Genomic DNA, 72,089 nt, shown 5'->3' with positions numbered 1-72,089 from the left:
TAAATATGTGATAAATAATAATATTTCGAAAATATAATTAAAGAAATTAAATATAATTTTAAATCAAAATTTAGAGGCGCGTAATCACTTCTTGAAAATAGTTGAAACTTTTCCAAGATGCAATCGGGATATCAAATGGTAGATTGAACAATCTGTATGTTCAATCATTTGTCCAAAATAAAATATAATTTAAAAAATTATATTTAAACACATATATATAGATATTGAATGTACCACTCTTAAGCAACCGAAGAGTCTCGTGAGATCCAATTGAAAATTCCAGCCTTGTCGTGCTAGACTCAAACCCATGACCACTTGTGCAAAATGAAAACCTAATCTTCATTAATACTAACTAACTTATTGATTGTGCTATAAAATAAGGAACAATATATATAAAGTATATTTTAAAATCTTTTATAAAAATAAGCATATATTTTCCAACACGTTCCAACACGTGTAAGATATGTGTGTGTATATATATATATTTGGATAAGTTGTTATATATGTATATTACACAAATTGTAGATTTGATAAATTTATCTTCTCTTTGCTAGGGAAAAATAAAATAAAAATAAATTGAAGTTAATTCAGAGCAAATTGTCAAAGATGAGAATAGCGGTGATCGGAGCTGGCGTTAGCGGAATGGTCTCAGCTTACGTTCTTGCTAAAGCTGGGAGGGAAGTGGTGGTATACGAGAAGGAGGATTACTTGGGTGGCCATTCCAAGACTAATGTTACAGTGGATGGTATCGATTTTGACCTCAGCTTCATGCTTTTCAATGGAGTAAGTGCTTTTTATAGTTTATCTTATTTTTTATAGTTATCGCGACAAAAATTACACGCATCTATTTTGCTTTTTTTTATGTGAGAAAGTACCGTTAAACTGGAATTTTATTTGTTAATCAATATATTTAATTTTGTTATTATTATTAGTTGATTATCTATTACAAAAAGTGTCCTTAGAGTTTAAATTTTTTTTTTTGAAAGTATGAGAATTTTTTTTAAAGAGCACTTATACTTTGGACACATTACCATGTAAATATTATCATATAGGGGTGGGCCTAACCCTAGCAATTTGAGTCGCCGCTCAAAACTTTTACCGGTGAGACTCTAATTGTCCTTTAAGTAATATTCTCTTGGCTGATTTGCGAGTTTTTATTTAATAAAATAGAAGGGGTTTAATGCAAAACGATACAAGTCAATGATTTTTTTCTTTTTCTTTTTCTCAATTCGCCCAAATATATCAAATCTAGAAATCTATATATATTTATATATACTCTCTCTGTCTCTCTAAATATCTATATACTGTATTACTTTCAGAAATAATGTGTTTATAATATATTACTCATCAAATACTGATGAATTAAGTGTGTTGAATATTAGAAATAATGTTTTGAAATGACTTCTTTTTTTTTTTTTAGCTTGTGTTGAAATGACTAATTGAGTGTGTTGAATTCAAGAAATAATATATTGAAATGACAAATTGAGTACGTTAAATTATATAAATAATGTGTTGAAACAATGTTATTTATTTTTTATTTTTTTTGGGATTGGCTTCCTTTTGTGTTTGGACAATTTGGTAGGTTAGAAATAAGAATGTTTTTGAGAAGGAAGTTTGGAATCCTTTAATGTTGGCAAATCTAATTATGAATCGATTTTGGGAGTATTTGAATGTGTAACAAAAATGTTAGAATATTCTCCATCAACCATAAAGGTTTGAGTAATCTAATTGTTGGGTTCGTCCTTTGAATAGAGTTATCAAATGTAATGTTGATACTAGTTTTTTGATGATTTCTAAGTTGGGAGGTGGAGGTGTAGTGTTTCGGGATTCTTCTGGATTTGTTCTTCAAGCGATAATTTTTAAACCTTTTCTTTCTTTGTTGGTGTTAGCGGCCGAGACATTTTGCTTTAGACGTGCTATCTATTTTGCTTTAGCCGTGCTTTAGAAATGTTGAGATTTCGTCTATGTTATGTGACATCCGGACAGCTCTGAAAAAAATTTCACGGACTTCAATCTCACTTGTTGTAATTGCAATCGGGTGGCCCATGCTCTTACAAAACTCTCAAGGAATGATATGGAATCAGACATCGTTCTTGCTTTGCTACCTCTGTCAATTTTTGCCTTTTGGAGCTTGATGCTAATGACAGTGCTTGTTAGTTTTTTTTTTTTTTTTTTTTACTGCTGTTGTTGCCAAGGAAAAAAAAATAAAAATAAAATAAATAAATAAAGAACTTAAAAAGCAATGAGACTACTGAAACTAATATCTTCTGAATATGAAATGGGAACACTTTGATTCACAGTGAAACTTTTTACCCAGAGAAGAGGATAGAATATCAATAATAATAACAATTTTGTAAAACATTTATCCGTTTCAGCTTAAAATATTTTTTTAAAAATATTTTTTGTGTTTTTATTAATTTTGCGATAAACTATTTTACATGCCCACTCAATGGGCTCGACCTTAACCTCGACCTAAACCTTTGTCTAATACTGAAAAATAAAAATAAAAGAAAATATTTTAGTGGGAAAAAAAAATCCTAAATTTTTTTTTTACGTCGGAACAAACAAACGGAGACATATTTTTACTGCAAGACATATTGGCAGCGGCGGATCATTTGATCGCATTCATTCTGTAACGGATCTTTTACGAGATCAATTCGGATTGGCTCTGGTTCTGGTTCGTTTAGAAAATGTGGCTCGAGGAACTATATCCGGAGTAGTTAGACATAAATTGATACCGACTCCTCAATCCGTAACTAATAGGACTTGTTTGGGTCAAATTTTGATCCGAATCAGCCTTGATAATTCGGATATGAATTGGAATATTTAATCTATAACAGTTAGTAACCTAAATTCAAAAATTAATTATCTAAACAAACCTGATATGAATTTTTCTAATCTCTCGGCAGGTGAATCCAAACGTGATGGAGTTGTTTGAGAATGTTGGAGTTGAAACAGAGGCTTCGGATATGTCCTTCACAGTGAGCTTAGACAAAGGCTGCGAGTGGGGAAATCGAAATGGGTTGCCCAGTTTGTTTGCACAAAAGAAGAATGCATTGAATCCATATTTCTTGCAAATGCTTCGAGAAATTTTCAAGTTCAAGGATGATGTTATCAAGTAAGTACAACTCATATACTGTATTTATTCTAGCTTGGTTAAAATGTGTAGAGGGTTAGTCGTACAATGAAAATGATGTCAAATTTTAAAACACAGACGCTTCTACCAAGATGTCGAGTTTGTGTGGAATATTGCATTGAATTTTAATATTTTATGGATATTCTTAAATACGTGTCCAATACGTTTTAGTCATTCAACCAATCGTACACCATTTGTTTTATTATCTCATATAAAACAAATACATGACAATGCTCTTAGAACAATATTATGATATATCAAATTGTTCTACTTCTTTCTAAAAAAAATAAAATTAACATAAAATTAGGGACGGAGCCAGCTTGGGCCGGGGTTAATATATATATATAGGTATAATATTTGTAAAATATTACTTTATGCCCCTCCTAAATTTTTTTTTTATTTTTTTTAAATACCCTTGGGGATGAAATTTTTTCACGCATTTAGGTATATAATTTGTAAAGTACTAATTTGTGCCTCCCTAAAACTAAATCTTGGCTCTATCCCTGCATAAAATACATGTCATAGTAAATAATGAACAAAAATATAAGTATATTGATAAGAAAAAAGAGTAATATCATATATATATTTTTGATATTCGAATAATTTGATTTTTTAACTTATGTAATTTGAGTATAAAAATTATAAATTAATTAAAGTTCTGCAATTACCTTATTCAATAGATATATAAATAAAAATTTATATTTATATTCAGTCGCTATTTTCGGAGTGTGTTCGCATAAGCAATGGCGTATCTAGGTTAAGGCTGGGTTGGGCTCCAGCCCACCCCAAAAATTAAAAAAAAAATTATTACTATGGGTAATTTTAACCCAATCCAAAAAAAAAAATTTATTATTAGTGTTAGTCAACTCAAACAAGCCCAAGTCAGTTAAACCACCGTACTAAAATAAAGGGCCAAGTCAAACAAGCCCTAATAAAAAAATAAAAAAAAAAAATTGTTTAAGAAATTGTATTAAATTTATGTTTAATTTTAGCTTACTCCATTGACAATTTCTGGATCTGTCCTTGCGCGTAAACTTGTGTGACACTGTAGACGATATTCTAATATGCTAATTAGTAACTAATAAGCCAGTGGTCTAGCGATATCAGTCTCTTACTTTTCAAAAGGAAGTTAAGGATTTAAGTTTGAGAAGAGACATATGTGTGTGAGTACTAGTTAGAAAAAAAAAATGTTAATCAATATGACGAAATTCACCTAAATGCAACATTAATTTTAACATGACAATGATTAGTGGGGTTAGATGTTAAATGAGAAGGAAAAAAGATGATGGTTTCAAACACGGACCAAAAACCCCAAACATCACACACCCTACCACCAGACCATCAATTGGAGACCAACCAACAACACTAAAACACTAGGCTGCAATGAAGAATTAGAAGAAACATTTGATAGAGCTCGATTCAAGATTAGCTGAGAACTATTGCATACCCAATCGTTTAAGCTTTTCCACAATTGTCAGCATATATATGACCCCAACTGACTAAATCATAAATTTGGTCCGATTGCTTTAGGCTACCTGTTAGCCGTCAAGGCATGGCCACCACTTCTATGAAAGTTGGTTGTTGGGAGGGCGTAGTTAGTCTTATGGTTGTTCCCTTAGATTATTTTGATCTAATTCTTGGAATTGAGTTCCTTACAAAAGCCAGAGTGGTAGTTGTGCCATATTTGGGAGGAGTTTTTATTTGGGACAAGAGTTGTCCATGTTTTATTCCATCAGTGGCTCTTTATGGGCACCAAAAGAAGGAAGATCGAAAATATGGTTGCATCGAAATAATCTCTGCATTGCAAGTGAAAACAGGTTTGAAGAGGGGAGACTCTACCTTTCTTGCAGCTATGATAGAGATCAAACCGGACCAGCTTGTTGAAGTTCCGGATTCTGTTGCTGAAATTCTAGAGGAATTTGCAGAAGTGATGCCACCAGAACTACCCAAGCAATTGCCCCCTCGACGTGCTGTTGATCACAAGATAGAGTTGGAGCCGGGTGCAAGGGCTCCTGCTCAGGCCCCATACCGGATGGCGCCTTCAGAACTGGCTGAACTGCGTAGACAGTTGGATGAGTTGCTGGAGTCTGGCTATATTCAACCATCCAAGGCACCGTATGGCACGCCAGTGTTGTTCCAGAAGAAGCAAGATGGCTCAATGCGGATGTGTGTGGATTATAGGGCTCTGAATAAGGTGACTGTGAAGAACAAGTACCCAGTGCCCAATGCCGCAGATTTATTTGACAGGTTGTCAAGGGCATCCTATTTTACTAAGCTGGATTTACGTGCAGGCTACTGGCAAGTGCGTATAGCAGAAGGAGATGAACCCAAAACTGCATGTGTAACTCGTTATGGGTCTTATGAATTTCTTGTAATGCCGTTTGGGCTAACTAATGCCCCGGCAACCTTCTGCAACTTAATGAATAATGTGTTTTATGACTACATCGATCGTTTTGTTGTTGTTTATTTGCATGACATTGTAGTCTATAGTGAGTCATTGAAAGATCACTTAAAACACTTGAGATTGGTTTTCTCAAAACTGAAGGAGTTTTAGTTATTTGTCAAAAAGGAGAAGTGTGAGTTTTGTAGCTAAGAAGTGATGTTTTTGGGGCATTGGATCAGTAAGGGCCATGTCAGAATGGATGAGAGAAAGGTGAAAGCCATCCTTGATTGGTCTGCACCTACTAAAGTGACAGAGTTAAGATCTTTTCTAGGGTTGGCAAACTACTACAGAAAGTTTATAAAGGGGTATTCCAAGAAGGTTAGTCCTTTAACGAACTTGCTGAAGAAGGACAAACAGTGGGTTTGGTCTGAGGAGTGCCAGAATGCTTTTGAGATGCTTAAGCAGGCAGTGTCTACAGAACCGGTCTTGAGACTACCTGACTTTGGTTTGCCATTTGAAGTGCATACTGATGCCTCTGATAGAGCAATTGGTGGGGTTCTAGTCCAAGAAGGACACCCATGTGCCTTTGAAAGCAGGAAGCTTAAGGATGCTGAACAGAGGTATACAACTCACGAGAAGGAGATAACTGCAGTGATACATTGTCTTGACGCATGGAAGCACTATCTGTTGGGTACTAAGTTTACAGTGGTGACTGATAATGTGGCCAATACCTACTTCAAGACACAGAAAAAGCTTACTCCAAAGCAAGCTCGTTGGCAAGAGTTTCTTGGGGAGTTCAATTTTGTGTGGGTTCACAGACCTGGAAAGCAGAATCAGGTTGCTGATGCCTTGAGTAGGAAAGAAGTGCAGGAGTATGTGGCGTCGTTGACAACGGTGTATACTGATTTCCTTGACAGAATCAAAGAGCAATCTCAGTCCGACAATGCCTATCAGAAACTAAAGCAACAGGTTACTGATGGTGAAGTCAGAAAGTACTGGATTGAAGATAATCTACTCTACGCCAGAGGAGGTAGATTATATGTTCCTATTGGAGGTTTGAGACGGGAACTAATGCGGGAAATGCATGATCCTCAGTGGGCTGGACATCCAGGGGTGGATAGAATGCTGGCATTGATATCCAGATCATATTACTGGCCCAAGATGGAGGATGACATAGAGTTATATGTCAAGACTTGCTTGGTCTGTCAGAAAGACAAGCATGAGAGGAAGAAAGAGGCAGGGCTACTGCAACCCTTGCCCATACCAGAGCTTCCATGGCAATCAGTTTCAATGGACTTCATTTCTGGTTTTCCTAAGGTGGAAGGTATGAGATCTATTTTTGTGGTTGTAGATAGATTCTCTAAATATGCAATTTTTATTGCTGCACCACATGCATGCCCAGCGGAAGTTGCTGCTGGTTTATTTCATAAGTTTGTGGTGAAATATTTTGGCTTGCCCGAAGATATTGTTAGTGATCGTGACACCAGATTTACGGGAAGGTTCTGGACAGTGCTATTTGGCTTGATGGGTTCTGAACTGAAGTTCTCCACAGCAAACCATCCTCAGACTGACGGACAGACTGAGAGGATGAACCAGTTATTGGAAGAATATCTGAGGCACTATGTCACTGCAAGTCAGAAAAATTGGCTGGAGTTGCTAGACACTGCACAATTCTCTTATAATTTGCATAGGTCTTCAGCAACAGGAATGAGTCCCTTTGAGTTGGCAACAGGGCAACAACCTCGCACACCACAGGAGGTGGCAGTGCAGAGGACTGGTGGAAGATGCCCTGCAGCATACCGATATGCTCGTTCCATGCAAGAGATGGTGGAGGAGGCACAGGACAGCCTTGCCAAGGCTGCGAGAAGGATGAAAAAGTATGCAGATAAAGGGAGAAGGCCATTAGAGTTCCAAGTGGGAGACAAGGTTCTGTTGAAGTTGACTCCACAGATTTGGAAGAAGATAAGCAGCAAGACTGTTCACAGAGGGCTGATTCAGAAGTATGATGGTCCATTTGAAGTTGTGAAGAAAGTGGGGAATGTTGCTTACAGATTACAGTTACCTGAGAGACTGAAGGTCCATCCTACTTTTCATGTGAGTTTCCTCAAGCCTTTTCATGAGGACACTGCAGATACATCAAGACAGCAGGCTAAGAGAGCCCCACCTGTTATTCGGTTGCAGTTTAACAAGGAGGTGGAGAAGATTTTGTCTCACCGGACCCAGGGTCAGAGTAAGAAAAATCGCAGAACTGATTACTTGGTGCAATGGAAAGGATGCAGTGAAGCAGAGGCGAGTTGGGAAAGGGATGTGACATTATGGCAGTTTGAGAAACAGGTAAGGGAGTACTTGGACAAGTCGACGAGGGCGTCGACTTCTTCTGGTGGGGGTGGTTTGTTAGCCCCTTGATGGTTGTCCAAGGGAAGACATGGGCATTTCAAGGCCATGCCATGTCCTGGGAATACTTTGGCTTTGGTTAGACAGCCATGAGAATGCTCAGTGGGTTGTCAGCGTGCACAAGATGCTCAGCGTGCACACAAGATGCTTAAAAGGATGCTCGGCGTGCACTGGGGGTGCCCAGTGGCACTTTCGTAAATATGGCGAAAAGTGAAACTTGGAGTTTTGACTCGGGATCTTTATGGGAGATACCTTGAGTCCATAGAAGCTGGTTGGCGCAGACGGCACTCAATTTGGATGTCGGGAAAGGTCTGAAATGCCATTATGACTCCTCAAGCATGGGTGATGTTTACTCCTGTCAGAGTGCTGGATTTCCTTAAGACTATATTAGGGGGGGTCTGTTGAGCGCATCGGTTGGGCTATGGCATGGCTTGCTTAGAGGGCTTAGCCAATGTGCATGGGCACGTGTTGCACCACTCCAAGATGGTTGCACAAGTGAGGAGCATCCAAGATATTGAAGGGCAAACAAGTGTACACCGACACGCGCGCTGGGGTGCAGCGGTGCGCGTGCAGGCGTGCAGGTGGGCGCGCGGGTAGGCGTCCAACCTAGTGTGCACCAGCGTCTAGCTCGGCGTGCACATGGGCGTCCAAGTGGGCGTATAGCCACGGGCGCATGAGGGTTCAAACATGGCGCGCGAAGAAGGGCACTAGTGTGTGCGCCGGCGTGCACTTTGGTGTGCATCCGAGCGTGCGCATGGGCGTGCATGGCTTGGCACGCCCTGCACTCAGAGACATATATATGTGGGTGCAGATTGGTGGACTTGGGCTAGGTTCACAAGGTTGACTCAGATGTGGCTAGAGCATGGATAACACAAAGTCATGGCTTGCGGTTACAAGAGGTGGTGGCTTAGTGGGCTTGGTTGGTTGGGGGAAGTTACTAGCACTTCCCACTCATCATGGGAAGTGGGGGAGTGCTGAGTAACCTCCCAAACATGTGGCACAATTCTGAGAGGACCAACACACAGGCGGTTAAGGGTGGTTTCCTCTACTATGCAGAATCTAACTTCTTGTGGTTATGTGGCATAAGCAGAACATGCCAACAAGTCTAGCAGTTGGGCTTGTCAACTGCATTATAGTGCTGGCTCATTTAGAGGGTGCCAGCACGACCCTAGGTGGATGGGGGTGTCATCCATCATCTTAGTGGGCAGTTATGGGCGGTTTTGAGAGTGGCCTATATAATGCTGATACCAACTGTAACGGGTGGGCGCTTGCCCATTTACCCAAAAGCTCGAACTGTTAGGTAAGGCTGCATACCCACCCATTTATACCCAATCTCTTTCCCATCCGATTCCGATGTGGGACAAAATGACCCTTGTTACATTCTCCCCCACCCAAATTCGCAACGCCCTCGTTGCGGTTGGGCCACCCTGCCTACCCGGGTGGACTCACCCGGACGCCTTCCGGGCCGGGCGTTTGGCGTGGCACCGGATCAAGGACTGGGTTTGGCTCTGATACCAACTGTAACGGGTGGGCGCTTGCCCATTTACCCAAAAGCTCGAACTGTTAGGTAAGGCTGCATACCCACCCATTTATACCCAATCTCTTTCCCATCCGATTTCGATGTGGGACAAAATGACCCTTGTTACAACATGAGCACTTTCAACTCCATGGACTGTTCTTCAGTAAGATCATTCAGCATTGTCACAGGGCTAAATTACACCACGAATTTTTGCCTCTGCGATGGCACTTGGGGCCACCAAGTCTCAGCCAACACAACAACACAATACACACAGTATAGAAATATAAAGAAGGCACACACAGTTTACAGGGACAAGCCCTAACCTTTGCTCATATTAAATTTATTACAAAGGAACATGAGTTCGTACAAGGAACAACCAAGGCTCACACCATCTTCTCTGTTCCCTTTACAAAGCCCACCTTAGCATTATATAGGCCACTCTCAAAACCGCCCATAACTGCCCACTAAGATGATGGATGACACCCCCATCCACCTAGGGTCGTGCTGGCACCCTCTAAATGAGCCAGCACTAAAATGCAGTTGACAAGCCCAACTGCTAGACTTGTTGGCATGTTCTGCTTATGCCACATAACCACAAGAAGTTAGATTCTGCATAGTGGAGGAAACCACCCTTAACCGCCTGTGTGTTGGTCCTTTCAGAATTGTGCCACATGTTTGGGAGGTTACTCAGCACTCCCCCACTTCCCATGATGAGTGGGAAGTGCTAGTAACTTCCCCCAACCAACCGAGCCCACTAAGCCACCACCTCTTGTAACCGCAAGCCATGACTTTGTGTTATCCATGCTCTAGCCACATCTGAGTCAACCTTGTGAACCTAGCCCAAGTTCACCAATCTGCACCCACATACATATGTCTCTGAGTGCACGGCGTGCCAAGCCATGCACGCCAGTGCGCACGCTCGGATGCACACCAAAGTGCACGCCGGCGCACACACTAGTGCCCTTCTTCGCGCGCCATGTTTGAACCCTCATGCGCCCGTGGCTATACGCCCACCTGGACGCCCATGTGCAAGCCGAGCTAGACGCTGGCGCACACTAGGTTGGACGCCTACCCGCGCGCCCACCTGCACGCCCTCACGCACGCCGCTGCACCCCAGCGCGCGTGTCGGTGCACACTTGTTTGCCCTTCAATATCTTGGATGCTCCCCACTTGTGCAACCATCTTGGAGTGGTGCAACACGTGCCCATGCACGTTGGCTAAGCCCTCTAAGCAAGCCATGCCATAGCCCAACCGATGCGCTCAACAGACCCCCCCTAATATAGTCTTAAGGAAATCCAGCACTCTGACAGGAGTAAACATCACCCATGCTTGAGGAGTCATAATGGCCTTTCAGACCTTTCCCGACATCCAAATTGAGTGCCGTCTGCGCCAACCAGCTTCTATGGACTCAAGGTATCTCCCATAAAGATCCCGAGTCAAAACTCCAAGTTTCACTTTTCGCCATATTTACGAAAGTGCCACTGGGCACCCCCAGTGCACGCCGAGCATCCTTTTAAGCATCTTGTGTGCACGCTGAGCATCTTGTGCACGCTGACAACCCACTGAGCACCCTCATGGCTGTCTAATCAAAGCCAAAGTATTCCTAAGACATGGCATGGCCTTGAAATGCCCATGTCTTCCCTTGGACAACCGTCAAGGGGCTAACAAACCACTACCCATCTTCCAAATTGTCTTAACATTTGTGGGTGGACAATTGTCTCTCCACCATTCCCACAAACTCTGCAAACACCGTCAGACAATTCTTTTATAATATAAAGATTCAATTTTTTTTAAGAAAAAATAAGTCATAAAATTAGATAGAAAAATCAAATTTAAGAATAAATCCCAATAATTTGAAGTTTAAATATACCAATTTGGACCATTTAATTTATCTGGTTACCATGTCAACAAGTCCAACTCCAAAATAATTTACTGGTTAATACTTAATACATCAATATATCACCCAATTGCAAAACCCAATTCAGTAATTCAGTAGAAGAAATGAAACTGAATTGCCCCACCTTCCCCAACAATGATCTGTGAGAGAGGATGAACTAAGATGTAAAGATTATACTCATCTGTAACGTTGAGGAAGGTTTTTTTGAGAAGATTTGTGAAACACGCAAGAATGAAATACAACTGCTATCTTCCATTAAAATTCTCTCCAACACAATAGTGCTCGGTCCCCTCCAATTAGTGATAAATGTTAGGAAAATATTATTGTAATATTCATCACATTTTTATAAGCGTGCATCACTAATTAGTGGGAACCGATTTACTTTTGCGCATGGGAGGATTTTGATCCCATCTTCCTAAAAGAATGGTCCATGGGAGAGTGGCCAAAATCTTTAGTGAAATCGAATTATGAGTTCAATACATCCTGTTTAGCAGAACTTAATATCACCGTGTAACCTTTCAAGTTAGGATAATAGGATTCCACTAAAGATTTTGGCCACTCTCCCACAGAAAATTCTTTTAGGAAGATGGGATCAAAATCCTCCCATACGCAAAAGTAAATCAGTTCCCACCAATTAGTGATGCACGCTTATAAAAATGTGATGAATATTACAATAGTATTTTCCTAGCATGCATCACTAATTATGAGCCACCACCCACTAATTTGAGAAGAAAAGAACTTGCCCGCCTCAACGAGGGTGTTTTTCCTCTCCTGCAGCAATTTTAGCAGCTGCCTCCCTCTCTTTCCTAGTCATACGAGGTTTTGGAGGGGGAAGTTCCATCGTTGACTGAGAAAAAGGAAGAAGGGCAAGCGATACAAGGCTAGCCTCGGTATTAGAACCGTCAAGGTTGATAAGCTCCTCGGGATTTTGAACAATCACGGGAGAATCCCTAGAGATTGTAATCCCTAGAGATTGTCTCAAGAAGAGAAGAGGAAAAAAGGACCTTAGCAGAAGGAACGTCGATCCAAACTCTCGCCTGCAAATTCTCAAGACGGCTATTTGCAAATTTTGAAGAGAAAAAGTCAGTTATGTGATCCAAGAAGTCATAAATATAATAAAAATGTTTTACGACACAGACAAAGCAAGAAGACTCGCCCAAATCATCGAATGCAAGAACGGATGGAGTATGAAAACTCGATCGATCAAATAGATCCAGAGCAGACGAAAAGCGACATGCCCCTCCAACTTTAACAATTTTATCTTTCCACTTCTTGTCAGAAGTGTTAAGATGAGAGAAAAGGGCTCTACCCAGTTTAGAATGAAAGTGGAACTTACCCTCTCCACCTTTCATTCTATCAAGAGTATAGTAGAATAAAAGATCAGCAAGATTAAAGATCAAACGTCGAACCCTATTCAAAACAAAAAGGCAAGAGAGGATGCGAAAAAAATTAGGGTCAACCTGAAGGGGAGCCAAATTCAACATCGATTGGACCCGAAGATAGAAAGGGTTAAGGGGAAATCAAAAGGCAGGAAAGTGTAAAGCCGAGAAGAGCATCTCGCCCTCTTCCAAACCCTCGCTGATACTAAAGTTTAAATCATGATCATACTCCTTAAAGGTAACATTAGAAGGAACACGGTTTTTCTTTCTCAATTGGGCAATTGGAAAAGACTTTCCTTTCCACAATATCCAGAGGGATGATTATAGGACCTCAGCATAACCACTCGAACTCACCGCCGCAGTCCCCGACTCAGATTCAGATATATGAGCACTGTGAGTTCGTTCGCTACTTTCTTATCTCATAATGACAGAAAGAGGGAATGGAAGAAAGACTAACCTTGATAGATGAAAGTAGATGACGCAACAGCGGTCAGATTCTTGCTTAAACTCATAAACGGGATCACAAATACGAACACCCGAATGATAAGAACACAATATATAGGCAAAGTGAAGTAAAAAATGAAGAGGCGAGCACGAGACCCCAAAAATTGGGAGCACAAATGGTAATGATAGGCAGTAACAGTTGCAAAAACTTTTCCACTTCCTGAAAGCAGTTACAATTCCATATATGAATTCAATTCAGAAAAGGAATTGGGGGCAAAGTGTGGAGAGAAAATTCCTCACCAATTATAATACGCCACGTATCAATGGGCGTACAGCCCATTATTAGCCAAAATCATCTTGAAGCCCAGCACAGGCTATAAACTAATAAAAAGGTCCACGAGAAAGTCAAGTCGGCCCAATTAACGAAGGATGCTCCACTTGATTAAAAATGGACCAGGGAATGGCCCATGGACGGCAAAATCCCAATTTCCATAATGCCCACTATAAAAGAGAGGGCCGCAAGTTTAAGGCCATAAGGTGGATTGTGATAACCTTGTGGACGGGTGCAAGAGACACTATCAGGCTACCACACTGACGAGTTACAGGTGCACAGTCCCACATAGCCTAGGTAGAGGAAATGTGAAGTGCTTATATGTAAGTGTGTCATCTCCAATTGGTATGAGGCCTTTTGGGGTAAAATCTAAGAGCAAAACCGGGTTGGCTCAGGCCCAAAGCGGACAATATCATACCATGTGGTGGAGTGGGTCGTTACAAATGGTATCAGAGCCTGACCCAGCCAGAAGTGTGCCGACGGGGACGTCGGGCCTCCAAGGGGGGTGGATTATGATAACCTTGTGGGCGAGTGTGCCGTGGGCGGGTGCAAGAGACACTGTTAGACTACCACATTGGCGAATTACGAGTGTACAGTCCCACATCGCATGGGTAGAGGAAAGGTGAAGTGCTTATATGTAAGTGTATCATTTCTAATTGGTATGAGCCTTTTGGGGTAAAATTTAAGAGCAAAACCGTATGGGTTCAGACCCAAAGTAAACAATATCATACCATGTGGTGGAGTGGGTCATTATAAAAATGCCCACGTTCATAAAAACTGCCAGTAACGGCTTCACCTAAATTCCTTTGAATAGGTAAATCAATCATTTGTCCTTGGGGATCCGACATTAATCCCCTCATACCTACTAATTGATGTACCTGAGATGTATTTCTTCTAGCTCCCGAAAAAGACATTATGATACCATGAGCGCTTTAGGGCGCCCTCAAGATATGTTTTCAGATACCGCTATACAATTGCAACCTGTCTTTGCTCAATGGATACAAAACACCCATACTTTAGCACTTGGTTCAACAGCTCTTGGTGATTCTCTGTACAAGCTTATAAGTAAAGCATGAATAAGAAGAAGAAGACATCGAATTCCAATCATATTGTTCTCTGTTGCCAAAATTGTCCATTGTCTCTTTCATATTGTTCATAATTTCTTTGATTTATTTTTTTAAGTGTTCGGGTTTGAAAAATTGCACCTACACTTTGACCCCGTCTGTGAGAAAGTTTACAAAAAAACCTTTTTACTATCACTTTCATGGGACATCGCTCCGGAATGGCGACAGGATCAGACGCTGCACGAGCATGCATACACACTTTGAAGTCCTCCGATAAGCCAACAAAGCTAGTACCGAACAAATCAATGCCCTGAGACAGGCTAACGAAGCCAACATAACGCAAATAAATGTTCTACACCAGGAAAATGAAGAACTTCAAGTTAACGCTTGGGAGAACGATCCGTCGATCGTCCCACATCCCGAGCGCCAGAACGAAGATCCACCCCTGGCGCCCCGGACTCAACAACCCTCTTCCTCAGCAGAGGGTTCCTCAGCAGCTGTTAAATACCCAAAGCGATGCTCTGGATCGAAACAATGCCTAAGAAACAACAAACCAATCCCGCATCCAATTATCCTTGAAAGGGTACACGGGTGATATTAACCCCCCCCCCCCCCCAGCGGCGGCGGTACAGTCAATCACACACGTCCAATTATCCCAACTTGAAAGGGTACACGGTGATATTAAGCCCTATTTTTATTATTTTGTGTAATTACATCTAGCATGACGTAGTGAATGTAAATTCTGTTAAAAGAATTATAAGAATCATATAAACCTAGAAAACAAAAGGAGTGCGCGAACGTCTGAATCAACTCCATCGACCTCAATAAATTCACACCCAAACCCGATCCTAACCGTTTTATCGTCCACGGCTCTCTCTCAAAATCAATGGCATCCATTTCCATTTATTCTTTGCCATTCCTCTGTCTGCCATTGATACAGTACTCTGAGGATTGGCACCAAAACAATTCAGAACACAAAAGAAGGATACCAACTTCGTATCAGATCCGTCCAATGCTTCAACTTCTCATTCTTCTCTCTCTAGACGTAGACTCTCTCTCTCTACCACACTTCAATTGTCTCCGTAAGTCAAATCATTGTTTAATCCTTTTACAATTGAATTCATTTGATGTTTACATAACAATGCAACACTTTTTCATAATGTGCGTTGAATTTTGGGGTTATTGAAGGTAGCAAGTTTGGTGTAGTCTAGAATCCGCTCTTTTGAGTATTGAAGAGCTGTGTTCAGTGTAATGTTTACAACGGCAGTAAACATTTTATTTTATTTTTAAAATATATATTTATGAAGAGTGATCAATTAATCAGAGGCCAACCCAATTTTTGAGTATTGGGTTTAAAGGTTTGAGTGCACATTGGAAAACTTGGTTCAAGTACAAAGCTTGGGTACCTTGAGGCCCTCCGAACTTGCCCAACCGACTTGAATAGCAGTCTTGGATTACTCAATCATGGGCATTAGCATTTTAATTCTGTACTCAGAATATATATATATATGTAATGAAAAGGATCCACTTACCATACGTTTGAAATTCTGAAATTTCACTATAGGAGGTTTACCTGCATATGGGAGGAGGTGCTGGTAGGGGCGGCTCAATTTACTTTGAGGCCATAGGCGAAAAATATAAAAGTGGCCTTTCACACTATTGTATAATATTCTAATTCTTTTAGATGGCTTCTAATGGCTTCTAATTCTTTTAGATTGCTTGGTTGTTCATTTGTTGAATTTTCACCTAAATTTTTTGTTATGTTTGAATTATTAGTTGTAACAAATTTAACAATACCTTTTTTTTTAGATTGAATTAGTTTATCTATTCTTCTCTTCTTTTAGTTTTTTATGTCCGGATTCTTACTTTCTAGTAGACATATTCAATAATATAAATAAAAATGGTCACAACTCACAAACAAAATATTAATGATAACAAAACTTTGGAAGACTACGAAATAATTTAAGGTAAAGAACAATAGAATATGATTTAGAAAAATCCGGTCCAATGTTCCCAAAAAATTCTTCAAATGAATCTTGAAGTGGAGTTAGATTGTGATGAGTGGAGAAGAGAAAAGAAGCATAATTATTGCTGGTGTAAATCATCAGGTAAATAATGATTCAAATATGGAAAGTTTTACTATCCACTTCGGATATGGCCCAGCGGTTTACTCACTGGACTTTGGAGTTTAGCAAGCCCAAGGTCTGGGGTTCAAGCCCCGCTGGGTGTTTTTTGTGGCTAGCTTCCGCTGCCCTTGCAGTGACTTACTCGGCCCAAGTGGGAAGGTGCCCTTCCGGGTTCTCGGAGATTAGTCGGGTTGTTGAGGGGCCTTAAGGGTTCATGCCATCCCGGATATCTCGGGTTAATAAATATATATATATATATATATATATGGAAAGTTTTACCATAATTACGGCTGGTGTAATGATAATGATAGAGGAGAATAAAAAACATGGAATGACGAAAAGAGAGAGAGAAAAAAAGAGTTGAGCTAAGTATAGACATCTTTCGGGCCCACTATTAAATCTCTCTATTGGAAAGAAATAAAAATTTTAAGAAGGTTATATAGTATATGAAAATAAATTTTTTTGGGGCTTTTCAATTGGTTGGGGCCTTAGGCAACCGCCTAACTCGCCTAAGGGTCTGTTGGTTTGGGTGCTGGCGGGAAGGGAGAGTATAAAGAAATGCAAGGTCTTCCAAGTAAGGGTAGTTTGGTCTTTTCACATTGTCACATTTTTCTTTAAAATATTATTAAATCAACTAAGGGAAAATATGAAAATTTATACAAAAAGTAAAGTCGGTTTGCCGTGACTGGAGTGGTCAGTGTAACAAAGGCTTATTTCGACCATCATGTGTAGGTAGGCCTAACTTGAGGAGGTGTGAGTGTAATTTACCCTTCTTTTAACCATTTCAAGTGTCCCTATTATTAAAAGTGCATGAGTCTTCTTGTGAGGTATAGAGTGGGTCAGATTACGCAGGCTTAATGCTAATCTCCTGTATGCAGGGACATTGTTTCCTGTTTCAAATCTGTGAGCTCCATGTCACAATTAAGCTTTTTACCTGTTGCGATAAGACCCGCTCTCAAACTAGCTAGTCCAGTGCATGAGACTTTTGCTATTCAAGGTCACGGCAGCGTTAGATTTACACAGCCTTATCTCTGAGTGCACAGAGAGGATGTTTTCTATTTTGCATCCATGACCTTCCATTATGACAAATATTGCGAACCAAGAACACAATCAAGAATCACAACAGAAAAATAAACAACTCCATACACAGAATACAAAGATTTACGTGGTTCGGCTTAAAGCTTACATCTACGATAAAGATCTAGCAAAAGATTTCATCATGCAAAAAACAATAGATTACAAGTTTCAGCCCCCAAACCCCCCTGCCTCTCTCTAACAGTCTCGAATCTGCGGCTATCAATGTCCTATCTTTAACACACCTCAAACCCTAAACACCCTTATATATTGGACTACAATAGTTCTGGGACCGGGTCCACGACCCACAAGAGAAAATGGGTCAAAAAACTCAGACCATTTTTCAGATCAAAACCGGGTCGCAATACCACCGAGGTCTGAACAAAATTCGAGCCACAACTTCACACCTCTTTGTCACCCAGGAACAACCTTATAGTTGCGTCAAGGTCCACCATCAAAATATGAGATTTAGGACCCCTTCTATTGACAGGGATCTCTCAGATGTACCCCAGTAGCAAGAAAAGAGACATTATTAGACATTATTACTAAATGGTACATAGTATCCTGTTTCCATATTCTTCGAGGAGCGCTTATGATGATATGCACTTAATTGGCCTATGCCTTTTGACCTTTCTCCTAGTTGACCCAAGGAATTGTTTGCACCCAAGAGAATTCGAACCTTAGACCCGATGCTTCCTGAGGCATCGAGGACAAGTTCTTACCCACTTGAGCCAACCATTGGGGTTTATGCATTTTGACCTTACCAGTGCATATTCTGTTCATTGACTTCTGAGGTACTCGGGGTATAGATGTTCAACTCCAAAAGACTTCTTTACACATTTAAGATGAACAGACTGAAAATTCCTTTAGGACTGTTATTCATGGTTTCTTATTAATGCAGGTATCTTGAAGAGCTTGACAACAACCCAGACATTGATCACAATGAAACATTGGGGCAATTCATCAAGTCAAGGGGTTACTCGGAGTTTTTCCAAAAGGCTTATCTCGTGAGGCCACCCACAATGTGTACTTTTAAGTCGAGTGAATCAATTACATGTTCTCTACTAGAGACTTTAGGCTTATTAACAATAAATTTGTACAGGTTCCAATGTGTGCTTCAATCTGGTCCTGCCCTTCAGAAGGAGTAATGAGCTTTTCTGCTTATTCTGTTCTTTTATTTTGTCATAATCATAATCTGCTTCAGGTACATTTCTTTGTTTAAACTCTTGGTTTATGGATATGCTACTTGTGTTTCTATATGTCAAATTAATTTGAAGTGTTCATTCAAGTATGTTTTAATTTGTCTCACAGCTCTTTGGCCGCTCTCAGTTGCTTACTGTCAAATGGAGTTCAAATAATTATGTAAATAAGGTGATTTTAGTGTTTTGTGTGCCTCAAAATTCTCTACTTGCAACTAGTGATATATTCATGCCATATGTTTCTTGTATAACTTATTGTATGGGACTAACAAACAGGTTAGACAAGAGTTGGAGAGCAGAGGTTGTCAAATAAGAACTGGCTGTGAGGTGCATTCTGTTTCCACAGTTGACGAGGGTCAGTACTCTCTCTCTCTTGGGTAAAGTTATTTTATGCCAAAATATGAGCTGTTTTAAAAACATAGAGGCGCATAACACCTTTATGTAGAGACACCTCCAAATAAGATCAACACATCCAAGACACCAACCAAAAAAAAAAAAAAAAGGAAGAGTGTATATATAGTATATACCAAAATGAAAAACACAAAGAAAAATCAAATTCTGTCCTCCCTTAACTAGATGTTCTATTTACTACGTAGATTTCTATTCAGGTTCTATCTGGGATCTTCCTTTTAACTTGCTCTGACATCAAAGAATATCTCTTTCATCTATTCTGTTGAAGGCCTGCTCGCTTTCCTTCAAAATTTTCTCTGATTTATTTTTCTCCACAAATGGTGTACCATTGCAAATGTTTAATGTTCTGATGATGCATAGGAAACCACATTTATTTAGCATGAGTAGCAATCCACAGGACCTCTTCATTACAGGACAATCTACTTGTACCACATTTTTCTGCAAGAAGTTGCATGCCCTATCCGCAAAGGGGATAAGTGACTCCTTTATGTCATTGTAGAAGTAGCATTTTGAAGCCCCCAATGGCTTACTTTATCCAGAGTAGTCAATGAACCTCTTATAGCAAGCCACTGAATGAAAATGTCTATGAATTGCTGCTGAGAACCACTTTGCTACCAACTGTAGAAATCTGACCCTTGATTTCTTCCTGTGCTACTGCTGATATAGCAGTGTAAGTCTAAATTTGTTGTAGAAGCACATATGGCCTTCTCTTCACTATGAATTGAGCTAATGATTTTCTTTGCCATTAGCAGGACCCTTGAATGGTCACTTCCTTTGGCCATTTCAAATTATATCTGTTACCTTGGCATTTCTAGGACTGGTTGCGTCAAAGTCAACCCTCTCTCCTTAGGTTTCCATCAGTAAGTATCTTAGATGCTAGTTATCATGCCGTAAGAATTTCCCTTCACCATAGCACACTTCATACAATTCTTGATTGTCATTCCCAGCCTGAAAACCTTTTCCCAAGCCCAAGAGCCGTCAAGGCGTATATTCGGTTCCCAAAATCATCTGTCCCCACCAGAAATTTATGAACCCACTTAGTACACAAAGATATCTTGTTGGTCAACAAGTTTCATATATGCCTAATCATTGATACCATTCCGCAATCCTCATTCCTTAACTGCCCAGTTCGCAGCTAGCTCTACCCGTAGATCTTTTTTATATTTGTTCCGTCCCATAAGAAGGTTCTAAACATACTGCTTAGTAAATTTGAATACCAAACAAGATTGCTCAAATAAGCTACATCTGCCCTACTTTGAATTTTGTTGGTAAATTTCTGCACCAGATCTGTACAATCCTCAGCCTTGGGTTACCATAACTATTTATTTGGCAACTCCCCAGCATCATTCCTTTAACATTTGCTCATTCAAACAAGAAATGAAGACACAACTCCTGGAGAGTTGGCTTGGCCCGCACCTTGACAAGACTGTTGCCATTGTTTCCCCTCCCTCCACCCGTAGAGTATAGGTTTCAGACCAGGCCAGTTTGGAGAATTCATTAAGAGCTCCTCTCTTTAAGGTTCTAATAGACTCCAAGTCTACTGAGCTTAGGCGAAACAGATCATCAACAAGCAGTGTGGGTGGTGTCTATGCTTCACATTTAGGGTGATAAATACTGTAGATTGTTACAAGGTTGGGCAAGACTTCCACAACCAGAAGGAACAAAAATGGAGAAATGGGTTCACCATGTCTCAATTCCTTGGCCCCAGCAAAATACCCTTCATCGAGGACGATTGAGAATTGAGAAGTCATAATGTGTGCCTTTATCCATTGCATCCAGTTAATAGGAAAATTTAGTATTTTCAGAACATCCAAGACCAAATTCAAGCTCTATAAGATTAACTTATTGTAGTGCTGTAGGAAGCAGACTGATAGGAACTAGTTTTGGCATAACTTCCTGTGGTGCAGTAGGAAGCAGCTTGTTATATGCTTGCACACTGTTGCAACAAGAACTAGGTCTATATTTGGCCATAGTATTAGGATTGTCTGTCCTAGAAATTAGGGCTATTAATTGATTTTCTGATTCTTATTTTAGAATTCCTCTGTGGTTGCGTATTGCTTCAAAGCGAAGACAAATTTTGGATAATGATATATAGATCATTTGTGTTTTTAGTTGGCTTCAATTCTGGTTAGGTCAATTAAAAAATATGTTTCTTTTTTGAACTATCAATTTGGTCTACAACAGTGAAGATGTTGAATCATGGAAACTCCCTTAAAAAGACAAACATTTTTTAAATATATTATAATATTTGAAAGTTAATTAGTGAGAGGATGCCGTTTCAACTCTGGGAGAGGCCACTTTAAGCAAAATAATGCCAAAAGTTAGATCTTTTCCAGTGTTCATCACTTATTTAAGTGGGACCAACACTGGTTAGTGACAATAAATTCACTGATTGGTGCAACATGGCTTCTAATATTAATGAACCTATAGTTTGTGATAACTATAATCAATTGTTATTGTTGTGTAGCTGTAATATATATGTGTGTGTGTGTGTGTGTGCGCGCGCGCAATGTCAAAGGCTTGGCAGTTTGAATCAAATTTGGGCATTATATTTATCAGAATTATTACATGATTCCAATTGTAAATTTGAAATGAGGTTGAACAGGTTGTTTCATAATATGTGAAGATGGTTCACAAGAAATGTACAATGGTTGCATAATGGCCATCCATGCTCCAGATGCTTTAGAAATGTTGGGGGAAAAAGCCACATATGATGAAACTAGAGCACTTGGTGCTTTCCAATATGTCTATAGGTACTGACACAGTATAACTTTCCTATATATTTGACAGTTTTGTAGTACATTTTTATAATATCAATACCCATTTATGAAAATTATAGCTAAAGCTTATGAAAACCAGGCTAAATTCAGGATTGTCTAAGGTAGGAAAGGACTTGTTTTATTGTTATTTTTTCTTAATTTTTTTTATTATTATTGAGTCAAAAAGCTATGATTCATTTTGAGTTTTGCAGGCCTCGTCTTCTACATGTGCTGCTGATGCTTTTTATCATCTCATATATTTCTAGTTAATACGAATTTAAACAACTTCTTGTAGAAAATTTTTACTTTTATAAATTTAGATCAAATTGCATATTTAATTTGAAGTGGTCTCCGTCAAATTTTTAAAAAATATATCTAATTTTCTTGACTTGATTTACAAGAAGTTTGTGATCCCTACCTTTCAGAATTAGGATCTCTGTAGTGATCATATTAACTGGGGTACATAAAAAAGTTAAAAAACTGTAAAATGTCAATTTCAAAAGTTTGGAACTACTACTAATAATTCTTCTAAGGTGTTCTGACTTGGTATATATTTAATCATTTTATTTTTGGTACTTGAAAAGATGGTGGTTGCAACTGATGTTTTCCTTTAGTTTAATTCTCAAAAATGGACAATCATTCTTTAACTCCTTATGGCAGTGATATTTTCCTTCACCGTGACAAAAGTTTAATGCCCAAAAACCCAGCAGCATGGAGTGCATGGAATTTTCTTGGTACTACGGATAACAAAGTACGTGTAACATATTGGCTCAATGTGCTCCAGGTTTGTAACCCTCTCTCCTCGTGTGAATTAGAGTTGTGTTGTGTATGTGCTGCATTAGTAATTACCATTAATTAAGGATGTGCTGAGACTTCCAGACCTTGTTTTGTTATTTTTCTCAGATATCCTGATCCAACTTAAGATGTATTATAGGGTCATTTGTCATCTCAGTCATACCCAAATCCCATATGAAGAGGCAAGTTTAGTCAGACCTATGAGTATAAGCTAATGAAGACAACATTGGAGAGACACAGGAATTCTCTTCCCCAAATAACAATATATTAAAGAGCCACATGGAATTCCATTTTCTTCAAAAGCTACACTTAGTCAAAAGATGTCTACTCTATTGTGAATCTGACTCTGAACTGGAAACAAGGTCTAACTACTAAAAATTGATCTGGACTTGTATGGAAGCTTCAAAATTCAACCCAAAAAATGCATATAAGTGGATAATCAATAAAATGTCAAAGCTTGAATTCTCACATGGTCAAACATTCTATGAGATTTCCATATAATTTACCATCTCTCAGAAAGTGAGCTCTTTTCTGCAATTAAAATGCTGGATTATTCCATAACCTCTCTGAACATGCAGAACATTGATGAAACAAACTTACCATATCTGGTAACTCTTAATCCATTTCATACACCTGAGCATACATTGCTGAAGTGGTCAATTGCCCATCCACTCCCTACAGTTGCTGCATCAAAAGCTTCATTTGAGCTTGATCGAATTCAAGGGAAGAGGGGAATATGGTTCTCTGGAGCTTACCATGGTGAGCTTTCTTCCTTGTAACGAAAAATACAAATGTACACTCTTTGTAAATCACATTTCATTGCATCAGTTCAGCTCCTTTTCTTCTTGAAGCGTAGAGCAGATTCACATAAGAACTCTTTCCTTAATTATGATTCTGTTTGGTTGAGTTCTCTAAAATAGTTTTAAAGAACCCTGAATCCAAAAAAACATTTTTTAAAGAATTAGAAAAGATTGTTCTCTCTTGACTCAGTAACAATTTTATATTCTCTGGAAACTGAACCAAGCAAGTCCTATGTTTACATGTCCATTTTGTAGCTCATATAAATAAATAAAAAATTATGTCATAGGAAGTATTCGTGTTTTAAATTAATCAACATGACTGGTTAATTTGTTAATGTCAGGATAGTGTCTATTATATGACTTGAATTATACTTTTGAAGTTTCATGCAAGAAGTATAGTGCTTTAATTCTTTAAGCTGTCATGACATTTTAAATAACTTAGAATTTACTGACTCACATGCTTTACGTATTGCATTTCTTTCACTTTCAGGATATGGATTCCATGAGGATAAGCTAAAGGTATCCTACATTTTTGTACTAACACAAGTAATTGTTCCTTTAAAACGTATAACAACAGTTTTTGAAGGCAATTGAAAAGTGTGCTTGCCAACTTCATATTGTTAATAAAAGCCAATAGCTATAGCCTTTGTTGATTTTTAGCCTCTTAATTGTTTGCTTGATAGATTTTACATATAAAAAGATGAATAATACTTGCCTCGTCACCGGTGAGGGAACCTCCTCCTTACTACTGATGTGGCACAATGTTAGAATGGCATGAGTCCATATTGAATTTAAAATGTGAAAAAAAAAAAAAAAAAAAAAAACCCCTTAAATTTCCCCCTATTTTATTTTAAATTCAAAATGGACTCATCATTCTATCATTGTGCCACATTGGTGGTAAGGAGAAGGTTCCTCCTCACTAGTGAGGAGAAAAGCATTGTCCAAAGATGAACTCGAAACTCATGCAGTTGGTATTATGAGGCTAACAACTGATTTATAATTCTTGCAGGCTGGCATGGCTGCTGCCCATGGTATTCTTAAAAAGAGTTTTCTTGTTGTGAACAACCCAAAGTGTATGGTACCTTCTTTGGTCGAAACATGGGCGCGCATTTTTGTTACTAAGTTTCTTCAATTTTATATCTCCACTGGCTCCCTAATGTGAGTTGATAGATTTATATTCTTTTCATCTATATTCATTTTCATACATTTACTTCTTGAAATGATATAAACATATATTTGAGCCAAAACAATCAATCGCCTATGGGTGTTTAGTTAGTCATGTTTGTTTCTCTGAAGAAGGCATCATGCTATTTTTCAATGCTTTAGTTGGGAAGTGTGTCGTGTTTCCATTTCTTAGGAGATCAAACCAGAAAAATTGAGATGATATAGGGCTTGCGCAACAAGAGGACCATAAAATGCACCAGGAAGGATTGGTTTGGTTCAAGCTAAAGTAGCTACTTGGACAGGAAAGTTGCTAAAAGAACATGATTTTCAACTGTACTTATATAGCTTTAAAATAGGGTTTTATGGTTTGATGGCTGTATTCTCATGGTAGATGGAAGGACAGGACAGGGTCACTGTTTGGCGTGATTTTGCTCAGAATGACAATAACAATTCACTGTTTTAAGCTTGAAATTACCTTACTTTATATTAAATATATATATAGTTTTTTTTTTTATTTTTTTATTTTATTGAAGGCTAGGATTCATTGGATAATCCAATGTTTACAAAATTGTGGTTTTTTAAGTTGCTAGTTGCATTATTTATGCATCGTGAGTAGTACTTTTGCTGTAAATTTTGAATTGTAATTCACTGAACTCTGTCTTCTGTTTGATTTAATCTGCACTTTTTTTTTCCCCTCTTGCTGCTACAAGTCTGAAGCATGATACTCAAATTTAGCTTTCGTTAAAGTGTCATCCAGATCCCTTAACATCTTCTTACCATAAATGGGTAATTCCCATTTTAGTAATTTCAATGTGATTATTTTTGCTTTTCATGGCCACACTGTCTTACTCTACTCTTTTATTTCTTTCTTCTTTTTTATTTTATTTTCAATAGTTGTTCCATAATATTTTTTTTTTGTGATCCAATTTAGTTAACCACTGATCTTGAGATTGAACTGTTCTCTATGAATGCAAGCACAAAAGCTAATTAAAAATTAAAGGTGCTGTATTTATATCATGTCCTTTGTGTAACTGTAGCTTATTGGAAGAAGGAGGTACTATTTTATCCTTTGAGGGACCAAGAAGGAAAAGTCTTCTTAAAACTTATCTGAAAATTCACAATCCCCAGTTTTACTGGAAGGTATGTACCTTTTCATTGTGTTTGACATTTCTTTCAATAGGGGGATGTCATATGTTTCTAAAGAACTGTGTTAGAATTTTAAAATATTAAGAACCAGCCACATATATAATTGTTTATTAAAATTAAGTTAGAATTCTGTGATACATAAGTTTCTTACTTGGAATTCTTTTGACAGGTTGCTTCGCAAGCTGATTTAGGCCTTGCGGATGCATACATTAATGGCGATTTTTCTTTTGTTGATAAAAGTGAAGGTCTTCTGAATCTTTTCCTGGTAATACTACAGATCTGTGCCTAGTTTCAAGTTGTCCGTATATATTTACCTTCCAAAGTTCTTTTCTGCAGATTTTTATTGCCAACAGAGATTTAAAAACTTCTGTCTCAAGGTCTAATAACAAAAGGTAAATATTGATTTGAACCAGCTGTACTGTGATACGAGTGCACGAATTTTGGTCATCTCCTAATTATCTCTACTTGAGTTTCCATCGATTCTATGTTGGTGTTAGGGGCTGGTGGACACCATTGCTTTCCACAGCTGGAATCGCATCCACAAAGTATTTTCTCAAGCATGTTTTGAATCAGAATACTCTTACCCAAGCTCGCAGGAACATCTCTCGTCATTATGACTTGGTATGAGATATCAATCCATTGATAAATGTCTTTTCAATCTCTCTCTCAACAAGTTCAGAAAGTACTTGGTGGAGGTTCATAATTTTCTATTTGCATGATGTTTTCTATAGTCGTATAGTTTTGAACAGAAGTATAACATGAAATCATAGTTAAAATTTTATTTGAACGATGGTTTCTGTCCAAAAATAAGACTTGTTTCAGCTTTAGTTTAGAAATGAACCTCTCTTTTTTTTTTTTTTTCATCGAGATAGTGAGTATTTCTATGAAAGTTGGATGAAGACTTGTTGTAAAGATAAACTAATATTGGACATTGTAACAGTAGCAAATAAAAATATAAAATAAAGCAAAATAAATATAAGTATTTCAATATCATATACAGCAGTTTGAAATTGAAACAGCATATATATGCTCTCAAAATTGCAACATTTGAAAGTACTCACCAAAACTTTTTAAATGGTATGTCTTAGTTGCTCAAAAGGAGGGAAAATTCAGAAGTGGGTTTCAGGGTAGGATCAGGGAAGTACTTAGTAAACGAAGAAGTGAGTTTTAGGCCAAGATCAGGGAAGACTTGTCCTGTATATCACATGGACTCTTAAAAAATGTGTGAAACACACAACACTCAGATGTGAGTATCGAATATGTGCTGTTGGTCATGCACCTAACAAGTATATTAAATAATTCAAGTTTATTATATAGTGTATTTAAAACTCAAGTATTATCTTTCTTTTCTTAAATAATTATTTCAAAAGGAGTATAGAATATTTTATTGCAGAAAACAGAAGCATATATTAAACAATTTGAGTATTTAGCCACCTCCCCATGTAGTTAGATTTGGCTTTAATAAATCCGCTGCTTAGGCATATACCTGCACCCCATAAACATAATCGAGTCCATCTAACATAACTTGTCCTCATCAAGTGGGATTCTGGTTAATCATAGACTTTCTACATATGGTTTAGAAATTTCTTATGTTGATCAACATATGTTGTAGTAAATAAGACACTTTTTAAAATAGCTTCAACCAAGTGTAATCTCTTCAATTTCCATCAGAGTGACCTGTAACCCTTATTGTTTTCGTGGTTGCATCATGCTGATCTGTATGAATTTACATACACCAACTTTTCTTTACTTTTGTTTAAAATGATTTTAGACTTGTTTGAAATGATGCTATTGCAAACAATTAGGCTACACAAAAGCTGACAACTTGTTTTGGTTTCTTGTTTCCCAGAGTAACGAACTTTTTTCTCTGTACTTGGATGAAACAATGTCATACTCCTCTGCAATATTTAAGGTTCGTGATTTTCAATCTTTTGATTATTTTATCTTCAACCAAAAAATTTATCTTCCCCATGTTTTTTTTTTAAAAAACTTTGTAATACTCATTTCCGTGTTGAACATCTGATAGACTGAAAGTGAAGACTTGAAAGTTGCACAGCTGAGAAAAATCTCAATCCTGATTGAAAAAGTGAGATTATCAATAACATTTACTTCATTTTCCATGAGAATTTCTCAGTAAAATTATTTATTTGTACTATTTTTTTTTTGTTCCAATCTAGGCTAGAATTGATGAGAAACATGACGTTCTTGATATTGGTTGTGGTTGGGGAACTTTAGCTATTGAAGTTGTCAAACGAACTGGATGCAAATATACTGGCATCACCTTATCTGAAGAGCAACTGAGATTTGCAGAAATGAGAGTGGAGGAAGCTGGCCTTCAGGTGATTTGCTTTTACTAACTACATTTGAGTATGAAAGTAAAATACAAGTAAGTTTCATCTAAGACAATGAGATAATTTTATATATATATATATATATATATATATATATATATATATATATATCTTTTTGCCTCTGGCTCCTTAACATCAGATATTTATCATTCATGGGAAAGGAATATATTGATGATCAGAAAAAGAGACTGATTGAGTAACCCTCACAGGGTAATTGAGTTGGCATAAGGTCTCTAGACATGTCCCCAAGGTCTTGTGTTCAAATTCATTGAGCTTCAAGCCTCCGCCGTGGCTTAGGTTTCGGTTTGGAGGTAATTGCGGGTATCTGAAGGAAGTAGTCCACTCCCGAAGTGGGTGGGGATACCCTTTGTTATCTTGAACAGTTGTGACTAATAGGTTCCAAACTAATTAAAAAAATATTGGTTAGCCCAGGAATACCAACATATGCCATGCTGACATGGTATCCTTGTCCTATCATAGCACCATTTTGATAACTACCATCCATTCCCATGTCAGCAAAGCACTTTATATTTTTCACTATCAAAGTGTGACTGACAATTTATTCAAATGACATTATTTGATAGGTTAGGGATACCACAGTAGCATGATGAAATGGTACCCTTGGTATCCAATAATATCTCGTTAGTACACTACTACCCTCCCAGGAGACCCAAAGACCAACCTGTTGACAACTTTTGGCCAAAAATTGGGTTCAAAATATCTCAAACTGTAATTAGAGTATCTAAATTTGTTTCTCGTTTCCTTGAGAAGATTGTTTCTGTTACTTCTCTTACCATTTTAAATGGACTTCACTCTCAGGACCGCATAAGATTTCTTCTCTGTGACTATCGCCAATTACCTGATACCTACAAATACGACAGGATTATCTCTTGGTGAGTTCATCTCCAAATTATCTACCGGAAAAAAAGAGTTCATCGTCAATTTACATCAGATAGTAACTAGCCTAATATGCACGCTTATCTAGTTGATGATTATTTACAGCGAGATGATAGAACATGTTGGCCATGAATACTTTGAGGAGTTCTTTAGGTGTTGTGAATCAGTATTGGCCAAAGATGGGCTTCTTGTCCTACAGGTAAGGATAATACAAATAAAAGTAAAAATAAAAAGAGAACCACATTCTGCAAAGTTTGTGTTGTACCATTGTACTTCTTTGTTCACATAGTTCTTCTATTTAGACAATTTCTTATCTCTTGGTTGTAATGGAAGAAATTAAGGCTTGAATTCCTATTTGTTTTAGCAATGGCCAATAAAATTCATATCAGTGACCCAATTTTGTATTTTTTCTAATGGATTACTTGCTAGTATATATGTAGTACAAGTTAGTTAATTATTTGATTTGAAAGGAATATATTGGATAAATTTCTGAAGCTTGAAATGGCAAAAGGAGTTATAAAACAGTGTCACATTCTAACGGGATATTTGAGACAGAGGATGTAGATCAGAGCAGTTTGATTTCACAAATGATTTAAATGATGTCCACTTTGCTAGATTTTGATAGCATTTAAATGATTTGTTTTTCATGACACTTACACCTCGTGATCTCAATAAATGACCTCATTTTGATGTAAATCATGACTATAGTCAACAAGAACCAAAGCCTTTTCCCAACTATTTCGGGTCGGTTACATGAATCAAATGTTTGCATTCCGCTCTATATAAGGCCATGGCCTCAGTTAAACCACATGTTACCATATCATTCCCTACTAACTATACCCATGTTAACTTTGGCCTTCCTCTTCCCCTAGTATTGCCTTCAATGTAGATTATGTCACTCTTCCTAACTGGTGCGCTAAAAGGTCTTCTTTGCACATGTCCAAACCATCTTAACCGATTTCCTCTCATTTTATCTCCAATTGCTGCTCCAACCATTTCACGAATGTGATCATTTCTTACTCTATCCCTTTCTAGTCTTACCGCACATCCATCTCAATATTCGCAATTCCGCTACTCACTTTATGCACATGTTGTTTCCTAGATGCCCAACATTCCATCACATGAAGCACGTTGGTCTAATAGCTGTCCTATACAAATTCCCTTTCAATCTTAAATGGATCTGCTGATCACACAATATACTAGATGCACTCCTCCATTTAGCATATCTTGCCTTGATTCTAAAAATCATGATTATAGCCATGCCTCACTATTAGACTGTCAACCCTTATTTTTTTTGTCTTCCAAACATGATGCAAAGCCAAACTGATTTGTAAAGCTTGCTGACTAATGTAACTTCTAATCTTCTTAATATCTAGAATTGAATTTTCATGTCTTATAATTAACAATGCGAATTCAACTTCCAGTGATTTCTAACAGCTTAGTGGTGTTGATTTTTCCTTAGTTCATATCAATACCAGATGAAAGGTATGATGAGTACAGACGAAGCTCAGATTTCATAAAAGAATATATCTTCCCTGGTGGATGCCTGCCTTCATTAAGTAGAATAACATCAGCCATGGCTGCTTCATCCAGACTCTGGTAAAGGCATATTATTTTTGTAAATATATATTTGGGTATTGTTTCTCTTCAACTTCTGTTTTCTGAAAATTTACCTAAGTACTATAAATGCAGCATTGAGCACCTAGAAAACATTGGCATTCATTATTACCAGACACTCAGATGCTGGAGGAAAAACTTGATGAAGAACCAGAGGTAAAATAAATTAGTCTCGTGTCATCAACAATTAATTGGACACAAAATATAGTACTACATATTATACCATTTGAATTTGTGATTTTACCAAGTAAATGATACGCACACTACACATTCAGCATGTCGAGACACTCAAATAACTTGGGAAGTCTCATGTAATAACACTTATACAAGCAAGAATGTATGCCCAATCGTATATAAGCTGTACCAAGGTCTGATACAAGGGTGAGCCAACAGCGATTAACCTATTCTTCCATGCTCCCTCAGCTTTCTTTCCCATCCAGGCAGACAAGCTATGTTAATACATTTTCTTGGTATACGAGCACATGAGGTTGGTAAACTATTATATCTACAATTTTCAAAAAATTGCTGAGCATTGGTCGACTAGTTGTTTGTGCTAGACACCACATATTTCCTAGTTCAAGACTACACAATGTGCAGGCTTAGATATTTACATGAAAAGCCTAGCTACGATGAAAAGGGCATAAAATTGTTGTAATTAGTTCTAACAGCAGAGGTGCATATCCTTTGCAGTATTTGCCATTATAAACATATCTTCTGCCTGTTATATTATTAAAAAGTACATAAATTTAAAAATATTCTCTACTCTTGTTCTTAGCAAAATTCTTGCATTGGGATTCGATGAAAAGTTCATCCGGACATGGGAATACTATTTTGATTACTGTGCAGCTGGTTTCAAGACTCGTACGCTTGGGGATTATCAGGTATCTCTCCACCGTGTGTTGCACATTTCTTTGATTATGTTCTATCCTTCTTTAAGGAGTCAACAAAAATGAACAGCTCTTTAACAAATCAGGTGATGGTTAGGATGTCCAAATGTGAATGCAACTGTGCCATTTAGTTCAGTAGGACATGAATCCACAGTTAGTCGTGTTAAACGAAATTGTGAAATTATCGCTATGGTATTTGACATGACAACATCTAGTAAGCCACTTGTTTGATCTGATGAATCGCATGATTCTGTATTTTCATAATTCACTAGTTCGAAAATTTTTGTACTGGAACTCAAAAAGGTGTTTTATTTCTCTGCAATGTAGATTGTATTTTCACGTCCCGGCAACGTCGCTACTTTTGCTGATGCATATGAGGATGATGAGGATCGACCTTCTGCTTATTGATCATGTGACCCCTAGAAAGATTGTGTTTGAAGAACCTTTTATTTTGGCTGTCTCCTTCAATTTACGGATTGCTTTACCAATAAGGAAAGGTGACTTGTCACTCTTTCATTCGTGTATTTCTCATTATCTATTTGTTTACAAGAGTACTTGATTTGCATTGTGATGTTTCAAAATGATAACCAGACAATAGTTTGGTATACTATTAATTTGTATTGTATACAACCTTTTGCAAAGACAATAGTTTGGCATACAATTGTTTTTTGTTTTTTTTTTTTGGTTAGGTAAATTTCTTTCAATTTCAATTCTAAGGTGTCAATTTAGTACTTTTAATTGCAACATAAAGAAAATAAAATGTATCTTTATAGATAGTATATTCTTAAATGACTTAAGGCTAATTCTTCTCATATTTATTGTTGAATTACATTGCTAAACAGTTATTATAAAAAAACAGGAAAAAAAAAAAAAACGAAGAAAGAAATAAAATATAAACAAAAGAGAGGAAAAATTTGGATGGAACTGGAATAACTTTAATTCATAGTTAATTTATTAAGTTAATAAATTATCACAATTAAATATTTCAATCTATATTTAAATTATTGAATCGAACTCAAATCAGAGTCGGACTTTGGAAAAGCGAAAATAGGTTAGATAGTGTATAGCTTTTCTCTCAACTCTCAAGTACGTAAGCTTGTATTGTGTGTTCTCAATCTTATTAGTGGCTTTCTGAGAATTCATTGCTTCTCTAGTTGAGATAGGAAAAGAAAGAGATATATTACTTTAATAATAAATAGCTAGAATAGGACTGTTTTAGCTTGATAAAACAAAACAAAACAAAACAAAACTGTGTTTTTTTTTTTTATTGAGTCACCTCAATTGGAGAAGGAAATCTCTACTAACAAGTAAAATGTAAGTAGTGTCCTTAATTTTTTTCGATAAAAGAAATTTTGAAAAATTATATAAAATGCATTTTAAAATTGAGAAATCATATGCATGTTTGCAAGTTCTAAATTTACAAATTATATGCATGTCGGAATTATCATAATATGGTATTAAACATGTCGGAAAGGTGTTTTATTTTTTTTATTTTATCTGGTAAACATATAATTAATAATTAACTCATATTTTTGTTTCTCACTTTAATTTGAATGTAGAAATCCTCTGCTCCAAATTCAAACTTCAGAATCCAAGAAATCCATGCATAATCACAAAAGTCATAATACCTTTTTCCCAAATTTGTGGGTCTCTAATTAAACCACGTGGTCGTAAAAGTTGTTCCACCTACAAAAATCAAAATATGTGGTTCTTATAACACAACAAGGTCAGGAATCATTTTGTTATATGCTTAACAACATCCTGTACATGTCCGGTTCTCTGTCTAATTCAGTAGATGTCTGGTCCGCTTGTGAACGAGGAGGGATTCAACCCTCACACCTTGGTTTATAGTCACGCGCTCTAATTTTTTTTGGAGTATAGGTTCTACCTATCTCTGTTGCATCTGTTTTTAGGAGTACTCTCAAATATTATTATTTTATACTTTTTGTGTCAAAATATATCTGTCAATAACAATTAATCAATCACGTGTCACACCTAATACAATCAACTTATGTGTCACATTGCACATAAAAATACCTTTATACATATAACAAACATTTTTAACTTTTTATCTGTAAAATCAATCGTAAAGGGTAAAATGGACATGCATAAAAATATTTTATTAAAAATAATTAACACATGTCACATTGCACATGATCACTTTTAATACTATAATTTCAACATCCGAGCTACTAAAGGGGAGTAATTCATGTGTTGGCGGGTCGTGTCAATATTCTGTTATGGGTCGACACAAATACGGCACGATTATTATTCGTGTCAAAGTTTGTCAAAAAGAATTTGACACGAACACAACACGATGTGCATAACTTTTTTAATAAATGGGTTCAGATTTGACACGATACGATAAGACACATTTAACTAACAAGTACGATGCGTTTATTCAGCACCTGTAATTAAATAAATTATTTTTAATATGAATACGAGGAACACATTTAATTAAACAGACTAATAGGGTATAAATGAATTGTTAAGCAAAATAGGGACACGACACATTAATTATCATGTCAATTATGATCGACAAGCCAAACTCAAATGTATTCATCTCATGTCATGTTTGTATCATCAGACACTCGGGCCAGCCGTGATCGTTGAATGCGGGAAAATTAGTACTTTGACGCGATGGGTTCGCGAGTCACAGAGCATCTTTTGGAACATGAAACGCTACCATTTTTCTATATCTATAAATAAATAAATAAGAACACAATGGTCTTCGAAACGTGTCCTCTTCAAAACCGTTATATATTTAGTAGTTCAGAGCCAAGTTCATATGTTAAATAAATAGTAGCATATTTATTGACTCATTTACACACTAATAAATAGAAAATAAAAAATGTAATTAATAAAAAAATATGAGAGAATAATATATATATAAAGTATAAAAAACTTTATAACTAGCTATTTATAACTAGCTAGTATTAATAAATATAGATATACAGAGATTTGCAATATTCTCTAATATATAAATAGACAAATTGTTAATCTCTTTTAAGAAAACAACTGAATTAAAAAATTACACCATGTATAAAAATGTATTCTTTGGTTCATATCATCAAGTTTATATTTAAGATTTGATTGTAAACATGGTATACTAATCAAATCAATAATCACGTAGTATATCACATTTTTGGATGATTCCATAATTAATTGTGAATAAATGTAGCAAGTATGTCACAATTACATCTCCGAACCAGTAACTCAGTTGGTATAATTTCTCATTTCTTAAAAAAGATGTAATTACATACTTGCATATTCTTGATAAAGTATATATAAAAATTAATAAAGTAGGATTTTGAATAAAGCTGGTATTTTTTTAACTGTAACATGGTTAGAAGTGGATAAGATTTATAGAAATTGGATTTTTTTTTTTTTCATTTCAAATTTTCTTTTTTTATTTTTAAACGTTAGATAAGATAAATATATTTAACGGTCTCTACAATCCGGGTCCTACGGATGAGAAGATGTATAGATGTGATATGCGTTACATTCTGTACACCAACCACGAAGAGATATATGATATATATATATAGATATTGAATAATTGAATATGATATACGGAGTATGTAATTTTTTGCTTCGAAATCAGAGAGCATCAGCATTGTCGTGGCCTCTTTGTTTCCTCTCATCTGCTTTGGAGGACAATACGTCTGCAAGTTTTTGTCTCTTGGTGGGTGTTTGACAAATCTGCATTATTTTTCTGCCCTCTCCATTCTCTAGAGAGAGAAAGTAGCTAGAGAGAGAAAGTAGCTAGTAATTGGTGGAATTATGAGTGAAGTATTCAGGGAATGCTAATAGCTTGAGCTTTGGATCTGCCACAACTTGAAAGGTGTTTGCCTAGCTTTGATAGGTAACTTAAAAACTGTGTGTGTGTGTGTGTATATATATGTATGAAAATATATATAATTCTATTACTAGTAAAATGAATCTAAGTTTTCTAAGTGTTGCAAACATTATAGAATATTTCTAAATTTGTACTTGTGAGAAGCATAGCTGAAAAGTTGATTGTTTTTTTGCTTAATTAATTAGATGAAAATTGCAAAAATGGAAATCAACATTTCCATAAAGTTTTTCATGCAACAATTTTTTTTTTTTTGAACAAACTCTCTCTCCATAATTTCTTTGAACTAAATGCATTTTGAATTAAATTATTTGTACAGTTTTTTTTAAAAAAATATTTGAACAAACTCTCTCTCCATAATTTCTTTGAACTAAATGCATTTTGAATTAAATTATTTGTACAGTTATTTTCCCCTTATTTTTCTCTAAAGAGGCATGCTATAAAAATGAAACATATTTGATATATATTTTCATTTAATTTTCAGTTGTTGATGCATTTTATCTATGCATGGTTTTATCTCTTCCTCTCATTAGTTTTCTTTGCTTTTTGCTTCAAATGCACTTTGACCTCAATTATCTCACACCTTTTTTGTGCTATATATGTGTGTGTGTGTGTGTGTGTGTGTGTTTTTTTTTGTGAATTAATTGGGAAACTGTACTCCATGCATTGTGGCTACAGAAGATGAGGGTAGCTGTTATCGGCGCGGGTATCAGCGGACTGGTTTCGGCTTACTTTCTGGCCAAAGCCGGCGGCGTGGAGGTGGTGCTATACGAGAAGGACGATTACTTGGGCGGCCATGCCAGAACTGTTACTGTTGATGGTGTTGATTTAGACCTCGGTTTCATGGTCTTCAATCGAGTAAGTGATTAAATTCTCAATTATCAAGAAAAAGTAAAAAATAAAATGCAAATAGACGGTTTAAGGAAACACACACCCAGAGTAAGTATATATATTTAGTATGGATAGAATTAGTATTCAACTTCTCTAGTTATTCATCAATATAATATGAAAAAAATATATAATTAATGACATTACGATATGCATTAAGAGATAAAAAAAAATGAGTCTGAGCGGCTGTGGCATTATATCACTAATGTAATTATTTTGAAATTAAGCGATGAATTTCACTGCTCGGATAAAATTTATTATTTAAAGTGTTAAAATTTAAAAATAAATATAATAAAATTGTCTTCTCTCCCAAAGTTGTGGACTTTTTATCTCCTTATCTTAAATTACTTCTTTGTGGTACCAGTATGAGATTGAAAAATCTCTGACAGAGACGTGAACTTCAACTTTTAGCATGATGTGACAATTATTTTAGAATTGGTTTCATATTTGTAGTATAATTTGCGTGGGACACAAATGGAGTCCCAATGGTGGTTTATTTGCCAATTGCTATATGACTAGAGGTTGAATTTATAGTTCGTCCTATGGTTTGATAAGCCGATGTATCGATTAATGTGCGATTCACACGTATTAATTAATTTATATTGATTTTGTCTGATTCTGTTACATCATAAATATTTTATAAAAAAAATTACTTATATACAAAATTTTATTAGAGGTTTTTTGAAATTTATATAAAAGAAAATTGATAATCAAAGGACAATTTGATATAAAATTTTAAATTATAAGAATTTATATGTCAATACTAAATAATTGGGCGTTTGTTGCGCATTTTTAAGTAAAGAATAAAACTTACAACAAAAGCAGATTATTAGGTTGCTTTTGAACTATTAAACTACAATATTTTTATACTTAAACTATTGTTATGGCATGGTTCCAATGGGTCCACTTCCACGGGAATATATGTAGACCTTGGCCTACATCCTGTAACAGAAAGGAAAATTTTATTGAACATTTAATATTTTCAGTCTAAAAATATTAGCATATTAAGGTTTCATTAAAAATAAAAAATAAAAAATTAATACCTAATTTAGATATCATTTACATATGTGTTGATATTCCAATCGGTTAGTGTCTTGGTAAATTAAAAAAAAAAAAAAAAAAATTAAATACTACTTGTATAAACTTGGGTATGTTTAAGGGTGTTTGAAAATCGTTTCCATTTATGTTTTTGTTGCGAAGAAAAATAAGATCATGTTTGGTGAAAAAATATTGCAATTGTTCATGGCTACAATTTTATTGCTAAACAAAACCGTGTCTCTTTTTTAAAACACACAGAATATTCAAATAGTAACAAACATTACCAAATATTACTAAAACATAAATTGCAGTTTACTATATGTTTAGTATATTGAATAAACATAATATTTCAAATTTATAAAGACAAAAATATTCAATTTATGTATATATATGTATGCATATATATTGTCACATTGACACGTCTCACGTTGTCCCCTTATCACCGCACTCCTGTCATGGTCACTATGAGGTTTAGTATAACGTTGTGTTAATGTCATGAATGAAATTGTATTTTATTGAGCTCCCTTTTGTCTTAATAGTTAACCCACACAAATATTTTATTACAGAAGAGTGATATTTAATATAATGTATAACGATTATGTCAATTTAATCCAAACATCTAATTTTGAATATTGATGATTGGGTTAATTGATATTTTGGGAGAGAAGAATGCTAGCTAGATGGCGGAATTTCAATCAAAATCTATTTGGGAAGACATCAAATTCTAAACTGGGTTGATTGATATTTTGAGAGAGAAGAAGGCTAGCTGAGTGGCTGGATTTCAATTTTATTTTAAATAGGTTGTTGAAATGAGGAAGTGAGGGAAGAAGAGTATATTTGAACAGTGTATACATATATATATATATACAAAATCCTGTATAAAGCAAATACAATGTTTTACCCACCATGGTAAGTACTGTTCATTTACAAAAATGGATGAAATGGTTGCACTATGCAACTGAAGGTGATTCTTCACTTGATCAAAATTGCAACTTTATTATTTTTATTTTACGAACTGATATTATATATATATATATATATATATATGAATAAAAAATACAGTTGAGATAGGTGGGACCTATAATGATTTAAGAACTGATTTTATATGTATATATATATATATATTTATATTACTCCCTCTAATAAATATCAAATATTTATTTTGAAAACTGTAAGTCGAGCCGATTTAAGTCACAGTTTTCGAAATGAAAGTCATATTATTAATAAAACAATAATTTCTTTTGATTCCTCGCCACAAATTTATTATTATTATTATTTTTTTTTTCCAACAGTTATAGTGTCATGTCTTTTAAAATATCCAATAATCGAAAACCTGGGCAATTGGAATTTCTCAGTCCCATGTGTGCTACAACCATTTAACTACCGCACATGGGGTGGGTTCGTTTTTTTTTTTTTTTTTAAGTACCCGTGTGGGTTTGAGAGATTTGTGCATCCTATTTCTTCTTCTGAGATGTTCACAATTGGGTTATAATCTGTACATATTTTTATGTATTTTATATTTTGTGTATTCAAAACGTGTCTATATAATTAAGAATGTCCACACATATAAACGCAAAGAATCTCTCTCGGCCACTCTTTTGTACTTGTACCCATTCATTCATTTTTGGATGAGAATTGACTTTGAATCTTTGATATCATGTAACGCTCTATATTGCCTGCTTTGACTCACGATTCTCAAACGGGGGTCTGTGTCCACACGTGCGAGTGCCAATGGCCTCTCTTACAGGTGATTTGGGGCATAACGTTTACCATTCATTTTTTACTTCTTTTCATTCCTTTTTCCTTCTCATTTTTAGACCCAAAACTTTCATTTCCTCCCATTTGTTTCCATCCAAACACCACTATAACTAGAGTCAGAGCATAAAAAATCAATGATTTGTAAAAGGTTTGTTGGTAGTAAACATACATTTGGTTCAGCTCTTGGCCAACTTAACAATGGCGGGTCATTGGGCAGGTAACATATCCAAACATGATGGAGTTCTTCGAGAGCCTTGGAGTTGAAATGGAGGTTTCTGATATGTCCTTCTCGGTGAGCTTAGACAAAGGCCGAGGCTGCGAGTGGGGAAGCCGAAATGGATTGCCCAGTTTGTTTGCACAGAAGACTAACGCATTCAATCCATATTTCTGGCAAATGCTTCGAGAAGTTGTCAAGTTCAAGGATGATGCTATCAAGTAAGTACAAGTCTTTACTCATTGTTAGTTTAACCATCAGTTATTTGTTCACCTAACTCAGCTAATAGGCCTTGAATTCGAAAATTAGGATCTTCAATTTTGGATTGAAGTACACGTGGGGTGTGGTGATTGTAAATTTATCAAAAAAAAAAAATATATATATATATATATAATCCCTTTAAGTAAAAAATAAATCACCTCTGCTATATAAAAAAATTGCAAAAAACTCTTCTTTTTTTTTTTTTATATTTAATTATGCTTATATAAATCTCTAACATTTGAAAATATGGACAAATTGCCTTGGTTAATTTTGATCAATGTTTTTTTTTTGTTATAACTCCAAAATATCCTTAATAATTAGTAGGTCTTTTTTATTTCGTCTTAAGGGTATTTTAGACATTTCAGTTTTCAAATTGACAAGATGCCTTGGGTGGGGTATTTGCACATTCTGTAATTTATGGTTTATGGTTTTTTTTTTTCCTTCCACTTTACCCTTTTGGAAATGATATTATTATGTAACATACTGTTTGACATGGATATTTCACTCGTTTTAAGTCTCTAATGCAATTTAATGAACATAATTGTATAGTTTTGCTTTTGCCTGCTTGGTAGATGTTGGATCAGACATATTTGGATACATATGGTATTGATAATGGTGGTGGTGGTGATATAGCTCAACTAATTTGCACCTTATTGGCTTCTGCATTTTACTTTGACCTTACTAGTGCATATGAACTTGCATGAACTTTGAAGTACTGTGATGCAAATTCAACTCCAAATGACATCTATAAGCATTCTGGATGAACCAACTGATAGTTCATTTTTTCACATGCCGGCCTTTCTTCTTCAAGACCTAGTTATCGATCATTTCGTGCTAATGCAGGTATCTTGAAGTGCTTGACAGCAATTCGGACATTGACCGCAATGAAACATTGGGGCACTTCATAAAGTCAAGGGGTTACTCTGAGTTGTTCCAAAAGGCTTATCTTGTGAGAACACTGAGGGATAAATGTATAGTATATCAATTTTATGTTTTCTACTGAAAACTTATAAATGATAAATTTCTATAGGTTCCAATATGTGCTTCAATCTGGTCCTGCCCTTCAGAAGGAGTAATGGGCTTTTCTGCTTATTCTATTCTTTCATTTTGCCGCAATCATCATTTACTTCAGGTACATTTCATTGTTATCAACCTTTGCGTCGTCATCTAGGATGGTGAACTTATATGCTACTTGGTTTTTTTTTTTTTTTTTTTTATGTCTTAGTATTTTGAAATGTGAAGTTTGTTTTGTTTTATTCGACAGCTCTTTGGCCGCCCTCAGTGGCTTACTGTCAGATGGCGTTCACATAAATATGTCGATAAGGTGATTCTTGTCATTCACTGGATGCATCAAAATTGTCTACTTCGCACCTAGTGATATATTCATGCCTTGTGTTGCTTGTAACTGATTTTGTGGAACTAACAAATAGGTTAGACAAGAGTTGGAGAGTAGAGGTTGTCAAATAAGAACTGGCTGTGAAGTACATTCTGTTTCAACAACTGATGAAGGTGAGTAGTTTTTTCTTTTCTTCTTATCTTTTGGTAGTTAAAATTGTATTATATGCCAAAAATATGATTCGTTTACAAAATATAAAGGAGCATGGCCCCTTATAGAGAGACACCTCCAAACATGACTAAAATAGCCAAGACGAGAATAAAAGAGAGAAGAAAGGACAATGCAAATTGAGTCTGCTCTAACTTCAAGCTCCATTTTCAAACATAGATTCCTATTCAGGTTATATCTGAAATCTTCCTCTAGGGGGACGGGTTGCTCTGACATCAGAGGATATCCCTTTCATCACTTCTGCTGGAGGATTGCTTATTTTCTTACAAGTTTTTGATTCCTTTATTTCTGTAAATGGTGAAACATTGTTGCTAATGTCAATGTTTTAGTGATGCTTAGGAAGTGCCTACATCTTGCATGAATGGCAGTCCATACAGCCTCCTCACTCCAGGATAATCTACTTCTAGTCGTACCACATTTTTCAGCTAGTTATTGACATGTCATATCTTCATTGAGGATAAGTGATCGGCTGACTCCTTTATGTCATCAGATGTAGCATCATTCATAGTCTCCTACTGTCTCAACTTATCTAGAATTGTCAATTTACCCCTTAGCACAAGACACAGAGTAAACCACTGCATATGAGTTCCTAGTGAGAACAATTCTACTACCAACTGTATAAATCTGACCCTTGATTGCTTCCCGTGCTGTCTGGCAAGGAAAATTCCAAATTTGGTGTAGATGTTAGTGTAGCCTTGTCTTCCCTATCAATTGACGAGGGATGATGATGTAGAATTGAGCTAATAATTTGTACTCTTAGAGCAGGAACCTTGAATGGACAATGCAATTGGCCTTTTTCAGAGAACATCTGCAACCTTGGAATTTCTAGAACTGGCTTTATTAAAGACAATCCTCTCTCTGTTGTATTCCATCAGTGAGCTTCTGAAATGCTAGTTAATTAACAAGACGTAGGAATTTTAATTCCCATATCCCGTACAATGCTTCTGATTTTCCTTCTTAGTATGAAAATATTTTCCTAAGCTCAAAGGCAGTCCGGGAATATATTCAAATCCCAAAAGCATCTGCCCCTCGCCAGTATTTTATGAACTCATTTAGTCCTTTAAGGAATCTTGTTGGTCAACGTCCTTTCATTGATTCATTTTCCCAATCCTCGTTCTTCGAAACCCAAGTCCCATTCTTCTTAGGAGTACACAAGGTAGCAGCTATATCTTATTGTAGCGTTTTTCATTATTATTCCATCCATAAAGGTTCTAAAGAGGTTTCAACCTCATTAATTACTTTCTAGATTTGAATTAAAACACTATTCAGTGAATTTGAACAACAAGCATGACTGCTCTAATAAGCTGCACCCTGCCGGCATAAGTAATAGACTTGGCTGCCCAACTTTGAATGTTCTTGGTAATTTTATGTACGGTTTCTTTACAATCCTCAGCCTTGAGTTTTATTTATAACAATGGCCTCGGAAGTACCTAACTGCAAATCTAAGAGCCTCATTCCTGTTTCATTTGTTAATAACATCTTTACTGATTGCTTATCTGAACCAGAAATGTAGATACAATCCTTAGAGAGGTTAGGTTTCGGACTTGACAGTCTGGAGATTTCATTGAGAGATCTGTTTAAGATTTGCTTTCATGCTCTTGCAACATGGGATCTAATATTGAGAAAACTATAGTTTGTGATAAACATAAGCAATTTTAACAGTTTTATAGCTGCAAAATATTTGTATGCAATGTTGAAAGACTTGGCGTTTTGCAGGTTGCAGTATATTTCGGGATGATGGTTCAAAAGAAATGTACGATGGTTGCATAATAGCCGCCCATGCTCCAGATGCTCTGAAAATGTTAGGGAAACAAGCAACATATGATGAAATTAGAATACTTGGTGCTTTCCAGTATGTTTACAGGTACTGTATTACCATTTCCATGCATTTGACAGTTTTGTATTACATTTTTCTAAGATTGCTACCATTTGTGAAAAATCTAGCTAAAGGTTATATATAAAAACCACTCTATTTCTAGGATTGGCTAAGATGGGATAAAATTGAATATTTTCATCCATTTTCTTTTTTCGAGTTAACAGCTACGATTCATTTTTGCTTTGATGAACCTTATTACCAATTTGTACAGCCTGATTGTTTTATCATCCCATACATTTTTATCCACTTGAGATTTTATCTTCAAATCAACTTGTTTTATAAAATTTTATATTTTAAAATTTATTACAAGTTGCAGATTCAATTTGGAGTGTTTTTGTCAATGCTATTAATATGTAGTAAAAAAAAAATTCTCAACTTGAGTTACAAGAAATCCATGGTTGCTACCTTCAGAATTAGGATATATGCAGTCTTCATGTTCACTAGAGTATAAAAGAATGTTAATTTGAAAAGTTTAAAACCAAAAAACAGTTCCTTTTATGGTGTTCTGATGAATTTTCTTTTCTGTTTTGGGATGGATGGGAGTTTGAAAAGATAGTGATTTGCAGCTGATCTTAGTGTTCTTCAGTTTATTCCGCAAAATGCACAATCATTCTTGAACTCTTTATGGCAGTGATATTTTCCTTCATCGTGACAAAAATTTAATGCCCAAAAACCCAGCAGCATGGAGTGCATGGAATTTTCTCGGAACCATGGATAACAAAGTATGTTTGACATATTGGCTCAATGTGCTCCAGGTTTGTAACACTGTTTCCTGTGAATTAGAGTTATATGTACAGGTCACTACGATAATTTACTATTAAATAAGGGGGTTCTAAGGCTTCAAGGCCTTGATTATTTACCTCACATATAGGTGGACAATAGAAACTTTTGGTCACCATTTGTGTTGATGTGTGGAACTGTATAATTACCATAATCTTAAAGAAAAACTATGAAATTCTATATTAGAGTAATTTTTTTCACCATGGGAGTGCCACAATAATGAATGAATATTACTTGAGAGCTTCCACCATATGTACAAATTTTGTTATGGAAGGACTTATTTACTGTTGATAAAATTTAAGATAACATATGGATATATTATATAGGGCAAGAGAAGGCACCTTAACAACAAAGATACCCACAAGCCCACTTTCCTGAAAAGTATTTCTTTTCAAAGGCTCTCAATTTTAAGGCTACATTCTATTCAAGAGGGAAATTGAGAGGTCTTCCCAAAGGACTCATATATAACATCAAAAGTACTCTACCTCGTAGCCACACCAAAAAGCTGAGAAATTTTTACAAAGAGAAAAATGAATGTTTTGGGGAATAAACTTCTTTGTCTTTCCCTTAGGAAGACTTTTTTTTTTCCTTATAATATTGACTATTCTATACAAGGAATGTTTACTGCAATTATATCCTAGTGTCCCTAATTATAAGTAATCAGCAAATCATCTAAATTAGTATGCAATACCTAATTACAAGCAAGCCTACAACTCATCAAATCATCTAACTTGGGTATGCAAATCATCAGCTGGCGAAACTGGCATCAATTTATCAACTATGAAATGGTGACGAGTATTATTCAAGGATTTGGTGAAAATATCTGCAGTTTGAAAATCTGTTGATACATGGGACAAAGTAATGAGATGATCAACATAGGCATCCCGAATGTAGTGACAATCTACCTCTATGTGTTTAGTCCATTCATAAAGTATTGAATTTGTTGTAATCCGTACGGCACTTGTGTTATCAGCATGTAGAGAAGTAGGATTTAACAAGGGAAACCTAATTCATTGAAAAGATGACGAAACGAAACGATTTCAGAACAGGCAGAAGACATGGCTTGATATTCTGCCTAAGTAGAAGATTTGGAACCTCTTTCTTGTTTCTTGTATTTCCATGACATAAGGGAATTATTGAGATACACACACCACCCCATTGTAGATTGACGAGAATCAGGACAACCTGCCCAGTCAGCATCATTATAAGCTGTAAGTTGGAGAGATGAGCCAGATTTATTAAATAACCGACGCTCTGGAGTGTCGAGTAAATAGCTAATGATCTGTTTGACAGTTGCGAGATAAAGATGCCGAGCTTGATGCATAAACTGACTCATCAAATTAACTGCATAGGAAATATTCAGTCTACTAATTGTCAAATAGACCAAGCTCCTAACTAGTCACCTATATGTCATAGGATCAGAAAGTAGTTGTCCTTCATCTTGTTATATTTGACATTAATTTCAAGTGGAGTATTTACTGGAGTCGAGTTCTCCAGTCCAACCAAAGCAATTAGATCTTTGGCATATTTGTGCTGATTAATAAAAATCTCATTAGCTAACCGATGCACTAGTCCTAGAAAATATGTGAGGTTTCCAAGATCGTTCATGTGAAAAGACTGTGTATTGAAGCATGTAGTTGTTGAATGCTTACTATAACAATTCCAGTGATTCTGATGCCCTCCACATATACAAATGGTGATACCAGTTGCACGACGATGAAGAAACATAGAAAGGATCATTTGTACTCTGATTAAAGCCAAATTGATGAAGAGTGTTACCAAAATTTTCAAACATAGAGGGAAAGATTGAGAAGCTGCAATAGCAGCACTGTGTGAATAGTTGTCATTTTGGCCACAGAGCAAAAGTCTCTGCACAATTAAGGCCACGCTCTTGCCAGTTTCTGAGAGTGACCAAAAGAACTTTATATCGATCCAAGGAGCCATCATATCCAAGTTTAACAGAGTGAACCCAATTGCAACCAATTGGTTTGTGGCCAAGAGGACAAGGAACAATGTCCCAAGTACTATGGTTCCTCTCTAAAGCTTCCAATTATTCTAGATGATTTGCATACCCAAATTACATGATTTGATGAGTTGTAAGATTGATTCTAATTAGAGATTGCATGGGGGCAAAAAAAATGCTAGCCTAGTGCATAAGGCTCCCACCACTACAGGGTCTAGGGAAGGTTAGTTGTAAATGCACAAACTATTGGGATATGATTGTTGTAAACATTCCTTGTATAGAATACTCAACACTATAAGAAGAAAGTCTTTCTAAGGGAAAGACAAAAAAAAAAAAAAATTCCCCCAAAAAATCTCTTTGTTCTCTTTATCTTATCATGGTATCAGAGCTTCGTTTGATTCAAAGGAGGTGCTAGGTTTCCTTCAATAAAATACATCATAAAAGGAAAAAGATAGCTATGGTGTCTTGTTTCTAAGGAGTTTCAGCATCTTGGTGGCATAATCTCAGGCTGAGTTGCAGCCAAGAATTGCAATATAGCATCATCTCATGTACTTGTTCATCTTTTCTATTTTGTCCGAGTCTCTTTTGAAGCTTTTAAAATGACATAAAATTCAGAAATCTTGCCCATTAAATTGAATTGGAAGAATTATTTTTCTCGGAGTTTCAAATCTGTATGTTTGTAAAAGGGAAAGAATTGCGCAGACACAGAGAAGGATCAATCCCAAAATAAAAGTTGGGACTGAAATGCTACAATAGATCAGTGGGAATCTAATGATGCCAAGATAATTAGTTGGATTTTTAGCTCAGTAGATTCTCATATTGTACTCAATTGCGGCCTTGTCCCAATGCTAAAGATATGTGGGATAATCTAGAAGATCAACTCTGATACATTCAATGTGGAGAGAGAAGTTTAAATAGAACTTGAATATATGCTAACGAAGATAAAGGTGTCCATCTATATAGTCAGCCTTGGAAAGACTTTAGTAGGAATGCTCTCCCTCTAATTTTTACTATATTAAATAGCCACAATGGCTGCCCCTTAGTTCAAAAGCTTCTTGTAATCAAAATCCACTCAAGGAGGATGTGTTGTCTTTTGTAAATCTGAGTGTGAAAGGGAAGTAGCAAGGCCTAATTCCTAAAAGAAAACCACCACCTAAAATTAATTTAGACTTGTGTGGAAAGCATCAAAATTCTCACCGAAAGATGCATATTGAGTGGCCTAATCAATGAAATATTAAAGAACAAGTTTTAACATATTCTTAAAATTGCCATATAATTTACTGTCTCCCAGGAGTGAGCTCTTTTCTGAAATTAAAATGCTCATTTATTTCATAACCTTCTGAACGTGCAGAACATTGGTGAAACAATGATACCTTATCTGGTAACTCTTAATCCACCTTATACACCTGAGCATACATTGCTTAAGTGGTCAGCTGGTCATCCAGTCCCATCGGTTGCTGCATCCAAAGCTTCTCTTGAGCTTGATCAAATTCAAGGGAAGAGAGGAATATGGTTCTGCGGCGCATACCAGGGTGAGCTTTCTTCCTTGTGGAGAAAAAAGACAAATCATATTTTGTTACATCAGTTTAACTCTTTTTTTCTTGAAGCATATAGTGGTTTCACATTAGAAATCAATTCCTTTGATTTTAAGGGGAACAATTATGTTTCAATGGCCATCTAGATTGCGCAGAAAAAAAAAAAAAAAAAAAAAAAATTCTCAAGGGGAGTACTCTTGTTTTGAACTAATGCACAAGACTGATTAATCATTGTTACTGTCTAACATATGACTTGAACCATACTTTTGAGTGTGTGCATGAAAGAAATACAATGTTTTGATCCAAAGCAGTTATGATATTTTACACTAAATTTCTAAGGCCTATTGTATTTTATGTTTTAAAAAACACTAGTATTCTTCGGGTAAGTTATATAGCGTGTGATTACTGACTCTCTTGCTTCATGTATTGTATTTATTTCAGGATATGGTTTCCATGAGGATGGGCTAAAGGTATCCTGGTTTCTTATTATTAACACAAATAATTGTTGCTTTCAAACACATAACAAGGATTTTAAAAGGAAATGGAAAACATGTACTTGTTTACATCATATTAAGAATAATAAGCCAAGAATTATTGCCTAGGGAAGAATGTTAGCTATTAGCTAACCTCTTGCTCTTAATTGTTTGCTTAATAGATTTTACTTTGTAAAATTAATATAGAAACTCATGTTGTTGGTATTATGTTGCTAACAACTGTTGTATAATTATTGCAGGCGGGCATGGCTGCTGCACATGGTGTGCTTAGAACAACTTGTATTGTTCTGAACAACCCAAAACATATGGTACCTTCTTTGGTAGAAACAGGGGCACGCATTTTTATTACCAGGTTTCTTCAACATTATATCTCCACTGGTTGCCTAAGGTGAGTCCACTCCAATGATAAAATTTTCTATCTTTTCATGTATTTTTTTTCTTCTAATTTTTACTTGTTAAAATGATACATACATGTACTAGAGCTCATCATATCATTTTTTACCACTTTTAAACATGATCACTGTAAAAGTATTTAGTTGGTCATGTATGTAATTTGTCAGTGGGCATGTTGCTGGTTTTTTAGTGCTTTTGGTGGGATGCGTGAGATGTTTTGTTTTCCTGAAAGATCAAAACAAAAAATTTGAGATAATGTAGTCAGTTGTACTCGTTTAACTTTACATAATGATAGTGATTTTCAATTGTACTCGTTTAAATTTATATAATGATGGTATAAGTTAATGGCTTTATCGTCATGGTGTTGAGAAAAATAAAACTAAAGAGAGAAAAAAAGCATGAACTGTTGGCACTATAAATTGGCAGCATGGTGGCAGCCAATTCATCAATGACATGGACAAATTAGAGAACAACAAATGGGCAGTGATATGGCACCAGAATGGCCTGCTGTGCTTAGTCGATGCAAATTTGAAAGATTCTAAGATTTTCTTCACAAGGGACAGGCAGTCAGCCGTCCTAGTCGATGCAATATAAGAGGACCACCATTGATTGAATCCTGAATCTGTGGTTGGGTTTGTTATGAAAGATTGAAACTTAAAACCAAGTTTCAAATGAGTAAATTTGTTGGAGATGTCATTCACATGAGAACCGGCCATGAACTTTACACGCCGATGAAAGTTTTTGTTGAAGGATAGGTATGGAGGCAAGGGTATCATTTGGATTAACCCAAATTGTCTGGCAAACTGACTAGGGTTGTAAAACTCCACCCCCAACCTTGCTATTGAGAGTATTCAAAGGGCCTGTGTTGAAATGAAGGTCTCTGACAAGCAAAAAACTGGCCCACATGGCCATGTGCTCATCAAAGATTTTCTTGGTGGATACGCCAGAGTGGGGAAGCAACCATTGAGATGCTTGAGTACAATTGGAAAAATGGGACGAATTGGCCGATGGTTATGGTTTCACATCCATTGTAAAAGAAAGAGGAACAATCCCCAAACGAGTGAGACCTTGGGACAGCCGATGCATAGCTAACATAAATAAGTGGATCATTGGCCGATGGCCTTACCATAGGGCCAAGTTTAGGGGAATATATTTATAGCAAAATCTGGAACAACAAGAGAGGGCCACCATAGTGGGCAAAATTGGTATTTAAAAGGTCATAAACGCCTTTGTAAAGGTGTGAAAGCACTAAGGGGGCCAAAGCAAGGATAGAAAGGGCAACGGCCACATTCACGAAGTCTTTTGTAACTTGAGCGGTTGGGACACAAAGCAAGAACTTGTTCAACCAGGCCAGCAGAAAGGACGCATGCTCTGATTCATCAACTGGTTGAGTGGGATCCATGGCGGAAGACAAGAATTTTCCATAAGCAGAAGCGACTGATTTGGTTCTAGTGGTTTTGGAAAGGAAAGTAAAAGGGGAATTCTCTTATTTCAACAAACAATTGACTTCAATCCCATAGGATTTGAGTCCTATAAGGTAACTGATGTCTTGGAGTTTGCCATCATATTGCATTTAAGATGTAACGAATTGGTGGTGGTCGACCAACAAAAGACAGCAGCCAAGATTAGGGATCGATCTAGAGCAATATTTGTTTTGCTCAGTTATATGGCGTCATATATGCCTCAGCTCTTCTAAATTTCACCTTTCACAATTGCAACAGGATCAACCTTGATCCTGTTCCAGTTGTGAAAGGTGACATTTGGAAGAGCTTCCATGTATCGTTAGGGTTATGCCAAGTTCTGAAGTGGAAAGAGGGCAAATTGCCGTTCTCACAAGGAGAAAAGTTTTGCAAATATGGTTGGGCATCTGCTGACGGATAAAAATGAGAGAGAAATTGGGGGGCTTCATCAAGGAAGTCCCAAACCTTTGAAATCAGGGGTGACTGGTGAGATCGTAAGTGTCAAGCCGAAACTTACTAGTCGACAAGGTTTTGAGAGATTTCTCAATGACATAGCCATGTGATGATGAATTAGTAGTTGGGGGAGGAAGAGCAGTTTTGGATGAAGATTTCGTCTTCTTGGGAGCCATGGAAGTTGTAGAGGATGATGTTGAATTTTGAAAAAGGAAAACAAGTTCGAAGAGCGAGCTGGAAAGAGAAAAGTGATTTTTGGGGGAAACATGTAACGTATATATATAGCTGGCCTTGGAAGTTGTATTGATGCGATGGGAGAGGAGACGCGCATTAATAAGACAAGGTAAGTTGTGCTATCACCATTTCTTAGGTAATGATTATCTCAAAAGGAAGGTAGTTGGAGGATTAAGAAGGCCTTGGTGTTGCTGATTTGAAATTTGAAAGGAACTTTATCTTGTGAAGTTAAAATTCCAAGTCCGTTATCAATTGGAAGGGCTGATAAGACCTTGAAATTTGGGGGGCCTTTGTTGGCACCAAAATCTGGCAACCATCTCAGCAATGACACAGACCAATAATGAGGTGACAAGTATTACCAACATGGCGCCCTAAGGCTTAGCCATTTGTAAACATTATGGGAAAATAGAAGAGCGACACATGGGCGGTCACAACACTATGATATGGCTGCTAGTTTATGTGAGAAGTGCTACAATTGGAGTCATGGAATTGACTAATTCAAATAGGAGGCAATGTGATAACAAGGAATATACGGTGGGCGGGCCCAAATAATAAGAAGTCAAAAGACGAAAGCAATATGTGTCATATAATGAGTCAATTTTGCTTCAAACTATTGTGCTAATTTAAATTCAAAGAAGGAGAGAATCAAGGAGAAGGAGATTTTCTAGCAGGAAAAAAGGACAACTCAGTTGAAAAGAGTTTCTATAAATATGAGAGATGTATTTCATTCCAACCCGTCAAGCACCACACCACAATGCAATTCAATTTCAATTGACTCAATGTCACCTATCATTCAATTTAATACCAACGATTTGATTTCCTTTTGTTAGCCTACAATGGCCTTTTCCATTCTTGTCAGTTAGTTTCAATTATGAAATCAGTTCCTTTCTAATCAATTCTCGCCATTTAATTTTTTACTTTCCTTTATTTTCAATTCATTCAAGTTTTATGTCAAGCAATTTCCTTTATGCAATTTTCATTATAAGTTATTTTAATGCACTTTATTTTAGTGGCATTGAAATTTTTTTTTATTCACCTTTAAAGTTCCATCTAAGGCAAGAAAGAACCTCGTTGGAAGTTCTTACTATTCCTTCTTCCACATAATCGCTTTAGATCAGCCATTAACCAAAAGGGATAGTTGATGTTCACCAATTTGAGTTTTATATAACTCTGGCACGCCCGCATATCCAATCGACCGCGTGACCTAAATTTCGAGCGAACGTAAATCCAATCAACGGCCTTAGAGTTCTTTGGTTGCGGCATTGTAACTTTTTTTAACACCAAGTGGGGGGTACCAGATTTATCTTTGCTTGGAATTTGGCTCACGCGGTCGATTGGATTTGCGAGCGTGTCATAGCATTCATGCTAATTGGCGCCATAGCATTCATAATTGCCCTAGCCTTATTCTAGTCAATCTCTATTCCTCTTTGATGTATTAAAAACCCCAAGAAGTTCCCGGTTGCAACTCCAAAGGAACATTTCGATGGATTCATCTTTAACTTATGAGCCATCATCCTCTCAAAGGCCAATTTCATTTCAATGGATTCATCTTCAACTTATGAGCCATCATCCTCTTAAAGATCAATTTCAAATGGAACTTCTTGGGGTACATCAAAGTGGAATAGAGATCGACCAAAATAAGGTTAGGGCAATTATGAATGCTTTGGCCCCAACCGGCATGAATGTTATGGCACGCCCGCAAATCCAATCGACCGCGTGAGCCAAATTCCAAGCGAACATAAATCCAATCAATGGCCTTAGAGTTCTTTGGCCACAGCATTGCAGCCTGCAAATTTATGTTCGCTTGCTGTGGCCAAAGAACTCTAAGGCCATTGATTGGATTTATGTTCGCTTGGAATTTGGCTCCAATGGTAGATTGGATTTACGGGCGTGTCAGAGTTATAAAAAACTCAAATTGGTGAACATCAACTATCCCTTTTGGTTGATGGCTGATCTCAAGTGATTGTGTGGAAGAGAGAATAGTAAGAACTTCGAATGAGGTTCTTTCTTGCCTTAGATGCAAGTACTTTAAAGGTGAATAAAAAAAAATTGCAATGCCAGTAAAATAACTTATAATGAAAATTGCATAAAGAAAATTGCTTGGCATAAAACTTGAATGAATTGAAAATAAAGAAAAGTAAAAAATTAAATGGTGAGGATTAAATTGAAATTAACTGACAAGAATGGAAAAGGTCATTGGAGGATAACAAAAGGAAATCAAATCGCTGGATTAAATTGAATGATTGGTGACATTGAGTCAATTGAATTGCTTTTTTGTGGTGTGGTGTTGGACGGGTTGGAATGAAATACATCTCTCCTATTTATAGAAACTCTTCTCAACTGAGTTGTCCTTTTTTCCTGCTCAAAAATCGCCTTCTCCTTGATTCTCTCTTTCTTTGAATTTAAATTAGCCCAACTGTTTGAAGCAAAATTGACTCCTTATATGACACATATTGCTTTCCTCTTTTGATGACTACTTATTTGGGTCCAGTGTATCTTCCTTGTTATCACATTGCCCCCTCTTTGAATTAGTCAATTCCGTGGCCCTAATTGTAACACTTCTCACATAAATTAGCAGCCATATCATAGTGTTGTGACTGCCCATGTGTCGCTCTTCTATTTGCTGATAATGTTTCCAAATGGCCAAGCCTTAGGGCACCATGTTGGTAACACTTGTCGCCTCATTATTGGTCCATGTCACTGCTGAGATGGCTGCCAGATTTTGGTGCCAACAAGTATAAAGTCCCATACTTTGTTACCTTTAGTGGAGAAGACAATCTACTGTAGAACAGATGGCCTATTCATAGTTTACCAAAAGGGAAACTAGAAATGAAATAGGCCTCATAGAAGAGAAGTATAGTAAGAACTCTTCTAAGAGCATCTCTAACCGTTGTGTATATATATTTGTGTAAATATGATGTGTCAGAATAGATTTACACAAAAAAAATTATACTCCCTATTTTAGCTCCAACAATTGTTTTATATCTTTTGTATAAAAAAATATCCCCCAATAACAACCAACCATTTGCCATGCCTAAAGCGCTACATAACATTTACAAACCTACTTGATTTACTTTACTTTTTCGTAATTAAACCTCACGTCCCAATCCTCCTCAATTAGGAAAAGAATAATAATTCCCCTTATATTTCACTTTCCCATCCCCCCGCCACCAGAATTCTAACTTAATAACAAATAATAAAATAAGATTCAAGTATGTAGAAACTACAGCAACCAAAAATATGCAACAACAATTGCGATTGAATTGACTAATCACCAAAAAAGAAAAAAGAAAAAAAATTGTATAACTGTATCAAACAACAATTATATAAAATCGTGATTAAAATATATATCTAATCTTTGGCTTGTACATATTTATCTCATTAGAATAGAATGTAAAAGGATAAAAAATCTAAAAAAAACCCTAGAATCTATGGCAATGATTGCAGAAGATAAGATGAAACGAAAGTAATGAATCAAACTATTTTTATTAAAAATAAAAAATAAAAGATGGTCGAACCTTTTATTAAAAATAAAAAAATTAAAAGATGGTCGAATCGTTCTTACCTTGCCGCCAGCTGCAGATTCTTCTCTATGGTGCTCTAAAAGTGGGAAACAAAGAGGCGTAAAGGAATGAGAGAGAAGAAAGAGAACCGCGAGTGGGAAAGGGGGAGGAGAGAGAAAATATGCTTACGTGGCTGTGTAAAAGGGCCGTGTAAAATACAGAACCCTTTTACATATTGGTGATGTGGCAATGTATCTTAACAGACTACTAAAGATGGAAAAAATTTATAAATCATATGTGGCAGTGTATATTTTATACAAAAGAGTTTTTTAACAGACCGCTGGAGATGCTCCAAGGGCACATATTATAGAGACCCAAATTATGAGGTATTTCCTTCTTTATTTGAATACTATTATTCTGTTGTAATATTTCAAGCCTACTTCCTTTCTCTTGCTGACATGTCAATAGCCCTTTTGAATTGGTCAACCTTTAGTTGCTTATTTTAAGCACTTTCCTTCTTCTCTTGTTGACATGTCATTGGGCCTAACCAATTAGTCAAGTTTTAGTTGTTAAACTTCAGCAACCATCCATATTTAATAGGTACTCAAATATTATTTCACTATGGCACACAATTCTTCTTCATGCCTTATTATTTGCTTTCCACGTCATAACTTATATGGCAGGCCATTGTGGTGCCATATCACTGCCCATTTGTTGCTCTCTAATTTGTCCATGTCATTGATGAATTGGCTGCCAAATTATGGTGCTGACAGTTTGTGCTTCGTTTCTGTCTTTAGTTTTATTTTTCTCAACACCATGACGATAAAGCCATTAATATTATTTTGTAAATTTAAATGAGTACAACCAAAGAATATAACGTGTTGAAACTCTACGGCCTACATCCACCAACAACAAGGCCCAAACAGCTACATTTCTTTCATTGTATTCTCTTAATTTTGTTTACAATGACCACCTCTATTTATCGGTGAAAGAGTACAAACATTTGATCAATATGATATATCCTAAAATCAATACCATGAGTCACTCCGATCAATATTCTTATTAAAGGCTTAAATCACTCCTATTATGATATTCTCTAACACAAGGTAGATGGAAGCCAAGGATTCGTATGACAATCCAAATTCTACAAACTTGTCACTGGTTATAGTTGTCTGCTGTGTTACGGGGACTATACTTGTCGTGGTTGTATATATTGGAATATATATATGTTGTTTTTGAATTCATAGAATGTGTCTATGTATCAATACTCAATATTTGGACACATTTCCTTGTACTACTAAGGTTTGAGATTCAGGAAGATTCGACACTTGATCATAGGAGAGATTTAGGTAGACCCGACACTTAAATATCAATACTAAATATTTGGACACACGCCTGCACCCAATACTCGTACTTGAGTTCATGTAACATCGGTTGTCTGGTTGCATTATTCATGCACTATAAGTATTAGTTTTGCTATAAAATTTAAATTTAAATTACTGAAACTTCTGTTTTCAAGATTTTCCTTTCTTTTCCCCCGTCTCTTGCTGCTACAAGCCAACTACATGATACCCAACCATAGCTTTTGTTAAAGTGTCAGTCCAAATTGGCAAATTTCTTGAAACTTTTTCCTACATCTGCACTTTTTGACCACCACTCCAATAGAATTTCATATTCCATTGTGGAAATTTTTAGCTTTATTGTTCGTGTTGTGCACGTCCATACCATCTTGCTCTGCTTTTGCTTTATTTACTCATTTCTGAATCAAATTTCATGTGCTCTTTCTTAGTTTCTCACTCCTCCTGGTATTGGAACGATTTCTTTGAATTCTACCATGGAATCTAGTTAAATTTTTAAAAGGAGATATGTTGATTTCATTTACTTTTTGGCTCCCTAGTTTATTGGAGGAAGGAGGTACAATTTTTACCTTTGAAGGAACAAGAAAGAAATGTCCTCTTAAAACTTCTCTGAAAGTTCACAATCCACAATTTTACTGGAAGGTATGTGACCACTCTATATGTTTTAAATTTCTTTTAACAGGGCTTGTCACATGTAGTTGAAGATTAAAAAAAACTAGACTAAGAAATGGAATTAATATATATATATATATATATATATATATATATGAAACGAACTGGCCAAAAATATAAATGGTGATTAAATTTAAGTACGTATTATGTGACATGTGAATTTCTCACTTATAATTGTTTTGGCAGGTTGCTACACGAGCTGATTTAGGCCTTGCAGATGCATATATTAATGGAGATTTTTCTTTTGTTGATAAAAATGAAGGTCTTCTGAATCTTTTCATGGTAATAATGTGGATTTGAGTTTAGGGGTGGAATACTACAACCATGCTCAGTTTTCTAGCCACTTTGGGCTTACTCAACTAATTCCTCCTTTCTCTTGGTGTTTAAGTTCCTGAATTCTTTTCTGTAGATTTTTATTGCCAACAGAGATTCAAGAATTTCTGTCTCAAGGTCTAATAGTAAAAGGTAATTATTATTTGAACTGGCTATTCTGTCATAGGGATTAATAACTTTCGGTGATCTCCTTAATTTAAGTACTTGAGTTTCCATACTATTTTGGCTTTAGGGGCTGGTGGACACCATTGTTTTTCACAGCTGGAATTGCATCGGCAAAGTATTTTCTCCAGCATGTTTCAAGGCAAAATACTCTTACCCAAGCTCGCAGGAACATCTCTCGGCATTATGACCTGGTATTGAATATATCAACCCATCAATTGATGACTTTATATGCTTTCTTTCAGTAAGTTAAGAGAAGCACTTGGCCGATGTTTATAACCATATGATATTTGTCTGCAGGCTTGTAGTTATGTTTCAAAATTTTAGTTGTATGATGATTTAACTGTCCTTCAAAGATGAGAATTGTTACAGCTTTAGCTTTGAAATGAAGGAGAATTAATTTGAGATAGTGAGTAATGTGAAACTTGAATCAAGACATTTTTATGATAAGCTCATACCATAAAAGAATGATAATAAATAAATGTAAAAGAATAAACTCAAAAAAATGTACGTTTCACTACTACATACTCTCACCCATGAAATGCAATAGTTAATATGAAAAAGCATATATAAATGTGCTCTCGAACTTTGGGCATGTTAAAGTACTCACAAAAAATATACAATAGGATAATTAATATGATATCTCGTAGTTTCTCAAAGGGAGAGAAATTTGGAATTGGGATCCAGGGTGGGATCAGGGAACAACTTGTAATCCGGTTTCTAATCATGGATTTCTACCTTCAGTTTAGAAATTCCGTTTGTTGATCTAGATGTGTTTTATTAAGTAGAAGAATTTTATGGACTGGTCTTTCGACAGACTTTGTTGTCTTCAATTTGCATCAGATCTTACCTGTTTTTATATGCGTGATTTACATGCACCAACTTCAATTTACTTTTCCTAAAATTGTTCTTATCATTTCTGTTTGATATCATATTATTGCAAGTACTTATGGTACACAGAGTATAAGCTGACAAATTGTTTTTGGTTTCTTGTTATGTAGAGTAATGAACTTTTTGCTCTGTTCCTGGATGAAACAATGACATACTCTTGTGCAGTATTTAAGGTCCGGATTTCAATCTCTTCATTATTTGTTGATCTTTGACAATAAAATTCGTCACAAGGTTGTTAAATTTTAAATACTCTCATTTCCATGTTGAATTTTGATAGTCTGAGAGTGAAGACTTGAAAGTTGCACAGATGAGAAAAATCTCTCTACTTATTGAAAAGGTGAGGCTGTCTATAACATTTGCTTCATTTTCCATGCAAATTTCACAGTAAAATGATTTTATTTTAACTTACCTGACCGATCTAGGCAAGAATTAGTAAGAAGAATGAAATTCTTGAGATTGGGTGCGGTTGGGGAAGTTTAGCTATTGAAGTTGTCAAACGAACTGGATGCAAATATACTGGCATCACCCTATCGGAGGAGCAACTGAGATATGCAGAAATGAGAGTCAAGGAAGCTGGCCTTCAGGTGATTAGTTTCTTCTTAACTAAACGTGAATACGCAAGCATAATGCACATTAATTTGCATCTGAAATGATGGAATCATCCACCATAATCCTTTCTTTTCTGGCTCCTTAATGTTGGATATTGATCATTCACATCGAAAGGAATATGATGATCATCAGAGTGAGAGAACATAAGTATCTGTTACGATATGGAATTGCCGAGACTAATAAGGCCTAAAATTAGATACACCACCACAATCCCGGGAAGGCCAGATAGAAACTTGTTGACAATTTTTGGCCACAAAAGTGTAATATCTTGATCAAACTTAAGGGGCTGAAAATGTTACAAAATAATTTGCAAACATCTCAAACTGTATGATCTTCTCATTCTACTAACTGATATTTTGGTGACTAGCTAGCTGCAAAAATGCATGCATGTCTGTAGCTGATCACTATGTCTTTTCATTCCATTCGGTATCTTGTTACCTTTAAGAAAATTGTTTCTGTTAAGTCTCTTATTATTTTAAATGGACTTGGCTCTCAGGATCGAATAAGATTTCTTCTTTGTGACTACCGCCAATTGCCCAGCACCCACAAATATGACAGGATTATTTCTTGGTGAGTTCATCTCCAAATTACATCAGATCACGACAAGTCAAATGAACGCGCTTATCTGATTGATAACTGTTTACAGTGAGATGATAGAAGCTGTCGGCCATGAATACATGGAGGATTTCTTTAGTTGTTGTGATTCAGTATTGGCAGAAGATGGACTTTTTGTTCTACAGGTAAAGATAATACAAAAAATAAAAAATAAAGAGGAAATTGATGTCATTCTACAATTCTTCTATCGGAACCTATATTCCTTTTAGCATGCGTTTCTCTTGCACATTACCTTGCACTCTTCTTCCTCGACCATTGTACTTTTCCGCCCTTTTTAGCTTGCGTTTCTCCCATACAATATCAAATTCTAAAAGGGTGTTTGAGATGGAAGATAGAAATCAGATCGGTGCATTGACTTCACAAATGATCTAAAAGGAATCTGCTTTGTTTCTGTGATAACATTTAAATGTTTTTTGTTTCTCGACACTTCCTTAAATTAAGTACACCTAGGGATGACTTAACTTATTTTTATACAAAAATTTGATTATAGTGATTCCTACTACTGGATTCTCAACTTTGTGTTTTGAAAATCAATGTAAAGCCAGCTGATTAGTATAACCTCTAAGCTTCCTAACAAATGGAATTGGAAAATAAAATAAAATCGGTTCATTAAATTAGCAATGCTGATTTAACATAACATTCAGTGATTTGCTAATAGTTTAGAGTTGTTGATTTTTCCTTAGTTCATATCAATACCAGATGAACGGTATGATGAGTACAGGCGAAGCTCGGATTTCATAAAGGAATATATTTTCCCCGGTGGATGCCTGCCTTCATTGAGTAAAATAACATCAGCCATGACTGCTGCATCCAGACTTTGGTAAAGACTAACTTTGTCTGTTTAAATATATATGGTAGGCGTATCGTTTTTCTTCAACTTCTTTTCAGAAAAATTTACCAAAGTGCTCTACCTGCAGTGTTGAGCACCTGGAAAATATAGGGATTCATTACTACCAAACACTAAGATGCTGGAGGAAAAGCTTCATGGAGAACCAGAGGTAAAATAAATTAGTCTCGTATTGTCAATAAAGAAATTGTGCAAACATGATTAAAAGTAGCATAATTTTATTTAAGGATTTCGAGGTCTGACACCAAACTACATCACCTCTTATTTTACTATTTCATTTGTGATTAAAAAAAAAATTAAAATTAAATTAAAAAAATAAACAAATAACAAGTGATGCAGTAGGTCAAAATCTATCTCAAATAACTTGAGAAGCTTCATGTAGTATTGTTTGTACAAGGAAGAATTATGCAGTCAAACTATGTTTATACATTTTCTCGGTATATGAGATTATGAGCTTAGTAAATAATTTCTACATTTCTTCAAAAATTATTGAGCATTGTTAGACTAATTGCATGTGTTAGATCACCATAATAAATTTCCAGGTTTATCAGGACTATGATCCGTGCAGGCTTAGATATTCCATTAACATCCTTTCAATGATGAGAAGTGCACAATTTTTTTTTTTTTTTAATTTCTGTGTCATTTGGCACTGTAAACACATCTTCTACGCATTAAATTATTACAAATTTGTATATATATGAAATAAAGTTCTCGAAAAATCCTAGATATTGATTATTTGACATTAATACTTGTGTTCTTAGCAAAATTCTTGCTCTGGGATTCGACGAAAAGTTCATCCGGACATGGGAGTACTATTTTGATTATTGTGCAGCTGGTTTCAAGACTCGTACGCTTGGAAATTATCAGGTTATATCTCCATTCTATGTCTGCACATTGCTTGATTATGATCTATGCTTTAATAAGTGGAAACAATATGAATTCTCCTCTAATAAATCAGTGGTCACAAGGATGTACCACTCTAGTTGATAAATATGAATCAACAAGTTTGTTGGTGTTAAAATAAATTATGGTAATCATCGAGAAAGTATACAATACCCAGGGGGTATTTTGACACCTTGAAAAATGATAAGAGTTTTCATTTGGAGGGGTATCCCGTTTCAAAATATCCCCATGTATTGTATATTTTCTCGTAATCAACGAGTGAGATCGGTTACATTAAATTTTTAACATTGGAACATGTTGAAAAGATTTGTTGCCCTCCTGTGTAGGTTGTATTCTCACGCCCCGGCAATGTCACTTCTTTTGCTGATACTTATGAACATGTCCTTTAGAGAGAGAGGGATCAAACCTCTGCCTTCGGATTATGGATTGTTCCTCAGAAGATTAATCAATCACATTCGTGAAAGGCTGACAATTTCACTGTTTCATTCATTGAATTATCATTTTTTTTGTTTGTGAGAAGACTTCGAGTTTAATGTACACAATGCATTTGTACAAAATTGTACCATTGCATTTTTATTTATTTTTTGACTAATTGATACATGATCATATTGATCAATATTAACATCAACCAGATCTCTAAGTTACATTTGAAATATGACTATTGCTTTTTTTCTTTTCTTTTTAAACTACTGGTGATCTTTGACACACGAGAGACTACAAGTTAAACCTTGAATATTTGTAATTACTTGCAAACCACACATCCCTTAAACCGAAATGGTTTTGGCCCGGTGAGAGTCAACCTAAAACGGTCCCATTTACAATTTGCTCCGGGCTAAGCCCTAATAAATAGGGCGACCCATGAGCCTATGGCTTCAACCGTTTGTATGGATGATGCACAATTGCAAAATATTAGGGTTTTTTTTTATATTTTTTTATTATTATTATTTTTTTATATATATATATTTTAGAACTAGGACCACCCATGCATGAGCCTATGGCTTCAACTGTTTGCACGGATGATGCACAATTGCCCAATATTAGCCTAACGGCACTAACAAAGCAACACATCACAAGCCCGCACAGACCACAAAAACCAAGAACCACAAACACTGACAAAATAAAGCCAACTCCAGACAAACCCATTACCAAGCTAGGTAACGACATCAGTCGTGATAAGAACCTAAAGCTTAAAAGGTACCTCGAGCGCTGACGGGCACCCATCAAAAGCACTAGGTGAGCATAGATTTGACAGAATAGCCCAAAAGTCAGCCCAATACTAGGTTGAGTATGTGCAATGGTGGAAAAAAGAAATACAATTGACCATCTTGAGATTGCATGTCGTAAAGTCTTAAATAGCCACTTTTTTTCATGAGTTCCTATCTTGATCAGGCACGAAAAAATACAAAGTGCGTAAGAACATTTAAATATATCCCAAAAAAGAGGTCAAGCTTGAACACTTATCCAGTTTCGAGAAGAGTCTTTTGCTATATTAGAGCATCATAGAAAAGCCTTTTTTTCTTTTTCTTTTTTTCCTTCTTTTGGTGAACAATAATCTGAAAAGGTAAGTGAATTTCAATCACATTCTTGAATGGGTTCTATCGGAAAGCAATGATCTCTTAATCACCGGTGAGCAAGAAACTTTCTCCACTCCACGCATGCTAACCATTGGATATGATTTAAGTGTAAAAACCGTAATTACCAACAAAAAAAATAAAAATCATAACCAACGGTTACCAGTGAGCAAGAGATCATTCCTATTCTGTTGGAACCATTCAAATTTATCTCGTAGTAAGAAACAAAAAGTTACTGCAACAAGTATGCAACTACGACAAACATGCATAAATGAAAAGGTCACCCACCACCAGCGTGCAATGCAAGTTCTCTTGAAACATCAGGGCTTCCCGACAACCCAAGGCTAAAGATGATGTTTAACAGATGACCAAAAAAATTTGGCTTATTTCCTGGACAAACTTTAATTAAATGTCTAAATACATAGCAGGAAGTCACATTTTCCTTCATCTGAAAACGTTTGCAAAATACTTTTAATAGTGACTTTTCTGCTACGTAAAACAGCGCATTTATATGTGGATATGCAGCCTAAATTATTAGTTTCACACTGAAATTATAAAGTGAATTATACCCAACTGCTCTTATTGACATACCACGGCTATGAAAAACCATAAGCCACCAGAACCTGGATGAAGACTGCAAAGTTCCATACTTCAAATGTCACAATCTTGAACTTTGACAGCATCAGCGTGGCCTGGCTTCGGCACGACAGTCTCAGGCTACTGCATTATGTCAACTAGCAGATCCAGGTACCATTCCATGCTACACAACTGAAACGACTCTCGTGTTTATCCATGAATGTACAATTGACTCCAGTTCAGAACTCTGAGCATCTCTCCTCCTGTACAAACACAAGGGCAAATACAGGGAGGAAATGATTATCCCATTCATCAAAGCTCAACTACCACTACCACTACCCCTAACCACTAGGAAGTGATGAACCCAAGTAGCTATAGCTCCATTTATATCAGTTAGAAGCTTCGCTATAGATATGTCTTCCTACTTGCCATATCGAAAGATAGTGATGAGAGACTACAATAACACATGCTAATCACAAATCTTTTATACCATCTAAATCCTGCTATAAGAAGGCAGAGGTTAAAGCTAATTCAACATCGTTGGCAAAAAACTGCAAGTAAAGAACATAAAAGAAGTTCAATATAAGCAACTGTAGCTTAAACACTACGTTACGAGTAGCCATTACGAAGTGATTAGAACTCAACTACCACTAACACTACAACTAATCATTATCAAGGCACACTACGACTATCCCCAACCATTACAAGATATCAACTATATTCATACCAGTAAGAAGCCTCACTACAAATGTCTTCCTGCCTGCCATATCAGAGAGTAATGAAAGACTACAATAATATATGCTAACCACAAAGCTTTTATACCATATAAATCCTGCTATAAGAAGGCTGAGGTTAAAGCTAATTCAAAGTTGTTGGCCAAAAACTGTAACTAAAGAACATTAAAGAAGTTCAATATAAGCTGCTGTAGCTTAAACACTATGATAAGCAAAATCTTCAAATAGCTAGCAGACACAACATGTCAAATTTAAAACTACACTTCAAAGCAAACGCTAAAGAAAAGGTAAATATACTCCTCAAAAATACTAGTTATAAAAATAGATACTTCAAACTACTGGAATTCAAGCAATCCAACCAGTCGCAACATGTGCATAAAAGAGCCATCCCCTCTGCCACCTGAAATACATCACCAGAGCAAAGATGAAGTCCCAGGGTATCATCAAAATCTCTGCTGTTGAACTTGGTCAAGTCCAACTCGCCCACCATGAGGTCCATTTGCTTGAGTCCCATTTTTCCCCAGAAGCTTACAAGGCATCAGATCTCCAACCTGTATTTCCATACCCTGAGTTCCCATTGCCATTACCATAGCCACCTCCCCCATAGCCCCCACCACTTGATTGTAGCTCGCCCGCACCAGTAGAAACATTGCTATTTGTGCCACTCCCAGTACGCCCACCAACAGCACCATATGCAGCTGGATTTCCATAAGAACCATCACTTCCTCCATACCCACCATAACCATAACCAGCAGCTCCGCTCAGAGATTGAGTATTCCCATACCCTGCATTCCCATAGCCCACACTACCATATCCAGAAGGAGCCTGAGTATTCCATGAACTTCTTGGTGCACCTGGTGGAGCACTTCCATAACCAGCATTTGGAGTGTTTCCATAAGCTGCACCAGCAGGCCCACCGTACCCAGGATTTGTGCCATCATAACCACCATAACCACTATAACCAATGCCACTATTAGCAGGAGCATACCCATAACTAGATGCACCATACCCAGAAGAACCATAAGGTGGATAACCACCCCCAGCATTTTGAGTCTGCATGTACCTGTTGGAATCTATTCGACCATCAGATGCACCGTAACCCTGATAACCTCCTCCTCCTCCACCGCCGCCGCCACCCCCTCCCCCACCCCCACCCATGGAACGACCACCGCCACCAGGGTTGGCATCTTTAGGAAGAGCCCGCTTCACTTCCACTTGCTTACCATTTATATCATGAAAGGTCTTGTGCAGAACCCTGTCAACGGCATCTTCAGCATCAAAGGAAATAAAACCAAATCCACGAGGTCGGTTGGTACTCTGGTCATACATCACTACTACATCAGTAACACTACCATACGCTTCAAAGTACTGGCGAAATCCATCCTCGGTCAAAGTGGGAGGCAATCCTCCAACAAATATCTTCTTGGTCCTGAAGCTCCCACCACCTCCGAAGTTTCTAGCAGTGTTAGTGTTTCCAGTTCTGGAGGATGTCTGCTGTTCCTCTCTTGATAAGGCCCTCTTAGCCTCAACCTGAACAATTAGAGCTGGCAATTTAGCACAGAAATGAAAATATACAGGATCAAGCAACAAAAGCCAACTTATCCCCAGCTACCACTCATATGTATATCTAAAGGAAATTTAATCCGGTTCAGGAGTCAATTTCCATACTTTGATTTATTATAGAGCAGAGTGAAATCAAACAAAAAGGGATAAGAAATTCCTTACTGTCACATGCATATCGATAGATTCACACAATCATAGATTTAACCCAACCCCAGAAATACCAGCATTCATAAATAGAAGACAGAATGTTGTTGTCCAACACATACAAAGGGTGACTAACTCACCAATATTTGATTTATGACCTGAATGCTGGAGCAAATGCAGTTCAGCATGCAGACATCTAAAACTGACATACATAATAAAATGTTTAAGAATAACAAAGACCTTGTTACATGATATACAAGAGCGCACACATATGTTAAAAACAAAAATTAACAATCCCAATAGTTTGACATACCTTTAATCTAAATAAACATAAGCAGGACTACATTTGCCAAATTATTAAGAAATAATATAACAATCCCCCAAACTAACCTACCAAAAAATCCAGCAACCATCTTTCCAGTGGAGCACTGTGAAGAAAAGCGCATATGTAGTACATCAATCTATCACCATCACTTAGCAAGAACACAATGTTCATTGTATCGGAAAATTGTGTCAGTCTGGTGAAAGTGAGATCATTTAAAATTCTTGTTAACAAAACATGACGGAATAAATTATTTCAAATGACTGTAGAAAACACAATAAAGTTGCTAAACTTGCTACATAATAATCAATTTCACCTCCTAAAGATGGCATGTACCCTCTAACAAATATGTAAGGTGTTATTTGGATAAGTTAAAAATTTATAAAATTCTAAGAATAAAATTTGTAAATGAGGTTGAAAGTACACAAGTTGCCCTTTTGAGTCATATGACAAAATAAAGTATGCCACTATCAATAGGGTAGATATTCTCTAATATAAACAATGGGAATCAAACTCTTAACCCCAACTCCCTATAAGAGGTCGTGACAGCACTTCTACCTCACTCTTTGCCTATTGCAAGTGTAAAAATTCACTAAGATCCCCCCACCCCAACCCCCCCCAAAAAAAAAATAACAAACAAATAAATAAATGATCTCTGTTTAGTTCTACTGATTTAGTAGTCCACTCACTTTTTATATAGATTGCCTATGTTGTTCCGTTCCTTTTCACATTTTAGTTAAGAACGGAACTTCACTTATATGATTATATATCTTTAAGGTTTCACCGCTACTATCTCTGCCCCTAAGCTACCATATTTGTTTATATGTAGCAGAACAAACCCAAAAGATTAGTAAAGGATAACAACCAAAGAAAAAAAAAGGCATGCGCCCCAAATTTTCAGAAGCATTTCTCATTCCACCTTAACCCAAAAATAATCCTAGATGGACCTGAAATTTACATTAACAAAATTCTCAATCAGAATATTATAAGATAAAACCACTGACTAGTATAATGTGAACTCAAGCCATGATAATCAACAAAAGTCCTTCCGCCTTAAACCAAAAATTACCCTCCAGAAGGACTTGTTTTAAACCAAAAATTACCCTCAAACAGAATATTATATATTATATGATAGAACCACTGACTAGTAAAAAGTGAACTCAAGCCATGAAATCAAAGGTGAAGATATGATTAAACATGCATATGAACCCACCACTTATAATTTAGCTACATCTAGTTAATCAACAATAAAACAAAACCCAAGGAATGTCAACATGAAAAAACAAATCTATAGCTGAACATATTATTTAACCCCTCATGATCAGAAATAATAGTAACAAAACATCATATGCCCGAATACTGCAGCAGAAAAAAGGGGGATTGAAAAAGGAGACAAAAAACATGAGAAAACATAAATATAAATGACCAAGAGACTGGACATTTCAGGACTCAAAAATATTAATATTGGAAAAGGCAAAAACAAAGAAGCAACATAATTATTTAGGGGAAAACAAAGAAGCAACGTGATTATGCATGAACTAAATAATGAAGCATCAATACCCAACAAAAAAAGGAAAGAAAATGGAATCACCAAAACGAGAGATGATATAAACAAACTAAAATTTCAACCCAGAAACCCAAAAAAAAAAAAAAAAAAAAAAAAAAAACGAACAAAAAAATAAATTAGAAACCAAGGAACCAATAAACATAAATATATATATATATATATATATATATAAAACTTTAAATAAACAAGTATATCAAACTACCACATATATGATGTATGACATCAAAACAACAAAAATCAAAAGCATGAGAATAAATCAAAAGGTTCTTGCTATAAATTAAACCTTTGAATACCCAATAAAAGTAAGACCGAACAACAAAAATTCAAAACCCCTGAAACCAAAAAAAATGACTGAACAGACCCCACAAAAAAAAATTAAAAAAAAAATTAAAAAAAAAAATACATAAATTTGACACATTCAGCACCGAATTAATATAACATCAAAACAACCATTACCTCAAACTCACAAGCATGAAGGGGTAAAAATAGCTAGATAAGAACAAGTTAACTGACCCATTAATACCAACAAAAATTACATCATACAAGTGAGCTGAACAACAACAACAATCTACCTACACATGAGCTGAACAATTTACCTATTAACACAACATCAAAACAATAAAAGCCCTAAATTTGAAGGCATGCTTAAACATAATCATAATGATAAATTGAACGCATACATCAACACCCAACAAAAACAGCATCACAACAGAAACCCATAACGCAGAAGCAAAATAACAATGGAAAACATGTACATACACGCACATACAAAACAGTTACATATGTTAGTGTGAACTGAACTATAAAAAATTGAACACCCAAATCACATTCTTGAACAGCAAAAACTGGTAAGTAAACGAGGATCAAGAAACAAGCCATCTATTGTTGGAAATTTAGGGTTTAATCTCACCGTTCGTCCGTCAATAATGTGTCTCTCCTCAAGAACCCTATCAAGAATCGAAGGATCTGCGAAGACCACGAATCCGAACCCTCTGGGCTTGCCAGTGAGCTTGTCCCTCATCACCACGGTGTGAGAAACCTCACCGTAGTTCCCAAAATAATCCTTCAACACATCCTCAGACGTCTCCCAAGAAATACCTCCGATGAACAACTTTCCCTGATCTGAATCCATCACTTTCTCTCTCTATGTATATGTTTACTAACTCTCTCTATGGATCCTCTCTCGCTATATTCGAGGGAGGGAGATTGGAGATTCGGGGAGGGCGATGAAGGCGAGAGCGACGGCTTGTGGAGGAGACGAAGACTGGGGGTTTGCGATGAGAGAGGAAGAGGAAGAGAATAGGTAAGTGGATTGGAGTAGAGTCGGTACGCAAAAGTTGAGAGTATTCTGAATGGACGGATGAGATTTTTTTTTTTTTTGGTTAAAAAATGGACGGATGAGATTGTTTAAGTGGACGATTGTTATTTGAGAGTCATTGTTTAATGGCTGTGATTTAATCTGGGAGTTTATTTTATTTTTTTCCAAATCTGGGAATTTTTTTATTGGGAATTTTTAACTTGGTCCACATTAAAGATAGGAGTATTTTACAAATTTCTCAAATTCCCATAAATGTATTATACGCGTATAATATACATTGATATATCTAATTCAAAAAAATTATAGTTTATGTACAAATTTTTAATCATTTTATTAAAGAAAAAAAACTTGTTTTCCAATATTGCGCAATTATAATAACATAATTAGTAATTAACGTAACAATTTTATTTTTTCAGTCAAGAGTTTTATATCTTGCGAGTCATATCTAGTATCATACAATCTTAGGTCCTTTGTTAAATGTTAAGATAAATTAATTTGACTATGTAATTAATAATTGTAAATCCTTTGTTCAAACTAAATATTAATAATTAAAATAAGTAATAAAAGATCAATTTTTTTGTAAGTAAATTATGTAAATATGTGTACATATATAAACAATTTCATTTAGTATTGGAATATCATTGGAACCAATAACAAAATGGTATTAAAAATAATTTTTTTTTTTTTCATTTATATTGATGTGGGATGGTTTTGTTTAGTATTTAGTATTTTTTTATTATTTAGATTTCTTTTTTCTTTTCTTTTTAATATTTTTTGAGGAAGATTAATTTTAGGTAGTTTCCTTGTGTTTTTAGTTTTGTTTAGATTTTTCTAATTTTATTACATTTTCTTATTAGGTATTTTTTTAAAAGCTAAATTTCTTATTCTAATAATTTTCTTTTAGTGTTTAGTTTCTTTAGTAATTAATTTTTTATTTTTATTATAAATATGTGAGCTCTAAAGATCAGAATTAATTGACACACATTCATTGAATTATCAAATACAATATCATATTTATCTACAAATTAATGTTCATAGCTTCAGTTTTGTCCTATATAAACAAATTATATATAGTTGCTACCATATTTTTTACCACAAATTTTTTTATTAACATTCATATTGTATCCATCTACGTATATATGTGTAGTCTTACGATTTATAATTTACATTTTTTAAACATAATATGTATTATTTATTTATTTTTTTACGAATTCTGTATTTTACTAACTATGTCGGAGAGATATGGGAGAGAATCAAATTTATAAGTTAATTTATGTGTTCTTTATTTACATATTAAAATTATGTTGGGATTCGGTATGTTTGTTGAGAGTTGTTCAATACAATACACCACTAGTTGTTCGATACAGTACAACATGTACTGTAGAGGATTCGGACTCACAGATGGTATTTTTTTAATTATTCTATAAAATTTTAAACCTTGCTAATTGCATTTTTAGATTTATGTTCATGCTAGTGTCATTTTGTTAAATGTTAAAAAATGATGTCTCTTTTGGTGACAATTTCTGCTATAATCTTGATTAATTGTTTAATTGCTTCAACTCTTTTAGCCTATATTTTGACTCTCATTCTAATTGTCTCATGAAGTGTACAATTCATACAATATAAAAATTCTTAGCAAGGCATCAACATGATATGAATATGGTAGTATAATTTCTCCTTCCCAAGGAGAGAGACGAGCATTCGAGTTTCACATAACAGGTCATTTGAGTGTATGTATGAATGCGTGTTATTGTTAATAAGAATATGAAACTCTAATCCCTATATACCCTGCAATTATCTTCATGGGTGATTTTATTCTGGAAATAGTAATAATCATGTATACTGGGTGGTAAATTAAAAAATAAATAAACCAACCAACTCTGCATATATGATTTCTTGGACCATTGTATATATAGCTGATGAACAATCTTTCTTTTGCAATATATATTTCTTGATTGGAAACATAATATTACAACTACGCCACATGAAAGTAACTGCTTCTAGTTTACGTTACAATATTTCTCCGGAAAATGAAAACGACTATATATATATATAACTATGAACTTGTAACATTGATCATGTGTTGATCATGAATAAATGGAAGTACATGATTTTAAATCATGCTAGGAATCCAAGTCTCTCTCCATTCTTCTTCGCTAGTCGAATGAGTCCTTGTCATTGTTTCACGTCTATCCCTATCGATTTGCAGAATTCGGTAATCATCTGAAAAATGAACAAGTTCTTGTAAATATAAATATATATAAGCATATATGCAGCTACGTTCATAATGGCTTAATTACACTTAACTCCATGTACTATCATGCATTTTTTGGCACATAACCTCCTTAACTATCAAAAAAAACTTACACCTTACTTCTAGCTGTCGTTAAATTAGGTGTAAAATGACATTATTACCTATTTAAAGAGATATGTTATCTCACCGAAAATATCAAAAGGGGCAATAAAGTCATTATACAGATATTGTTCGTGTTGCATTCTGCTAGTAACCAAAATTGAGCAGGACCATGTTTTTGTAGCCTCAAGAGTTGTATGACATTATTGTCCTTTTAAAGAGAAACATGTTCAATTACAGAAAATATTAAAAGGGGCAATAAAGTCATTATACAGATATTATTCTTGTTGCATTGTGCTAGTAACCAAAATTGAGCAGTCCCAATACTCTTCTATCAGTAAATTGGGTAATCACAACCATCAAACTCAGATACTTTTCTACTTTGACCTAAATTGAACGGTGCAAAATTTTTGATGACTTTATGGTAACGACCATAGAATGTCATACTCATACCTTCCTGTTTCTCACCAACTGCGTGTGAAATTCATGCTGAAGGCTGGACGGCCATGCAATGAAGAGGAATTAAACTATGAATTTTCATCGTTGATGTCTACATCAGAGGAAGGTTATGAAACTGTTCATGAAGTTTCTTAATTCTCAAGTTTTTATTTTTTGTTATAGATATATATATTTTTTATCAAACCCAAAGAAATTTCAGTGGACACTTCAATTACTCTCTCTTAAAATCTGGTATTCAATAAAATTATGACGTGACCAAACAACAAAGTAACTCTCTTAAAATCTGGTATTCAATGAAATTTCAGGGGACACTTTAATAACTCTCTTAAAATGTGGTTTCAGGGGTTTTGAAATTTTCTTTTAATGAGTAAGAGAGATAAGAGATGGAGTCATGGGACAACATCCGGTGGGGGCTCGAGCAGGTCCGTGAGATGCTGAAATATCTCAGTGACCTCTCGGCGAAAGCCAGTCATATCGGTGCTGAGCTGGACAATTTCGGGATGTGCAACATCCCTCCTCGAAAGCTGTGATACCTCGCTCAATATCGGCAACTCTCTGTACCATCTGGGCATCGAATGATCTGAACTCAGATTGGGGCTGAGTCTAGTAATTTACTAGAATCAGTAGTTCCACTATCCCGAGTATATATATGTAGACTCAAAAGAGATGATAAGTGAGTGATTGAGGTACGTTTTGATATGTGTTTGTATATTCTATTCCTTAATTCATAATAGTGAAATTTCTCTCTCTTATGGACGTAACCCTAAAGTTAGATGAATCATGTAAAATATTATGTTGTGTATTGATGTGTATGATTGTTATCTCCGTATATGCTTGTGTTGACGTAATGTGATGATGTTTTTGTTGTGTACGATGAAGGAGAGATTTAACTCTCAACAACAGCCGACCATTGAATGGGTTGGAGAAAGTTAATTTTTTCAAATAGATCCGGTAATCACTAGGCTGAGAAACCACATATGTTACTATATCAAGAACAAAGGACGTTCAAGGGTGATGGGGCAATTGCCTCCACTGCAATTTTTTTTTTT

General features: G+C 35.9%; 3 protein-coding genes and 1 long non-coding RNA gene across 9 annotated transcripts; 3 read left to right on the top strand and 1 right to left on the bottom strand.

Moving 5' to 3' along the window:
• Positions 1 to 15,327: 15,327 nt before the first annotated feature.
• LOC132300216 (uncharacterized) lies at positions 15,328 to 32,434 on the top strand. 2 transcript variants are annotated; one of them, XM_059797219.1, is made up of 23 exons: positions 15,329 to 15,629; positions 18,649 to 18,754; positions 18,850 to 18,951; positions 19,059 to 19,118; positions 19,223 to 19,301; positions 21,963 to 22,110; positions 22,777 to 22,900; positions 23,490 to 23,670; positions 24,202 to 24,230; positions 24,721 to 24,869; positions 25,913 to 26,015; positions 26,191 to 26,286; positions 26,358 to 26,413; positions 26,519 to 26,642; positions 27,871 to 27,933; positions 28,048 to 28,107; positions 28,199 to 28,360; positions 29,192 to 29,265; positions 29,375 to 29,468; positions 30,732 to 30,868; positions 30,962 to 31,042; positions 31,662 to 31,767; positions 32,101 to 32,434. In XM_059797219.1, exons 3-23 carry the CDS (start codon positions 18,856 to 18,858, stop codon positions 32,179 to 32,181), a joined length of 2,103 nt encoding a protein of 700 aa, XP_059653202.1. In that variant the 5' UTR covers positions 15,329 to 15,629; positions 18,649 to 18,754; positions 18,850 to 18,855; the 3' UTR covers positions 32,182 to 32,434. The 2 variants fall into 2 exon arrangements, with proteins under 2 accessions (XP_059653209.1, XP_059653202.1); XM_059797226.1 differs by lacking the exons at positions 29,192 to 29,265; positions 29,375 to 29,468 and having other exon boundaries at positions 15,328 to 15,629.
• Positions 32,435 to 35,334: 2,900 nt separating this feature from the next.
• On the top strand, positions 35,335 to 61,119 carry LOC132300200 (uncharacterized). 5 transcript variants are annotated; one of them, XM_059797196.1, is made up of 25 exons: positions 35,340 to 35,617; positions 36,308 to 36,487; positions 39,531 to 39,748; positions 40,632 to 40,737; positions 40,819 to 40,920; positions 41,053 to 41,112; positions 41,219 to 41,297; positions 43,069 to 43,216; positions 43,860 to 43,983; positions 47,323 to 47,503; positions 47,948 to 47,976; positions 48,240 to 48,388; positions 55,941 to 56,043; positions 56,260 to 56,355; positions 56,483 to 56,538; positions 56,639 to 56,762; positions 57,570 to 57,632; positions 57,737 to 57,796; positions 57,882 to 58,043; positions 58,565 to 58,638; positions 58,715 to 58,808; positions 59,367 to 59,503; positions 59,601 to 59,681; positions 60,292 to 60,397; positions 60,760 to 61,119. In XM_059797196.1, the coding sequence occupies exons 2-25, from the start codon at positions 36,311 to 36,313 to the stop codon at positions 60,820 to 60,822; spliced, it is 2,592 nt and encodes an 863-aa protein (XP_059653179.1). In that variant the 5' UTR covers positions 35,340 to 35,617; positions 36,308 to 36,310; the 3' UTR covers positions 60,823 to 61,119. The 5 variants fall into 5 exon arrangements, 4 of the variants coding, with proteins under 4 accessions (XP_059653179.1, XP_059653172.1, XP_059653181.1 ...); XM_059797189.1 differs by having other exon boundaries at positions 35,340 to 35,638; XR_009480339.1 differs by lacking the exons at positions 60,292 to 60,397; positions 60,760 to 61,119 and having other exon boundaries at positions 35,335 to 35,638; positions 59,383 to 59,503.
• LOC132300235 (uncharacterized) lies at positions 36,485 to 37,645 on the top strand. The gene is made up of 2 exons (XR_009480355.1): positions 36,485 to 36,545; positions 36,587 to 37,645. It is a non-coding gene; the product is annotated as an uncharacterized LOC132300235 (long non-coding RNA).
• A 2,347-nt stretch (positions 61,120 to 63,466) lies between the features above and the next one.
• Positions 63,467 to 68,235, bottom strand: LOC132300228 (heterogeneous nuclear ribonucleoprotein 1-like). Its single transcript, XM_059797237.1, has 2 exons — positions 67,821 to 68,235; positions 63,467 to 64,844 (listed from the first exon to the last, which is right to left on the bottom strand). Exons 1-2 carry the CDS (start codon positions 68,040 to 68,042, stop codon positions 63,843 to 63,845), a joined length of 1,224 nt encoding a protein of 407 aa, XP_059653220.1. The 5' UTR covers positions 68,043 to 68,235; the 3' UTR covers positions 63,467 to 63,842.
• Positions 68,236 to 72,089: the final 3,854 nt, after the last annotated feature.

Source organism: Cornus florida, unplaced genomic scaffold (assembly GCF_030987335.1).
Source record: "Cornus florida cultivar Cherokee Brave unplaced genomic scaffold, ASM3098733v1 CherokeeBrave_3.0.0_Hap2_Chr01, whole genome shotgun sequence".
Classification (NCBI taxonomy): domain Eukaryota; kingdom Viridiplantae; phylum Streptophyta; class Magnoliopsida; order Cornales; family Cornaceae; genus Cornus; species Cornus florida.
Note: the sequence above shows the minus strand (reverse complement) of the source record. Positions and strands in the feature narration are given on the sequence as shown.

Bases quoted from the DNA above. Each gene is read 5' to 3' on its own strand.
- LOC132300216 (XM_059797219.1), top strand. From the start codon at position 18,856: ATGTGTGCTTCAATCTGGTCCTGCCCTTCAGAAGGAGTAATGAGCTTT. The intron at 26,016-26,190 runs GTATGTACCTTT...TTCTTTTGACAG, and splicing joins ATCCCCAGTTTTACTGGAAG to GTTGCTTCGCAAGCTGATTT. The intron at 26,414-26,518 runs GTAAATATTGAT...TGTTGGTGTTAG, and splicing joins TCAAGGTCTAATAACAAAAG to GGGCTGGTGGACACCATTGC.
- LOC132300200 (XM_059797196.1), top strand. From the start codon at position 36,311: ATGAGGGTAGCTGTTATCGGCGCGGGTATCAGCGGACTGGTTTCGGCT. The intron at 41,298-43,068 runs GTGAGTAGTTTT...GGCGTTTTGCAG, and splicing joins TGTTTCAACAACTGATGAAG to GTTGCAGTATATTTCGGGAT. The intron at 59,682-60,291 runs GTAAAATAAATT...TTGTGTTCTTAG, and splicing joins AGCTTCATGGAGAACCAGAG to CAAAATTCTTGCTCTGGGAT.
- LOC132300228 (XM_059797237.1), bottom strand. From the start codon at position 68,042: ATGGATTCAGATCAGGGAAAGTTGTTCATCGGAGGTATTTCTTGGGAG. The intron at 64,845-67,820 runs GTGAGATTAAAC...CTAATTGTTCAG, and splicing joins ACATTATTGACGGACGAACG to GTTGAGGCTAAGAGGGCCTT.